This window comes from Salvelinus fontinalis, chromosome 18, assembly GCF_029448725.1.
Source record: "Salvelinus fontinalis isolate EN_2023a chromosome 18, ASM2944872v1, whole genome shotgun sequence".
In the NCBI taxonomy this organism is placed as follows: Eukaryota; Metazoa; Chordata; class Actinopteri; order Salmoniformes; family Salmonidae; genus Salvelinus; species Salvelinus fontinalis.
In genome coordinates, this window is record NC_074682.1 from 59,921,089 (window position 1) to 59,982,325 (window position 61,237).

Here is a 61,237-nt window from a genome sequence, read left to right on the forward strand (position 1 = left end):
AAAATTCTCAAATTTGGACTCATCCGACCAAAGGACATATTTCCACCGGTCTAATGTCCATTGCTCGTGTTTCTTGGCCCAAGCAAGGCAAGTCTCTTCTTATCGGTGTCCTTTAGTAGTGGTTTCTTTGAATCAATTCGACCACAAAGGCCTGATTCACACAGTCTTCTCTGAACAGTTGATGTTGAGATGTGTCTGTTACTTGAACTCTGTGATTAATTTATTTGGGCTGCAATCTGAGATGTAGTTAACTCTAATGAACTTATCCTCTGCAGCAGAGGTAACTCTGGGTCTTCCTTTCCTGTGGCAGTCCTCATGAGAGACAGTTTCATCATAGCACTTGATGGTTTTTGTGACAGCACTTGAAGAAGGCTGAAGGCTGAGCTGTTGTTGATGAACAACATTCTTACATATGTAACAGTATAACTTTAAACCGTCCCCTCGCCCCGACACGGGCGCGAACCAGGGACCTTCTGCACACATCAACAACAGTCACCCACGAAGCGTCGTTACCCATCGCTCCACAAAAGAGCAAGGGGCAACACTACTAATAGGTTTCAGAGCAAGTGACGTAACTGATTGAAACGCTACTAGCACGTACCCGCTAACTAGCTAGCCATTTCACATCCTTTACACTCACCCCCCTTTCAACCTCCTCCTTTTCCGCAGCAACCAGCGATCCGGGTCAACAGCATCAATGTAACAGTATAACTTTAGTACGTCCCCTTGCCCCAACCTCGGGCGCGAACCAGGGACCCTCTGCACACATCAACAACTGACACCCACAAAGCGTCGTTACCCATCGCTCCACAAAAGCCGCGGCCCTTGCAGAGCAAGGGGCAACACTACTAATAGGTTTCAGAGCAAGTGACGTAACTGATTGAAACGCTACTAGCGCGTACCCGCTAACTAGCTAGCCATTTGACATCCGTTACACTCACCCCCCTTTCAACCTCCTTTTCCGCAGCAACCAGTGATCCGGGTCAACAGCATCAATGTAACAGTATTACTTTAAACCGTCCCCTCGCCCCGACCCGGGCGTGAACCAGGGACCCTCTGCACACATCAACAACTGACACCCACGAAGCGTCGTTACCCATCGCTCCACAAAAGCCGCGGCCCTTGCAGAGCAAGGGGCAACACTACTAATAGGTTTCAGAGCAAGTGACGTAACTGATTGAAACGCTACTAGCGCGTACCCGCTAACTAGCTAGCCATTTCACATCCGTTACACATAGTTATTCCTCTTATCCAGGTGGTGTAGGGCAGTGTAATGGAGATTGCTTCATTCGTGGATCTGTTGGGGCGGTATGCAAATGTAGTGGGTCTAGGATGTCGGGTAAAGTGGCTTCCAAAGCACTTCAGGATGACAGTGTAATCAGATGAAAAGAATTGAGCTCGTTCAATCTCATCCAAACCCTGGCCTTCCTAAAGCTGTTGCTTGAAACCTGAAACAAACCCCCAAAACTTTTCCTCAAAGCTTTTCCCCCAACCCTTGAGTCAATATCACTAAGCTTTTCTCACCCCATGTCAAGGCCTAGCCCCAAAACAACTATAGCTCCACCCCATATCAAGGCCCAGCCCCAAAAACAGCTGTAGCTCCACCCCATATCAAGGCCCAGCCCCCCAAACAGTTGTAGCTCCACCCCATGTCAAGGCCCATCCCCAAAACAACTAAGTCCAATGTGATTGGTCCATGAATTTCATGTCAGCATGAGAAAAGAGTTTTATTTTGTGCTTTACGTGAACAAGCAAAAACATTGAGTTTGACAATGCATTAACATGTACAAGGATAACAAAAGTGTCACAAATATTATTATTTTTTTGTCTCTAAGTGTAACTTAATGACATGGCATCAGCTAAAACAAAACAAAGCAAACTTGAAACAATGCAGGCATTGGCTGTTGTGTCTCATTGCATCGATACTCTATCGTCATGCATCGATACTAACAGGTTATATCACATATAACAGGGTATAGCAGCACTTGAAGAAAAAGTACTAAGTTAATAATAATAATATTACAAAAACGTACGTCATTGTAGCTCCATTGTTTTAAATAACATTTATTTGATCGTAAAACACAATGACAAATGTTTTCTTCAATATGTTCCTAATGTACAAGGTGTAATATGTTGTCTGTGGTTAATAATAAGACCGTGTACCAACCTTCAACAAGACAAATCAAACTAACAACAACAACTAGTAGTTTGAGTTTGCGTCTTCCTTTACTTCCTGTGTTTTCAGGCGGGAACAGTCTCAGACACTTCCAACCACAGTCCTTCAGCTGACTCAGAGGTAACACAAACTCAAATTAAGTATAAAATCATGTTTTGGCAAAATCATGTAAGTAAGTTAGTAACACATTGGCAATTAAACAAAGAATATAACATTTTAAATTAAGGTCCTTATAAATCACTAAATAAATGCAATGTCACAATATTGTATCCCAGTATTTTACACAGTCTTCCTTCGCCTTATAATCAAATTCAAGCATGAAACAGCAGCCAGCTGGTTGATGGGCTCATTCCCTGAGGACTAGATTAGAAAAATATTACAAGATAATTTACAGATTATTAGATTTTTTACAGATAAACGCTCACTGTAGGCTGGTTTCCTGGACACAGATTAAACCTAAAACCTAGTACCTTACTGAAACCCTGACTGAAACCTGAAACCTAGTCCCTGACTGAAACCCTGACTGAAACCTAGTCCCTCCTGACTGAAACCCTGACTGAAACCTGCTCCCTGACTGAAACCTAGTCCCTGACTGAAACCCTGACTGAAACCTAGTCCCTCCTGACTGAAACCCTGACTGAAACCTAGTCCCTGACTGAAACCTAGTACCTCCTGACTGAAACATGCTCCCTGACTGAAACCTAGTCCCTGACTGAAACCTAGTCCCTGACTGAAACCTAGTACCTCCTGACTGAAACCCTGACTGAAACCTAGTACCTCCTGACTGAAACCCTGACTGAAACCTAGTCCCTGACTGAAACCCTGACTGAAACCCTGACTGAAACCTAGTACCTGACTGAAACCCTGACTGAAACCTAGTCCCTCCTGACTGAAACCCAGACTGAAACCTAGTCCCTGACTGAAACCTAGTCCCTGACTGAAACCTAGTCCCTGACTGAAACCTAGTCCCTGACTGAAACCTAGTACCTCCTGACTGAAACCCTGACTGAAACTTAGTCCCCGACTGAAACCTGCTCCCTGACTGAAACCTAGTACCTCCTGACTGAAACCCTGACTGAAACCTAGTCCCCGACTGAAACCTAGTCCCCGACTGAAACCTAGTCCCTGACTGAAACCTAGTCCCTGACTGAAACCTAGTCCCTGACTGAAACCCTGACAAACCCTGACTGAAACCTAGTCCCTGACTGAAACCTGCTCCCTGACTGAAACCTAGTCCCTGACTGAAACCTAGTCCCTGACTGAAACCCTGACTGAAACCTAGTCCCTGACTGAAACCCTGACAAACCCTGACTGAAACCTAGTCCCTGACTGAAACCTGCTCCCTGACTGAAACATAGTCCCTGACTGAAACCCTGGCTGAAACCTAGTACCTCCTGACTGAAACCCTGACTGAAACCTAGTCCCTGACTGAAACCTAGTCCCTGACTGAAACCCCCTGACTGAAACCTGAAACCCTGACTGAAACCTGAAACCCTGACTGAAACCTGAAACCCCCTGACTGAAACCTAGTACCTGACTGAAACCTGAAACCCTGACTGAGACCCTGACTGAAACCTGAAACCCTGACTGAAACCTGAAACCCCCTGACTGGAACCTGAAACCCTGACTGAAACCTGAAACCCCCTGACTGAAACCTAGTCCCTGACTGAAACCTGAAACCCCGACTGAAACCTAGTCCCTGACTGAAACCTGAAACCCTGACTGAAATCTTGTCCAGAATGAAACCTGAACCCTAGTCCCTGACTGAAACCTCGTCCCTGACTGAAACACATGTTCAATGGAGATCAAACCCCCATTGAAAGTGCTTCTTTGTCTAGGACTAGGTTTAACCTTGTCCGGGAAACGGGCACTATAAAAGTCTGAGCTCCAGGTAGTCAGTCTCAGGAGAGTTTCTTGGTGTTGTTAGAGCCAGAGCCAGTGTTGTGTTGGTTATTGATAAAGTCCATGATGAGCTGAGCTGTCTTGCGAGGTCGCTCCATCACCACAGAGTGACCACAGTTGTCCAGCAGGTCCACCTGACAGCCAGAGACGGCTTCCTTCAGCATAGATGATCCAGACACATCCACCACCTGATAGAGGAAGAGAGGAGAGGAGGGAGGGAGTACAATTAAGAGGAACACTCTTGGACCCTTTTCTATCTAGAACCTAAACGGGTTCTTTGGCTGTCCCTATAGGAGAACACTTTGAAGAACCCTTTTTGGTTCCAGGTAGAACCTTTTTGTGTTCCATGTAGAACTTTAAAGGTAGCCTAGTGGTTAGAGCGTTGGGCCAGTAACCAGCAGGTAGCCTAGTGGTTAGAGCGTTGGGCCAGTAACCAGCAGGTAGCCTAGTGGTTAGAGCATTGGGCCAGTAACCAGCAGGTAGCCTAGTGGTTAGAGCGTTGGGCCAGTAACCAGCAGGTAGCCTAGTGGTTAGAGCGTTGGGCCAGTAACCAGCAGGTAGCCTAGTGGTTAGAGCGCTGGGCCAGTAACCAGCAGGTAGCCTAGTGGTTAGAGCGTTGGGCCAGTAACCAGCAGGTAGCCTAGTGGTTAGAGCGTTGGGCCAGTAACCAGCAGGTAGCCTAGTGGTTAGAGCGTTGGGCCAGTAACCAGCAGGTAGCCTAGTGGTTAGAGCGTTGGGCCAGTAACCAGCAGGTAGCCTAGTGGTTAGAGCGTTGGGCCAGTAACCAGCAGGTAGCCTAGTGGTTAGAGCGTTGGGCCAGTAACCAGCAGGTAGCCTAGTGGTTAGAGCGTTGGGCCAGTAACCGAAAAGTTCCTGGATCGAATCCCCGAGCTGACAAGGTAAAAATCTGTCGTTCTGCCCCTGAACAAGGCAGTTAACCCACTGTTCCCCGGTAGGCCATCATTGAAAATAAGAATTTGTTCTTAACTGGCTTGTCTTGTTAAATAAAGGTTAGATATATATTTTTTTAAAGGCTTCTACTTGGAACCAAAAATGGTTCTCCTATGGGGACAGCCAAATAACCCCTTTTCTATTCTGTTTTATTATTTTAATCATTACAATTATAAAGACAAACAGAAAATAACCTAAAATAGTCACATTATATACAAAACAAAATCACTTTTTTCTAAGAGTGTACAAGAGTTTATCAGTAGTGTACAAGAGTTTACAAGTAGTGTACAAGAGTTTACAAGTAGTGTACAAGAGTTTACAAGTAGTGTACAAGAGTTTACAAGTAGTGTACAAGAGTTTACAAGTAGTGTACAAGAGTTTACAAGAGTTTACAAGAGTGTACAAGTAGTGTACAAGTAGTGTACAAGAGTTTACAAGTAGTGTACAAGAGTTTACAAGTAGTGTACAAGTAGTGTACAAGAGTTTACAAGTAGTGTACAAGAGTTTACAAGTAGTGTACAAGAGTTTACAAGAGTTTACAAGTAGTGTACAAGTAGTGTACAAGAGTTTACAAGTAGTGTACAAGAGTTTACAAGTAGTGTATGCACATCCAGTTACTTGCAACTTGCATTACTTGTAATAAAAGAAAGGTACACTGTTGATTGCGTCCACATTGTGCAATGTTACGACCCAACGGTCTTGGAATGCTTACCTGGTCATGCTTCCCCCAGATGACCTGTGTTGGGACTGAGATCAGATGCATGTTCTCATGTAAAGAGTGTCTGGACTTCTCTCCTACGATCTCCATGAACACTGGGGAAAGATAGGAGAATACCTATTCACTGAGGAAAGATAGAAGAATACCTATTCACTGAGGAAAGATAGGAGAATACCTATTCACTGAGGAAAGATAGGAGAATACCTATTCACTGAGGAAAGATAGGAGAAAACCTATTCACTGAGGAAAGATAGGAGAAAACCTATTCACTGAGGAAAGATAGAAGAATACCTATTCACTGAGGAAAGATAGAAGAATACCTATTCACTGAGGAAAGATAGAATAATACCTATTCACTGAGGAAAGATAGAATAATACCTATTCACTGAGGAAAGATAGAAGAGTACCTATTCACTGAGGAAAGATAGAAGAGTACCTATTCACTGAGGAAAGATAGAAGAATACCTATTCACTGAGGAAAGATAGGAGAATACCTATTCACTGAGGAAAGATAGAATACCTATTCACTGAGGAAAGATAGAATACCTATTCACTTACACATACATATACAATATGCACCACAAAACATTCCACCAGGTGTGATTGACAAGTCTGACAGGATCATTAAATTATTCAATGAATGTTTTTGAAGCAGACATTCAAACCAAGTCCCTCACACTCTCTATAGAAGTCGTTGTTGGGAACTCGAACATCCACCAATCCCTGAAGAATCTGTCAAAAGAAGAATACCGGTTACTGGAAGAAACCAAGCAGTAGATTGTCGTTCCAAAAAAATGCCAACAAGTTGAAGAGAAGATTTTGACTAGTTCTAGTAGTAGTCGTCCGGATTTGTTGTTGTTGTTGTTATTGACTAAATCCTGAAGATGTTGACCAGCCGCCAACAACAACAAAACTAAGACCTGGATTCAATCCGATCAGCAGTAGATCCGCGTGATAGCGCGAATGACATTAAAAGGTTATTTTCGATTGAGCCTGAACGTATGCACCGTTTACCATGAATGTGGTCATTTCGCGAACACGGAAAACAATGCTTTGAAAAGGTCCAATTGCCCGACAAAGTGCGATCAGATTGAATCACGGCCTAAGTAATCCAGACTGAACTGTATCCATGACTACCTGTTGAGGGATCTTGAAGCGTACGAAAGAGCAGAGTTTGAGCATATCCTCCATCTCCTCTGGGGTAGAGGGGATCAGAGGAATGCCCTGGGGATCCAGGCTACCACTCAGTTCCTGGTCCTTCTCCAGTTCCCTCAGACGCTCCACAAACGGACTCTCGTTAGGAAGACCTGAAAAAAGACCACAAATAGAAGATCTAAACTGAACAAAAATATAAACGCAACATCAAATCAGATTGTATTTGTCTCATGAGCCGAATACAACAGGTGTAATAGACCTTACAGTGAAATGCTTACTTACAGGCCCTTAACCAACAATGCAGTATTAGGAAAAATAAGTGTTAAAGAATTTACTAAAATAAACTGAAGTAAAAAAAAAGATATATATAGAAAATAGAAAAATAACAAATAATTAAAGAGCAGCAGTAAAATAACAATAGCGAGGATATATTCAGGGGGTACCGGTACAGAGTCAATGTGTAGGAGCACCGGTTAGTTGAGGTAATTGAGGTAATATGTACATAAAGGTAGAGGTAAAGTGACTATGCATGGCTAACAAACAGCGAGTGGCAGCATAGAAGGGGACCGCAATGCAAATAGTCTGGGTAGCCATTTGATTAGCTGTTCAGGAGTCTTATGGCTTGGGGGTAGAAGCTGTTAAGAAGCCTTTTGGACCTAGACTTGGCGCTCCGGTACCGCTTGCCGTGCGGTAGCAGAGAGAACTGTCTATGACTGGGGTGGCTGGAGTCTTAGCAATTTTTAGGGCCTTCCTCTTACACCGTCTGGTATAGAGGTCCTGGATGGCAGGAAGCTTGGCCCCAGTGATGTACTGGGCCATTCGCACTACCCTCTGTAGTGACATGCGGTCGGAGGCCGAGCAGTTGCCGTACCAGGCGGTGATGCAACCAGTCAGGATGCTCTCTGTTGCAGCTGTAGAACCTTTTGAAGGATCTGAGGACCCATGCCAAATCTTTTCAGTCTCCTGAGGAGGAATAGGCTTTGTCGTGAACCTCTTCACGACCGTCTTGGTGTGTTTGGACCATTCTAGTTTGTTGGTGATGTGGAAACCAAGGAACTTGAAGCTCTCAACCTGCTCCACTGCAGCCCTGTTGATGAGAATTGGGGCGTGCTCGGTCCTCCTTTTCCTGAAGTCCACAATCATCTCCTTTGTCTTGATCACGTTGAGGGAGAGGTTGTTGTCCTGGTACCACACCCTCACCACCTGGGGGCAGCCCATCAGGAAGTCCAGGATCCAGTTTTACATTTACATTTAAGTCATTTAGCAGACGCTCTTATCCAGAGCGACTTACAAATTGGTGCATTCACCTTAGAGGGAGGTGTTTAGACCCAGGATCCTTAGCTTAGAGATGAGCTTTGAGGGCACTATGTTAGGGGGAGGGATGAGCTCTACAGCAGAGTACAAAAGCCGAAGAACATGCTCACATCCAGGTACTTATCACAGATGCTGGAGTTATAGACAAAACTCATGGAAAACAGAAAGGAAGAAGCCGCACACTGCTGCTCATGCTCCCAGGTGATATTTAATAACGTTTCTACCCGTTAGGTCTTTATCAGGCATCCATATCCCAGGTGATATTTATTAACGTTTCTACCCGTTAGGTCTTTATCAGGCATCCATATCCCAGGTGATATTTGTTAACGTTTCTACCCGTTAGGTCTTTATCAGGCATCCATTTCCCAGGTGGGGGGTGGAAGGTCCTATATAGAGGGGCAGTACTCAGTGACATCACTTCCTGAAACGGGTAGGTACATTTAAAAAAAATGTCTAACATAGTTTCACAATATTAACATTCAATGTACGAAAATATATGATCATACACAGGGAATGTGATCAATATTTACTCTACTCTGAGTCTCACAACTCAATCGCTGGTTTTCTGCCCCTCCCAAAAGATAGAATTTGTAGATAATTGTCCCTCTTTCTGGGACTCACCCACAAACAGGACCAAGCCTGGCGTGTTGAGGAGTGACAGACTCCATCCTAGCTGTAGGGGTGCTCTCATCTTATCTACCAACATAGACAGGGCTCTAACTCCCCTAGCTCCACAATGAGAGAGGGTGCAGGCCAGGCAGCAGGCTGTTAGCCAGCCTGCCAGATTAGTGGAGTCTGCCACTAGCACAGTCAGTGTAGTCAGCTCAGCTATCCCCATTGAGACCGTGTCTGTGCCTCGACCTAGGTTGGGCAAAACTAAACATGGCGGTGTTCGCTTTAACAATCTCACTGGAATAAAGACCTCCTCCATTCCTGTCATTATTGAAAGAGATCGTGATACCTCACATCTCAAAATAGGGCTACTTAATGTTAGATCCCTCACTTCCAAGGCAGTTATAGTCAATGAACTAATCACTGATCATAATCTTGATGTGATTGGCCTGACAAACATGGCTTAAGCCTGATGAATTTACTGTGTTAAATGAGGCCTCGCCTCCTGGTTACACTAGTGACCATATCCCCTGTGCATCCCGCAAAGGAGGATGTGTTGCTAACATTTACGATAGCAAATTTTAATTTACCCGTTTTGGTCTTTTGTGCTTCTAGTCATGAGATCTATGCAGCCTACTCAATCACTTTTAATAGCTACTGTTTACAGGCCTCCTGAAGTTGGTCTTTTCTAGGCCGTATACAGCGTTCCTCACTCAGTTCCTCTCGGGACTTGTAGTCATGGCAGATACTATTCTAATTTTTGGTGACTTTAATATTCACATGGAAAAGTCCACAGACCCACTCCAAAAGGCTTTCGGCCCCATCATAAACTGAGTGGGTTTTGTCCAACATGTCTCCGGACGTACTCACTGCCACAGTCATATTCTGGACTTAGTTTTGTCCCGTGGAATAAATATTGTGGATCTTAATGTTTTTCCCTTATAATCCTGGACTATCGGACCACCATTTTATTACGTTGGCAACAAATAATCTGCTCAGACCCCAACCAAGGATCATCAAAAGTTGTGCTATAAATTCTCAGACAACCCAAAGATTCCTAGATGCCCTTCCAGACTCCCTCCACCTACCTAATGACGTCAGAGTACAACAATCGGTTAACCATCTAACTGAGGAACTCAATTTAACCTTGCGTAATACCCTAGATGCAGTCGCACCCCTAAAAAACAAAAAACATTTGTCATAATAAACTAGCTCCCTGGTTTACAGAAAATACCCGAGCTCTGAAGCAAGCTTCCAGAAAATTGCAACGGAAATGGCGCCACACCAAACTGGAAGTCTTCCGACTAGCTTGGAAAGACAGTACCGTACAACATCGAAGAGCCCTCACTACTGCTCGATCATCCGATTTTTCCAACTTAATTGAGGAGAATAAGAACAACCCAAAATGTATTTTTGATACTGTTGCAAAGCTAACTAAAAAGCAGCATTCCCCAAGAGAGGATGGCTTTCACTTCAGCAGTGATAAATTCATGAACTTCTTCGACGAAAAGATCATGATCATTAGAAACCAAATTACAGACTCCTCTTTAAATCTGCGTATTTCTCCAAAACTCAGTTGTCTGTACAGAACTTCCATGACCTCGGATCAATGGAGACACTCAAGTTTTTTACTCCTGTTTCTCTTCACCCATTCATGGAAATATTCATGGCCTCTAAACCTTCAAGCTGCATACTGGACCCTATTCCAACTAAACTACTGAAAGAGCTGCTTCCTGTGCTTGGCCCTCCTATGATAAACATTATAAACGTCTCTCTATCCTCCGGATGTGTACCAAACTCACTAAAAGTGGCAGTAATAAAGCCTCTATTGAAAAAGCCAAACCATGACCCAGAAAATATTAAAAAATATATTTTAAAAATCGGCCTATATCGAATCTTCCATTCCTCTCAAAATGTTTTGAAAAAGCTGTTGCGCAGCAACTCACTGCCTTTCTGAAGACAAACAATGTATACGAAATGCTTCAGTCTGGTTTTAGACCCCATCATAGCACTGAGACTGCACTTGTGAAGGTGGTAAATGACCTTTTAACGGCGTCAGACCGAGACTCTGCATCTGTCCTCGTGCTCCTAGACCTTAGTGCTGCTTTTCACACCATCGATCACTACATTCTTTTGGAGAGATCGGAAATACAAATTGGTTTACATGGACAAGTTCTGGCCTGGTTTAGATCTTATCTGTCAGAAAGATATCCTTTTGTCTCTGTGGATGGATTATCCTCTGACAAATCAATTGTACGTTTCGGTGTTCCTCAAGGTTCCGTTTTAGGACCACTATTGTTTTCACTATATATTTTACCTCTTGGTGATGTCATTCAGTAACATAATGTTAACTTTCACTGCTATGCGGATGACACACTGCTGTATATTTCAATTAAACATGGTCAAGCCCAAAAATTGCCCTCCCTGAAAGCCTGTGTTTCAGACATAATGAAGTGGATGGCGGCAAATACTTTTACTTTTAAACTCAGACAAAACAGAGATGCTTGTTCTTAGTCCCAAGAAACAAAGAGATCTTCTGTTGGATCTGACAATTAATCTTGATGGTTGTGCAATCGTCTCAAATAAAACTGTGAAGGACCTCGGCGTTACTCTGGACCCTGATCTCTCTTTTGACGAACATATCAAGACCACTAAGTAACATTGCAAAAATCTGAAACTTTCTGTCCAAAAATGATGCAGAAAAATGTATCCATGCTTTTGTCACTTCTAGGTTAGACTACTGCAATGCTCTACTTTCCGACTACCCGGATAAAGCACTAAATAAACTTCAGTTAGTGCTAAACACGGCTGCTAGAATCTTAACTAGAACCCAAAATGTTGATCATATTACTCCAGTGTTAGCCTCCCTACACTGGCTTCCTGTTAAGGCAAAGGCTGATTTCAAGGTTTTACTGCTAACCTACAAAGCATTACATGGGCTTGCTCCTACCTATCTCTCCGATTTGGTCCTGTCGTACATACCTACACGTACGCTATGGTCACAAGACGCAGGACTCCTTACAGTCCCTAGAATTTCTAAGCAAACAGCTGGATGCAGGGCTTTCTCCTATAGAGCTCCATTTTTATGGAATGGTCTGCCTATCAATGTGAGAGAAGGCAGACTTTATTGAAGACTCATCTGTTCAGTAGGTTCTATAATTGAGTGTAGTCTGGCCCAGGAGTGTGAAGGTGAACGGAAAGGCTCTGGAGCAACGAACCGCCCTTGCTGTTTCTCTGACCCTATTAGAGGGGCTGAGTCACTGGCTTACTGGTGCTCTTCCATGCCATCCCTAGGAGGGGTGCGTCACTTGAGTGAGTTGAGTCACTGATGTGATCTTCCTGTCCAGGATGGCGCCCCCCTTGGGTTTGTGCCGTGGGGGAGATCTTCATGTGCTATACTCAGCCTTGCAAACCCACAGTTTCATCCGCTGTCCAGGTGGCTGGTCTCAGACAATCCAGCAGGTGAAAAAGGCGGATGTGGAGGTCCTGGGTTGGTGTGGTTACACGTGGTCTGCGGTTGTGAAGCCAGTTAGACGCTCTGCCAAATTCTCTAAAACGAAGTTGGAGGTGGCTTATGGTAGAGAAATTAGAAATTAGAAAATTAACATTATCTGGCAACAGCTCTGGTGGACATCTCTGCAGTCAGCATGCCAATTGCATGCTCCCTCAAAATTTGAGACATCTGTGGCATTGTGTTGTGTGACAAAACAGCACATTTACAGTGGCCTTTTATTGTCCCCAACACAAGGTGCATCTATGTAATGATCATGCTGTTTAATCAGCTTCTTGATATGCCACACCTGTCAGGTAAATGCTCACTAACAGGAATGAAAACACATTTGTTCACAACATTTGAGAGAAATCCTATTTTTGTGCGTATGGAACATTTCTGTGATCTTTTATTTTCAGCTCATGAAACATGTTGCGTTTATATTTTTTTATTCAGTGTAAATAAACATCTAAGAAAATGATCCCGAAGGCCTATTGGCATAAGTTCTATAATTCATATTTGGTGCAAGAATTATAACATTACGAATATTTCAACCAGCCCCACAAACCCACCCTTGTTGGAAAGACTTAACACAATTAATCATAGAATAGGATATACATATATATTTTTTAAAACGTGTTGTTATATGATTGCCAACTCGGCACTTGGTGTCACCTTGCGAGAAAGTATGTCACTATGTACATTTTATGCAGCAACAGCCATTTTGAAAAGTTACTTTTGAACGTAGACATTTGTACCTGCCGGACAGATGAGGGTGACACTGCAAAGATCGTTGGGGTAACGGGCAGCGTATACTCCGGCAACGTTTCCTCCCATGGATGTGCCCACTAGGTGGAAGGGCCTCTTGGTCAGACGGACACTCTCCACGAACTGGACAGACACATGTTGTAATCCAGCATAAAAACATAACAATAGCAGTTCACAGTAGTTATCCAGCCGCTAATGAAGAAATCATTGTTTAAATACAACAGTCAGTATCTGAGAGCTCTATGCCATTTCCTTATATACAGTATATATATATTTGGGGTGACAGGGTAGCCTTAGTGGTTAGAGCGTTGGACTAGTAACCGAAAGGTTGCAAGATCGAATCCCCGAGTTGACAAGGTAAAAATCTGTCGTTCTGCCCCTGAACACGGCAGTTAAACCCACTGTTCCTAGGCCGTCATTGAAAATAAGATTTTGTTCTTAACTGACTTGCCAAGTTAAATAAAGGTAAAATAAAAAATAGAAAATATATACACACAGTATAAGATAACATGATCCCCTTTTCCCCAATTTTTTTATTTATTTTTAAAAAATCTTTATTTATCAGTATATTTGAATTCAACCATATGATTTATTTTTTTCCGGGGGATAATATTGAAAATGTAACCAAGCTTTTATAGATTTTTTGTCTATTAAGAAATAATGCAAAAACGAAGTAAAGTGACAAGACTTTATTTGTATAAATGTAAATATTTAGTTAAATAAAAGTGTGTTGGTCTTTTCTAAGATTTTACATGAGATCCAACTCATATTTACATATAGTTTGAATCCATGAGGCTTTCAGCGATCGATTCAAAGCTTCAATGCTCTTTATGTTCAGCCCTCCATTGTCATGCGTATTACAGATGAATTTCCATTTGACCTTTTCTGGTAAACTGAAAGATCTAAAGATGAAAAGCTTCAAACTGCAGAAATGGGGATGGAAGTGACAAGAAGAGACAGACGAACTGTGAGACAATGAAAGAGACAATGAACGTGTTAATCAACATCACTAACAAAGACAAAGCTTTATCTTTCACTGCAATAGTATTTTGTCAATTTTAGTTAGTTTTAACAAAAAATTCTCCATTCTTTCTGGAATGTACAGTGCATTCGTAAAGTATTTAGACCCCTTGACTTTTTCCACATTTTGTTACGTTACAGCCTGCATTCTAAAATTTATTAAATCATTTCCCCCCCTCATCAATCTACATAAAATACCTCACAATGAAAAAGCAAAAACAGGTTTTTAGAAATTCTTGCAAATGTATAAAATAAATTTAAAAAAGGAAATATCACATTTACATTCAGACCCTTTACTCAGTACTTTGTTGAAGCACCTTTGGCAGCGATTTCAGCCTTGAATCTTCTTGGATATGACGCTACAAGCTTGGCACACCTGTATTTGGGGAGTTTCTCCCATTCTTTTCTGCAGATCCTCTCAAGCTCTGTCAGGTTGGATGGGGAGCATCGCTGCACAGCTATTATCAGGTCTCTCCAGAGATGTTAGATTGGGTTCAAGTCCGGGCCCTGGATGGGCCACTCAAGGACATTCAGAGACTTGTCGCGAAGCCACTCCTGCGTTCTCTTGGCTGTGTGGTTAGGGTCGTTGTCCTGTTGGAAGGTGAACCTTCGCCCTAGTCTAAGGTCCTAAGCGCTCTGGAGCAGGTTTTCATCAAGGATCTCTCCGGACTTTGCTCCATTCATCTTTCCTCGATTCTGACTAGCTTCCCAGTCCCTGCCGCTGAATAACATCCCCACAGCATGATGCTACCACCACCATGCTTCACCTTAGGGATGGTGCCAGATTTCCTCCAGACGTGATGAATGGAATAGAGGCCAGAGAGTTCAATCTTGGCTTCATCAGACCAGAGAATCTTGTTTCTCATGGTCTGAGTCCTTTGGCAAACTCCAAGGGGGCTGTCATGTGACTTTTACTGAGGAGTGGCTTCCGTCTGGCCACTCTACCATAAATGCCTGATTGGTGGAGTGCTGCAGAGATGGTTTGGTACCCTTCCCCAGATCTGACCTCATGGCTTGGTATTTGCTCTGACATGCACTGTCAACTGTGGGACCTTATAAAGACAAATGTGTGCCTTGCCAAATCATGTCCAATCAATTGAATTTACCACAGGTGGACTCCAATCAAGTTGTAGAAACATCTCAAGGACGATCAATGGAAACAGGATGCACCTGAGCTCAATTTCAAGTCTCCTAGCAAAAGGGTCTGAATACTTATGTAAATAAGTTTTTTTTTAAAAGACCTGTTTTCACTTTGTCATTATGTGTTATTGTGTGTATATTGATGTGGGAAAAATATAATTGAATAAATAGAATAAGTGTGTAATGTAACAAAATGTGGGAAAGTTAAGGGGTCTGAATACTTTCCGAATGCACTGTAGATGCCAATCATGTCCACTGGGCCATTGCTCCACTTAATTGGTACTCAACAGGGCAAAAGATAGTTGGACTTTCTTAGGGAACCCACTCTCAAAATGGGGCATTTCTCATCATTTTCGCCAGGCATAAATGGGACCCATGTTGTCCAAAAAGTTATACTTTTGATTTATCTGTCAATACATTTCCCCCCCCCAAGAGTCTTCATGATCATCCAGGTGCTTTTTGGCAAACTTGAGTCAACCTTTTGGACGAGATGGGTCTCATTATGTCTGGTGAAAACCAAACACTGCATTCCACAGTAAGAACCTCATACCAACGCTCAAGCATGGATGTGGTAGAGTGATGGTTTGGGAATGCTCTGCTGCCTCAGGGCCTGGACGACTTGTCTTAATAGAAGGAACCATGAATTCTGCTGTGTATCAGAGAATTCTACAGGACAATGTCAGACCATCCGTCTGTAAGCTGAATCGCAGCTGGGTCATGCAGCGAGACAACGATCCAAAACACATAATCAAGTCTACATGAAAATGGTTAAAAAAAAATCAAGTTTTAGACCTAATCCTAGGCCTAGTCAAAGTCCAGACCTAATCCAATTTGAGATGTTGTGGCAGGGCCTGAACCGAGCAGTTCATGCTTGAAAACCCACAAATGGCCCCGTTTCTGCATGGAAGAGTGGGCCAAAATTCCTCCACAGCGATGTGAGAGACTGATCATCAACTACAGGAAGTGTTTGGTTGGAGTCATTGCAGCTAAAGGTGGCACAACCAGTTAGTGAGTATAAGGGGGGCAATTACTTTTTCACACTTGGGAATTGGTGCTTTTATATCTTCGTTAAATGAAGTAAAACAAATTTTTTGTTATTTGTAAACTCAGGTTTCCTTTATCTAATATTAGGTTTTGGTTGAAGATCTGATTGGCCAAAAAAATGGCGCCGAAGACCATGCCTGACGTTTTACATTATTTTACCAATTGTGCTGTTTTTTTTGCGTTTTGTGTAACTTATTTTTTTACTTATTGTGTACATAATGTTGCTGCTACCGTCTCTTATGACAGAAAAAAAAACTTCTGGACATCAAAAAAGCAATTACTCAACACGGACTGGAAGAAAATGTTTCCTTTAACGAGTCCAACGAGAAGGATATCCTACTTTCACTGGAACGGGCCCAGATCCACGCCTTCTGCGTGAAGAAAAGACGCCGGAAAAGGGGACGCAGATCGGGGATTCTTCTGAGAAGCCGGAGGCGAGCGAGTAAACTCCCAATGCCTTCCACTCTCCTTGCTAACGTGCAATTCGTTAGAAAATACAATTGATGACCTATTAAGAGTATCCTAAAATCTGTAACATCTTATGTTTCACCGAGACGTGGTTGAACGAAGAAACGGACAATATAGAGCTGGAGGGATTTTCAATGTACCGGCAGAACAGAGACACTACCTCTGGTAAGACGAGGGGTGGGCGTGTGTGTCTTTTTGTCAATAACAGCTGGTGCGGGATGTCTAATATTAAAGAAGTCTCGAGGTATTGCTCGCCTGAGGTAGAGTACCTTATTATAAGCTGTCGACCACACCATCTGCCAAGAGAGTTCTCATCTGTATTATTCGTAGCTGTCTATTTACCACCACAAAGCGAATCTGGCACTAAGACCGCTCTCAACCAACTCTATAAGGCCATAAGCAAAGAAGAAAATGCTCACCCAGAAGCGGCGCTCCTAGTGGCCGGGGACTTTAATGCAGGCAAACTTAAATCAGTTTTACCAAATTTTTACCAGCATGTCACATGTGCTTTACTCCACGAACAGAGATGCATACAAAGCTCTCCCCGCCCTCCTTACAAGCAAAAACTAAGGCAGGAAGTACCAGTGACTCGCTCAATACGGAAGTGGTCAGATGCTACACTACAGGACTGTTTTGCAGACTGGAATATGTTCCGGGATTCATCCAATTGCATTGAGGAATACACCACCTCAGTCATCGGCTTCATCAACAATTGCATCGATGATGTCGTCCCCATAGTGACTGTACGTTCATATCCCAACCAGAAATCATGGATTACAGGCAACATCCGCATCGAGCTAAAGGCTAGAGCCGCCGCTTTCAGGGAGTGGGAGACTAATCCGGACACTTATAAGAAATCCCGCTATGCCCTCAGATGAACCATCAAACAAGCAAAGCATCAATATAGGATTAAGATTGAATCCTACTACACCGGCTCTGATGCTCGTCGGATGTGGCAGGGCTTTAAAACTATTATGGACTACAAAGGGAAACCCAGACGCAAGCTGCCCAGTGACGTGAGCCTACCAGACGAGCTAAATACCTTTTAGGCTCGCTTTGAGGCACTGAAGCATGCACAAGAGCACAAGCTGTTCTGGATGACTGTGTGATAGCGCTCTTTGGTAGCCGATGTGAACAAAACCTTTAACCTTTACTGCTCCAGCGTTCCGCCAGCGGAACTCCTCCCACATTCCACTGAAAAGGCAGAGCGCGAAATTCAAAATATATTTTTTAGAAATATTTAACTTTCACACATTAACAAGTCCAATACAGCAAATGAAAGGTACACATCTTGTGAATCCAGCCAACATGTCCGATTTTTAAAATGTTTTACAGCGAAAACAGCACGTATATTTATGTTAGCTCACCACCAAATACAAAAAAGGACAGACATTTTTCACAGCACAGGTAGCATGCACAAAGCCAACCTAACTAACCAAGAACCAACCAAACTAACCAACAAACAACTTCATCAGATGACAGTCTTATAACATGTTACACAATAAATCTATGTTTTGTTCGAAAAATGTGCATATTTGAGGTATAAATCAGTTTTACATTGCAGCTACCATCACAGCTACCGTCAAAAATAGCACCGAAGCAGCCAGAGTAATTATAGAGACCAACGTGGAATACCTAAATACTCATCATAAAACATTTCTGAAAAATGCATCGTGTACAGCAAATGAAAGACAAGCATCTTGTGAATCCAGCCAATATTTCAGATTTTTTAAGTGTTTTACAGCGAAAACACAATATAGCATTATATTAGCTTACTACAATAGACTACCACACTACCGCATTCATTCATCAAGGCACGTTAGCGATAGCAATAGGCACGTTAGCGTTAGCGAATAAACCAGCAAAATATATTAATTTTCACTAACCTTCATAAACCTTCCTCAGATGACAGTCCTATAACATCAGGTTATACATACACTTATGTTTTGTTCGAAAATGTGCATATTTAGAGCTGAAATCAGTGGTTATCCATTATGCTAACGTAGCTTATTTTTCCCAGAATGTGCGGATATTTCTATTAGACTCTCACCTATTCTGACCAAATAGCTATTCATAAACATTACAAAAAAATACATGTTGTATAGGAAATGATAGATACACTAGTTCTTAATGCAATCGCAGTGTTAGAATTCTAAAAATATCTTCATTACGACATAAGGCTTATGTTATAGCGAGAGAGTGGCCAAAACCTGGGCGCAAAACTACTAGTACACAGTTTGACAGATATATGAAATAGCATCACAAAATGGGTCCTACTTTTGGTGATCTTCCATCAGAATGTTGGACAAGGGGTCCTTTGTCCAGAACAGTCGTTGTTTGGATTTAGAACATCGTTTTTCCCTCTTGAATTAGCAAGCACACTGGCCAAGTGGCGCGAAGCTCTCCATTCTGAACAAAGGGCACACAACGCAACACGCCTAACGTCCCGAATAAATTTCAAAAATCTAATAAAACTATATTGAAAAAACATACTTTACGATGATATTGTCACATGTATCAAATAAAATCAAAGCCGGAGATAGTAGTCGCCTATAACGACAGCTTTTCAAAAGGCAATCCCACTGTCCTCCTCGCGCCTTCCTGAAAACATGAAATCGGTGACACGTCATTCCAAGAGGACGTATTCCATCTCAGACCAAGATAAACACCTCATTTCTTCTCTAACTGCATCTTGACATCCAGGGGAAGGTGTATGACGTGCATGTATACTAATAGGTATCATGCCCATTTATAGGCAGGACTTAGAAGAGAGCCTCGATTTCAGACTTTCCACTTCCTGGTCAGGAAGTTTGTGCCAAAGGAGTTCTGTTTCACTCACAGATATAATTCAAACGGTTTTAGAAACTAGAGAGTGTTTTCTATCCAATAGTAATAATAATATGCATATTGTAAGAGCAAGAATTGAGTACGAGACCGTTTAAATTGGGCACGTTTTTCCCCCAAAGTGACAACAGCGCCCTCTGTCCTCATCTTAAACAGGTCAACATTCACAAAGCCGCTGGGCCAGACAGATTACCAGGACGTGTACTCAAAGCATGCGCGGACCAACTGTCAAGTGTCTTCACTGACATTTTCAACCTCTCCCTGACCGAGTCTGTAATACCCACATGTTTTAAGCAGACCACCATAGTCCCCTGTGCCCAAGGAAGCGAAGGTAACCTGCCTAAATGATTACCGCCCCGTAGCACTCAAGTCGGTAGCCATGGTTCTTTGAAAGGCTGGTCATGGCTCACATCAACAGCATCATCCCGGACACCCTAGACCCACTCCAATTCGCATACCGGCCCAACAGATCAACAGATGACAATTTCAATCACACTCCACACTGCCCTTTCTCACCTGGACAAAAGGAACACCTATGTGAGAATGCTGTTCATCGATTACAGCTCAGTGTTCAACACCATAGTGCCCATGAAGCTCATCACTAAGCTAAGGACTCTGGGACTAAGCACCTCCCTCTGCAACTGGATCCTGGACTTCCTGACGGGCTGCCCCCAGGTGGTAAGGGTAGGCAACAACACATCTGCCACGCTGATCCTTAACACAGGGTCCTCTCAGGGGTGTGTACTTAGTCCCCTCCTGTATTCTGGGCCCCCAGATCCTCAAAAGGTTCTACAGCTGCACCATCGACAGCACCCTGACCGGTTGCATCACCGCCTGGTATGGCACCTGCTCGGCATCTGACCGTAAGGCGCTACAGAGGGTACCCGCAAAACACCAGTCTCAACGTCAATAGTGAAGAGGCGACTCCGGGATGCTGATCTTCTAGGCAGAGTTCCTCTGCCCTGTGTCTGTGTTCTTTTGCCCATCTTAATCTTTTATTTATATTGGCCAGTCTGAGATATGGCTTTTTCTTTGCAACTCTGCCTAGAAAGCCAGCATCCCGGAGTCGCCTCTTCACTGTTGACGTTGAGACTGGTGTTTTGCGGGTACTATTTAAGGAAGCTGCCAGTTGAGGACTTGTGAGGCGTCTGTTTCTCAAACTAGACACTCTAATGTACTTGTCCTCTTGCTCAGTTGTGCATTGGGGCCTCCCACTCCTCTTTCTATTCTGGTTAGAACCAGTTTGCCCTGTTCTGTGAAGGGAGTAGTACACAGCGTTGTACGAAATCTTCAGTTTCTTGGCAATTTCTCACATTTCTCAGAACAAGAATATACGGGCGAGTTTCAGAAGAAAGGTCTTTGTTCTGGCCATTTCGAGTCTGTAATCAAACCCACAAATACTGATGATCCAGATACTCATTTAGTCTAAAGGCCAGTTTTATTGCTTCTTTAAATCAGGACAACAGTTTTCAGCTGTGCTAACATAATGGCAAAAGGGTTTTCGAATGATCAATTAGCCTTTTAAAATGATAAACTTGGATTAGCTAACACAACGTGCCATTGGAACACAGGTTGCTGATAATGGGCCTCCTGTATGCCAATGTAGATATTCAATTTTTATTTTATTTTATCTGCCGTTTCCAGTACCAATAGTCATTTACAACATTAACAATGTCTACACTGTATTTCTGATCAATTTGATGTTATTTTAATGGCCAATTTTTTTTTGCTTTTCTTTCAAAAACAAGGACATTTCTAAGTGACCCCAAGCTTTTGAACGGTCGTGTATGTGGTTGTCTCACCTAGCTATCTGTCACGTTCTGACCTTAGTTCCTTTGTTATGTCTTTATTTTAGTTTGGTCAGGGCGTGAGTTGGGGTGGGCATTCTATGTAGTTTTTCTATGTTTTGTTCTGTTGTTAGATTTCTATGTGTTGGGCCTAGTATGGTTCTCAATCAGAGGCAGGTGTCAGTCGTTGTCTCTGATTGGGAGCCATATTCAGGTAGCCTGTTTTTCATTGTGTGTTGTGGGTGATTGAAGATTAATGTTTTTATTTTATTTTTTAATTTAACCAGGTAGGCTAGTTGAGAACAAGTTCTAATTTACAACTGCGACCTGGCCAAGATAAAGCAAAGCAGTGCGACACAAATAACAACACAGAGTTACACATGGAATAAACAAGCGTACAGTCAATAACACAATAGAGAAAAAGAACGTCTATTTACAGTGTGTGCAAATGGCGTGAGGAGGTAAGGCAATAAATAGGCCATACGAGCAGAGTAATTACAATTTAGCAAATTAACACTGGAGTGATTGATGTGCAGATGATGATGTGCAAGTAGAAATACTGGTGTGCAAAAGAGCAGAAAAGTCAATGAAAACAATATGGGGATGAGGTAGGTAGATTGGATGGGCTATTCACAGATGGACTGTGTACAGCTGCAGAGATCGGTAAGCTGCTCAGATAGCTTTTGTTTAAAGTTAGTGAGGGAGATATGAGTCTCCAGCTTCAGGGATTTTTGCAGTTCGTTCCAGTCATTGGCAGCAGAGAACTGGAAGGAAAGGCGGCCAAAGTAGGTGTTGGCTTTGGGGGTGACCAGTGAGATATACCTGCTGGAGCGCGTGATATGGGTAGGTGTTGTTATCGTGACCAGTGAGCTGAGATAAGGCGGAGCTTTACCTAGCATAGACTTATAGATGACCTTGAGCCAGTGGGTAATATGTAGCGAGGGCCAGCCAACGAGAGCGTACAGGTCGCAGTGGTGGGTAGTATATGGGGCTTTGGTGACAAAACGGATGGCACTGTGATAGACTGCATCCAGTTTGCTGAGTAGAGTGTTGGAGGCTATTTTGTAAATGACATCGCTGAAGTCGAGGATTGGTAGGATAGTCAGTTTTACGAGGGTATGTTTGGCGGCGTTAGTGAAGGAGGCTTTGTTGCGAAATAGGAAGACGATTCTAGATTTAATTTTGGATTGGAGATGTTTAATATGAGTCTGGACTGAGAGTTTACAGTCTAACCAGACACCTAGGTATTTATAGTTGTCCACATATTCTAAGTCGGAACCGTCCAGAGTAGTGATGCTGGACGGGTGGGCAGGTGCGGGCAGCGATCGGTTGAAGAGCATGCATTTAGTTTTACTAGCGTTTAAGAGCAGTTGGAGGCCATGGAAGGAGAGTTGTATGGCATTGAAGCTCGTCTGGAGGTTTGTTAACACAGTGTCCAAAGAAGGGCCAGAAGTATACAGAATGGTGTCGTCTGCGTAGAGGTAGATCAGAGAATCACCAGCAGCAAGAGCGACATCATTGATGTATACAGAGAAGAGAGTCGCCCCGAGAATTGAACCCTGTGGCACCCCCATAGAGACTGCCAGAGGTCCGGACAACAGGCCCTCCGATTTGACACACTGAACTCTGTCTGAGAAGTACTTGGTGAACCAGGCGAGGCAGTCATTTGAGAAATCAAGGCTGTTGAGTCTGCCGATAAGAATACGGTTATTGACAGAGTCGAAAGCCTTGGCCAGGTCGTACCTTAGCCTTGGCCCGGTACTTACTATGATTGAGATATGTGGTTGTCTCACCTAGCTAAAGAGTTTCTGCTAAATTACTAAACTGTAAATGTAAAATGTGATCTTGTTACAGTAACAGTATACAGTGTTTACAGTGGTGAAACGTGACGGAGAGCTTACAGAAGGAAAATTAATGTAATCAATCAATCAATCAATCAATCAATCAATCAGTACCTGTCGTATCCTCTTGACCTGTCCCTCTATGGAATAGTCTCTGGCATCGGTGCGGCTGGTGCCCTCGTGTCCGGGCATGTCAACGCACAGCAGGTGCTGGTGCTTGGGCAGGAACTACAGGTAAAGACATTACAGCACAGTTAACACCCCAACCACACTGTCTATCTACTACAGATAGACTCCATACAGCACAGTTAACACCCCAACCACACTGTCTATCTACTACAGATAGACTCCATACAGCACAGTTAACACCCCAACCACACTGTCTATCTACTATGATGTGGTCTGATGTACTATGGTACTGTTTACTATGGTACTGTATGGTCTGATGTACTATGATACTGTATGGTCTGATGTACTATGGTACTGTTACCTATGGTACTGTATGGTACTGTTTACTATGGTACTGTATGGTCTGATGTACTATGGTACTGTATGGTCTGATGTACTATGTTACTGTATGGTCTGATGTACTATGGTACTGTTTACTATGGTACTGTATGGTCTGATGTACTATGGTACTGTTTACTATGGTACTGTGTGGTCTGATGTACTATGGTACTGTGTGGTCTGATGTACTATGGTACTGTGTACTATGGTACTGTATGGTCTGATGTACTATGGTACTGTGTACTATGGTACTGTATGGTCTGATGTACTATGGTACTGTTTACTATGTTACTGTATGGTCTGATTTACTATGGTACTGTTTACTATGGTACTGTATGGTCTGATGTACTATGATACTGTATGGTCTGATGTACTATGGTACTGTTTACTATGTTACTGTATGGTCTGATGTACTATGGTACTGTTTACTATGGTACTGTATGGTCTGATGTACTATGATACTGTATGGTCTGATGTACTATGGTACTGTTTACTATGGTACTGTATGGTCTGATTTACTATGGTACTGTATGGTCTGATGTACTATGGTACTGTTTACTATGGTACTGTATGGTCTGATGTACTATGGTACTGTTTACTATGATACTGTATGGTCTGATGTACTATGGTACTGTTTACTATGTTACTGTATGGTCTGATGTACTATGTTACTGTATGGTCTGATGTACTATGGTACTGTGTACTATGTTACTGTATGGTCTGATGTACTATGGTACTGTATGGTCTGATGTACTATGATCACTGTATGGTCTGATGTACTATGGTACTGTGTACTATGGTACTGTATGGTCTGATGTACTATGGTACTGTGTACTATGGTACTGTATGGTCTGATGTACTATGGTACTGTTTACTATGTTACTGTATGGTCTGATTTACTATGGTACTGTTTACTATGGTACTGTATGGTCTGATGTACTATGATACTGTATGGTCTGATGTACTATGGTACTGTTTACTATGTTACTGTATGGTCTGATGTACTATGGTACTGTTTACTATGGTACTGTATGGTCTGATGTACTATGATACTGTATGGTCTGATGTACTATGGTACTGTTTACTATGGTACTGTATGGTCTGATTTACTATGGTACTGTATGGTCTGATGTACTATGGTACTGTTTACTATGGTACTGTATGGTCTGATGTACTATGGTACTGTTTACTATGATACTGTATGGTCTGATGTACTATGGTACTGTTTACTATGTTACTGTATGGTCTGATGTACTATGTTACTGTATGGTCTGATGTACTATGGTACTGTGTACTATGTTACTGTATGGTCTGATGTACTATGGTACTGTATGGTCTGATGTACTATGATCACTGTATGGTCTGATGTACTATGGTACTGTATGGTCTGATTTCAGGTAGACATTATATGTGATATTTAGCAGACACTCAAAGCGACTTAAAGTGAGTGTATTTTTAGTAAATGTGATTCCTGCAAAATGTTTGTATGGCTGTCCTATGGCTGCCCTATGGCTGCCCTATGGCTGTCCATACTGTACCTTAGCCACAGGCAGCCACATGTCCTTGTTAGCAGAAAAGCCGTGGAGCATGAGAATAGAGGGGCGGCCTGGACCAGGCTTCCCTCTGTAGGAGTAACAGAACCGGTAGCCTCTGTTCTCAGAGTAGACAACCTGCAGGCCCAGCCGCCGACGCCAGTACCTGAGACGGGGCCGGGGGGAGACAGTCATGGGTCAGTTATACTAGTTAGGAGAAAGATAGAACATAGAGTCAGTTAATGACAAATAGAACGACAGTAACAGTAAAAACAAATAGAACGACAGTAACAGTAAAAGCAAATAGATCGACAGTAACAGTAAAAACAAATAGAACGACAGTAACAGTAAAAACAAATAGAACGACAGTAACAGTAAAAACAAATAGATCGACAGTAACAGTAAAAGCAAATAGATCGACAGTAACAGTAAAAGCAAATAGATCGACAGTAACAGTAAAAACAAATAGAACGACAGTAACAGTAAAAACAAATAGAACGACAGTAACAGTGTAACCTACCAGGACAGATTTCAGCAGTTGACAAAGAAGAAAGAATGGCTGCTTTCTGTCTGTTGTCCAACAAAAGACATTCTCTATATTGAAAGACTTGGCTGCGCCAGCTAAACTTGACTGATCTGAAGAAATTGCTACAAGTGTTAAGAGATTTTTTTTATAGGCAGAGAGATGTACGTTTTTGTAACCGTAAGCAGCTTGTTGGTGAAATGGTTTATGAGTACATTGCTGCCAATGGAAGAACAGCAAGGGGCGTGAGGAAAGCGACCGCTACGCAACGATGGCGAGGAGAGAGACTCCAGCTCAACGGAGTGTTACCGAAGCAATGGGAGAGTATATTCGCGGCGGGAAGAAGAAGAAGGGCTCTGCTGATAAGCATGAGTCAGCAGGTCAGTGAGAGGTCTACGCCCCAGACATCACACTCAAAGAGTGGACAAGAAGTGATTTTGATTGACAAAGGAGAAGAAGAGTGCCTAGGAGCTGTGTCTTGGCTGTGGACAGCAGCAGAGGACAAAACTGAATTAGGGCCTCTTCAATGTGAAAGCAGACTGAGTATGTGAAACCCTTGTGTAATGGTCCAGGGTAATGGAGTGAAACCAGCATGTAATGGTCCAGGGTAATGGCGTGAAACCATCATGGAACGATCCAGGGGAATGGCGTGAAACCATCATGGAACGGTCCAGGGTAATGGAGTGAAACCATCATGTAACGGTGCAGGGTAATGGAGTGAAACCATCATGGAACGGTCCAGGGTAATGGCGTGAAACCATCATGTAACGGTCCAGGGTAATGGAGTGAAACCATCGCGTAATGGTCCAGGGTAATGGAGTGAAACCGTCATGTAACGGTCCAGGGTAATGGAGTGAAACCATCGCGTAATGGTCCAGGGTAATGGAGTGAAACCGTCATGTAACGGTCCAGGGTAATGGAGTGAAACCGTCATGTAACGTCCAGGGTAATGGAGTGAAACCATCACGTAATGGTCCAGGGTAATGGAGTAAAACCATCATGTAACGGTCCAGGGTAATGGAGTGAAACCAGCACGTAATGGTCCAGGGTAATGGAGTAAAACCATCATGTAATGGTCCAGGGTAATGGAGTGAAACCATAAGATTAAATCTGATCATATGTGATCTACTCAAAGCTACTCTGACTTTGAAAGGCTTTGCAGATTAAACATTGGCAATAGATAGTCCCCAGCCCCCACCCCCCCAAACCCTGCTACTTCTTTCTTTCTCTCTCTCCTTACAGAGGAGGACACCACAGAAAGACAGTTGAGTTTGACCGCTGCCCACTAAGCTACTGCAATATGAAAATAGCTCTGGTGACTCTGCTTCCCCCGGGATAGACTGACTTAAGGAAAATGTGTGTGTGTGTGTGTGTGTGCGTGTGTGTGTGTGTGTGTGTGTGTGTATGTGTGTGTGTGCGTGGTTTATGTGTGAACAATGTTCATCTAAGATCGTACTATTGACCTTGGATGAGTGATTCAACACAACACTCCCAGCCAGAGCCAAGTCCCCAAAGCAGCCTTAGTGACAGGATCATGACAGACAGGACAGCTAGTGAGGCCTCTCTGTTCTATCTAGTCAGTCCACAGGTCAGGTTGCAGAAGGTGAACAGATGCCCTAACTTAATTTGACCCATTTTTACAAAACAGGAAAATAATCCTGCAGCAATAGGAAATGTGAATTATAATGAATGGACATTTTTGTAGGAGTTGATACATTTTTCGTGAGGTCAAATCAAGTCAGAAATGTATAAGTGGAAATGACAAACTTTATGATTATTATTTTTTATTTAACCTTTATTTAACTAGGCATGTCAGTTAAGAACAAATTCTTATTTACGGCCTACCGAGGAATAGTGGGTTAACTGCCTTGTTCAGGGGCAGAACGACAGATCGGGGATTCGATCCAGCAACCTTTCGGTTACTGGCCCAAAGCACTATTTCCTGCCACCTTTTAAAACCTCGAACACAGTACAATCTTGCAGTTCTACAGCAACAGGGAGGATCGAATTAAGATACGGCATCTGTACTCCTTTGAATTGCCTTCAGATAATAGTATGTTGCTCCATGCTCTGGGTGGCCTTTACTCCACTAGATTAGAAATAAGGCAAAGGTCGAGTATTGCCAAGGGTAGAAATAGGAAACAAATCACGATGGGAACTCCTCAATGTAAAAATCCCCAAATTCGATGTAACCAACACATAAAATTCCACCCATGTCAAAATGACTTCACTTTGAAGAAATCTGCCCCCCCCCCCCCGTCCCAATTCCACCCCTGGGTACAGAACTATAACAACAACTAAAAATAGGAGGAATAGACAACGGCCGTTGTGTACAGAATCAGAATGTTAGGGATGGATCTAAATTTACATCATGGGTAGTTGGGAAAAAATGGGGAGAGTCATACAGTTTTTCAATTTCAGTTAAGGGGACGGTTTAGTATTTCGTTAATCTAGTCCAAAGGGGAGGGTTATGTCATTTGTAATTGATGAAATGTAAATATTTCTCAGTGTTTTAGATTTTTTTATTTTATCTTTAACTTTGGTAGGCTACTAATGGTAGGTAGGCTAGGTAACGGTTTGGTAGGCTACTAATGGTAGGTAGGCTAGGTAACGGTTTGGTAGGCTACTAATGGTAGGTAGGCTAGGTAATGGTTTGGTAGGCTACTAATGACCATGAGCAGCATCAGAGCTTGGAGAAGCCTAATTACCGTGACTAAATGTGGAATTTGACTACCTTCATGACTAGTGACTGCCGATGTGGCGGCTGCCCTAGGCTGCATTACACACCGTAATGGACATTCCAACCCTGAGCCCCGGCCTGCTCTGCTCTTGTTAATCAAAAACGGTGTTGTGTGCTGTCTAACTAACCAATGGCTGTGCTGTGTAGGCCTACAGTGGCGGTTCAGGAGGAGAGTCAAATGCTTCTTCGTTATTTTAATTTTATTAGGCCTCCTCTATAAAATGCACTCTAGCTCATATGTTCTGTTCAGTTTGAGCAGAAGAGCACGAAGGTGAGAAGGACGACAACTTTGATAGCTTGCTACTACTATCATAGAATATTATTCAAAACAATATGGATCTTGCCCGTGATGTATTTATCAGAGTTATTGACCTCACAATAAGCCAGATTCTACTAACGTACACTGTGATGCTGAAACTTGAAGCAGCAGTCATGGGCACAATCAATCAGAAATGGACAGCTCATGGTGCTGAAAGACACATTCCAGTAGGCATAACCGATTTCAACGTCTTCATTTTAATTACTAACAACAAGATGGCTTTGTGTTGGAGCCTTTTTTCTTCCTATTTAAGAAATAAGAGCTAGGCCTGTTAGACAGACGAAATTAGGCTACAGGCTAGAGGCTGCCATATCAATAGATTTTATAGGTCAATTCCTCCACCCACCATGCACTCTTTAAATAGCCTACCTCCGTGTCAGGGAAGGGCTGTTAAGTTAAAACCAGGACTTGAATGGAGTGGGTATGACAGGGTGTTCCATAGGCCTTCCTTTAGTAAAGACAGGCCTACCACTCGTTAGCTTAAGATTTAGAAGGAAATAAAACTGATTATATAAAGTGATCTATAACAACGGTTTGGGTCCGTCATGGTCTGGGACGGTGTGTCACAGCATCATCGGACTGAGCTTGTTGTCATTGCAGGCAATCTCAACACTGTGCGTGACAGGGAAGACGTCCTCCTCCCTCATGTGGTACCCTTCCTGCAGGCTCATCCTGACATGACCCTCCAGCATGACAATGCCACCAGCCATACTGCTCGTTCTGTGCGTGATTTCCTGCAAGACAGGAATGTCAGTGTTCTGCCATGGCCAGCGAAGAGCCCGGATCTCAATCCCATTGAGCACGTCTGGGACCTGTTGGATCGGAGGGTGAGGGCTAAGGCCATTCCCACCAGAAATGTCCGGGACCGGCCTCCCGGGTGGCGCAGTGGTCTAGGGTACTGCATCGCAGTGCTAACTGCGCTACCAGAGTCTCTGGGTTCGCCCCCAGGCTCTGTCGCAGCCGGCCGCGACCGGGAGGTCCGTGGGGCGACGCACAATCGGGCTAGCGTCGTCCGGGTTAGGGAGGGTTTGGCCGGTAGGGATTTCCTTGTCTCATCGCGCTCCAGCGACTCCTGTGGCGGGCTGGGCGCAGTGCGCGCTAACCAAGGGGGCCAGGTGCACGGTGTTTCCTCCGACACATTGGTGCGGCTGGCTTCCGGGTTGGAGGCGCGCTGTGTTAAAGAAGCAGTGCGGCTTGGTTGGGTTGTGCCTCGGAGGACGCATGGCTTTCGACCTTCGTCTCTCCCGAGCCCGTACGGGAGTTGTAGCGATGAGACAAGATAGTAATTACTAGCGATTGGATACCACGAAAATTGGGGAGAAAAGGGGATAACATTTTTAAAAAAGAAGAAAAAAAAGAAAGAAATGTCCGGGACCTTGCAGGTGCCTTGGTGGAAGAGTGGGGCAACATCTCACAGCAAGAACTGGCAAATCTGGTGCAGTCCATGAGGAGGAGATGCACTGCAGTAATTAATGCAGCTGGTGGCCACACCAGATACTGACTGTTACTTTTGATTTTGACCCCCCCCCTCCCCCTTTGTTCAGGCACACATTATTCCATTTCTGCAAGTCACATGTCTGTGGAACTTGTTCAGTTTATGTCTCAGTTGTTGAATCTTGTTATGTTCATACAAATATTTACACATGTTAAGTTTCCTGAAAATAAACGCAGTTGACAGAGAGGACGCTTCTTTTTTTTTGTTGCATGCAATGCTTTTACAATAAATGATATATCTTTCCACCCCTACTCTTGTCCACGGTGGTCTGTAAACCCACAACCTTCTGGCCCGCAGTCCTGTGCGCTATCAAAATTCCTGCGTTGCCATGTAACGCTGACAGGACAAAGAACAGTTTCTAAAATGGCATATCTCTGCTATCCCCTTTATGTTATATTTTGGATATAGGGGTCACTTGTTTATTTATTTTTCCCCGAGGGTTTAGGTAATATATATTTTTGCAAAAAGGGCCGGCCAACCATTTTCACTTCCTTAGTGCAGTTCTTATATTTTGGGTATAGGGGTCACTTGTTTATTTATTTTTTTCAGAGGGTTTAGGTAATATATATTTTTGCTAAAGGGCCGGCCAACCATTTTCACTTCCTTAGTGCAGTTCTTACCAGTTATAGACATGGATGATAGCAGCAGGCCACATGTAGAATGAGGCAAAGAAGGCCAGGATAGGGATGACTAGAGTTCCTCCCGCCAGGACAAACATGTTCACCACGTCTACATCCATAGCGCTGTAGTTACCTGTAACAACACAGTCATTAACACCTGTAACATGAGTCTGTTAAACATATTAACACCTGTAACATGAGTCTGTTAAACATATTAACACCTGTAACATGAGTCTGTTAAACATATTAACACCTGTAACATGAGTCTGTTAAACATATTAACACCTGTAACATGAGTCTGTTAAACATATTAACACCTGTAACATGAGTCTGTTAAACATATTAACACCTGTAACATGAGCCTGTTAAACATATTAACACCTGTAACATGAGTCTGTTAAACATATTAACACCTGTAACATGAGTCTGTTAAACATATTAACGCACAAGTCATCCATTCTTGTGTATAAATCAGAATCCTTAGCTAGTCATTGTTGTTAAATCTGGTTGTTTTAGTCAGTCTACTTGGCTGAAGCCATATGGTGTTTTAGTCAGTCTACTTGGCTGAGGCCATATGGTTGTTTTAGTCAGTCTACTTTGCTGAGGCCATATGGTTGTTTTAGTCAGTCTACTTGGCTGAGGCCATATGGTTGTTTAAGTCTGTCTACTTGGCTGAAGCCATATGGTTGTTTTAGTCAGTCTACTTGGCTGAGGTCATATGGTTGTTTTAGTCAGTCTACTTGGCTGAAGCCATATGGTTGTTTTAGTCAGTCTACTTGGCTGAGGTCATATGGTTGTTTTAGTCAGTCTACTTGGCTGAGGCCATATGGTTGTTTTAGTCAGTCTACTTGGCTGAAGCCATATGGTTGTTTTAGTCAGTCTACTTGGCTGAGGCCATTTGGCGTTTCAGTCAGTCTACTTGGCTGAGGCCATATGGTTGTTTTAGTCAGTCTACTTGGCTGAGGCCATATGGTTGTTTTAGTCAGTCTACTTGGCTGAGGCCATATGGTTGTTTTAGTCAGTCTACTTGGCTGAAGCCATATGGTTGTTTTAGTCAGTCTACTTGGCTGAAGCCATATGGTTGTTTTAGTCAGTCTACTTGGCTGAAGCCATATGGTTGTTTTAGTCAGTCTACTTGGCTGAAGCCATATGGTTGTTTTAGTCAGTCTACTTGGCTGAAGCCATATGGTTGTTTTAGTCAGTCTACTTGGCTGAGGTCATATGGTTGTTTTAGTCAGTCTACTTGGCTGAGGTCATATGGTTGTTTTAGTCAGTCTACTTGGCTGAAGCCATATGGTTGTTTTAGTCAGTCTACTTGGCTGAAGCCATATGGTTGTTTTAGTCAGTCTACTTGGCTGAAGCCATATGGTTGTTTTAGTCAGTCTACTTGGCTGAAGCCATATGGTTGTTTTAGTCAGTCTACTTGGCTGAAGCCATATGGTTGTTTTAGTCAGTCTACTTGGCTGAGGCCATATGGTTGTTTTAGTCAGTCTACTTGGCTGAGGCCATATGGTTGTTTTAGTCAGTCTACTTGGCTGAAGCCATATGGTTGTTTTAGTCAGTCTACTTGGCTGAAGCCATATGGTTGTTTTAGTCAGTCTACTTGGCTGAAGCCATTTGGTTGTTTTAGTAAGTCTACTTGGCTGAAGCCATATGGTTGTTTTAGTCAGTCTACTTGGCTGAAGCCATATGGTTGTTTTAGTCAGTCTACTTGGCTGAGGTCATATGGTTGTTTTAGTCAGTCTACTTGGCTGAGGTCATATGGTTGTTTTAGTCAGTCTACTTGGCTGAGGTCATTATGGTTGTTTTAGTCAGTCTACTTGGCTGAGGCCATATGGTTGTTTTAGTCAGTCTACTTGGCTGAGGTCATATGGTTGGTTTAGTCAGTCTACTTGGCTGAGGTCATATGGTTGTTTTAGTCAGTCTACTTGGCTGAGGCCATATGGTTGTTTTAGTCAGTCTACTTGGCTGAAGCCATATGGTTGTTTTAGTCAGTCTACTTGGCTGAGGCCATATGGCGTTTTAGTCAGTCTACTTGGCTGAAGCCATATGGTTGTTTTAGTCAGTCTACTTGGCTGAGGCCATATGGTTGTTTTAGTCAGTCTACTTGGCTGAAGCCATATGGTTGTTTTAGTCAGTCTACTTGGCTGAAGCCATATGGTTGTTTTAGTCATACTTGGCTGAAGCCATATGGTTGTTTTAGTCAGTCTACTTGGCTGAGGCCATATTGTTGTTTTAGTCAGTCTACTTGGCTGAAGCCATATGGTTGTTTTAGTCAGTCTACTTGGCTGAGGCCATCTGGTTGTTTTATTCAGACTACTTGGCTGAAGCCATATGGTTGTTTTATTCAGACTACTTGGCTGAAGCCATATGGTTGTTTTAGTCACCTACTTGGCTGAAGACATATGGTTGTTTTAGTCAGTCTACTTGGCTGAAGCCATATGGTTGTTTTAGTCAGTCTACTTTGCTGAAGCCATATGGTTGTTTTAGTCAGTCTACTTGGCTGAGACCATATGGTTGTTTTAGTTAGTCTACTTGGCTGAAGCCATATGGTTGTTTTAGTAAGTCTACTTGGCTGAGACCATATGGTTGTTTTAGTCAGTCTATTTGGCTGAGACCATATGGTTGTTTTAGTCAGTCTACTTGGCTGAGACCATATGGTTGTTTAAGTCTGTCTACTTGGCTGAAGCCATATGGTTGTTTTAGTCAGCCTACTTGGCTGAAGCCATATGGTTGTTTTAGTCAGCCTACTTGGCTGACGCCATATGGTTGTTTTAGTCAGTCTACTTGGCTGAGGCCATATGGTTGTTTTAGTCAGTCTACTTGGCTGAGGCCATATGGTTGTTTTAGCCAGTCTACTTGGCTAAAGCCATATGGTTGTTTTAGTCAGTCTACTTGGCTGAAGCCATATGGTTGTTTTAGTCAGTCTACTTGGCTGAAGCCATATGGTTGTTTTAGTCAGTCTACTTGGCTGAAGCCATATGGTTGTTTTAGTCAGGCTACTTGGCTGAAGCCATATGGTTGTTTTAGTCAGTCTACTTGGCTGAAGCCATATGGTTGTTTTAGTCAGTCTACTTGGCTGAAGCCATTTGGTTGTTTTAGTAAGTCTACTTGGCTGAAGCCATATGGTTGTTTTAGTCAGTCTACTTGGCTGAAGCCATATGGTTGTTTTAGTCAGTCTACTTGGCTGAGGTCATATGGTTGTTTTAGTCAGTCTACTTGGCTGAGGTCATATGGTTGTTTTAGTCAGTCTACTTGGCTGAGGTCATTATGGTTGTTTTAGTCAGTCTACTTGGCTGAGGCCATATGGTTGTTTTAGTCAGTCTACTTGGCTGAGGTCATATGGTTGGTTTAGTCAGTCTACTTGGCTGAGGTCATATGGTTGTTTTAGTCAGTCTACTTGGCTGAGGCCATATGGTTGTTTTAGTCAGTCTACTTGGCTGAAGCCATATGGTTGTTTTAGTCAGTCTACTTGGCTGAGGCCATATGGCGTTTTAGTCAGTCTACTTGGCTGAAGCCATATGGTTGTTTTAGTCAGTCTACTTGGCTGAGGCCATATGGTTGTTTTAGTCAGTCTACTTGGCTGAAGCCATATGGTTGTTTTAGTCAGTCTACTTGGCTGAAGCCATATGGTTGTTTTAGTCATACTTGGCTGAAGCCATATGGTTGTTTTAGTCAGTCTACTTGGCTGAGGCCATATTGTTGTTTTAGTCAGTCTACTTGGCTGAAGCCATATGGTTGTTTTAGTCAGTCTACTTGGCTGAGGCCATCTGGTTGTTTTATTCAGACTACTTGGCTGAAGCCATATGGTTGTTTTATTCAGACTACTTGGCTGAAGCCATATGGTTGTTTTAGTCACCTACTTGGCTGAAGACATATGGTTGTTTTAGTCAGTCTACTTGGCTGAAGCCATATGGTTGTTTTAGTCAGTCTACTTTGCTGAAGCCATATGGTTGTTTTAGTCAGTCTACTTGGCTGAGACCATATGGTTGTTTTAGTTAGTCTACTTGGCTGAAGCCATATGGTTGTTTTAGTCAGTCTACTTGGCTGAGACCATATGGTTGTTTTAGTCAGTCTATTTGGCTGAGACCATATGGTTGTTTTAGTCAGTCTACTTGGCTGAGACCATATGGTTGTTTAAGTCTGTCTACTTGGCTGAAGCCATATGGTTGTTTTAGTCAGCCTACTTGGCTGAAGCCATATGGTTGTTTTAGTCAGCCTACTTGGCTGACGCCATATGGTTGTTTTAGTCAGTCTACTTGGCTGAGGCCATATGGTTGTTTTAGTCAGTCTACTTGGCTGAGGCCATATGGTTGTTTTAGCCAGTCTACTTGGCTAAAGCCATATGGTTGTTTTAGTCAGTCTACTTGGCTGAAGCCATATGGTTGTTTTAGTCAGTCTACTTGGCTGAAGCCATATGGTTGTTTTAGTCAGTCTACTTGGCTGAAGCCATATGGTTGTTTTAGTCAGGCTACTTGGCTGAAGCCATATGGTTGTTTTAGTCAGTCTACTTGGCTGAAGCCATATGGTTGTTTTAGTCAGTCTACTTGGCTGAAGCCATATGGTTGTTTTAGTCAGTCTACTTGGCTGAAGCCATATGGTTGTTTTAGTCAGTCTACTTGGCTGAAGCCATATGGTTGTTTTAGTCAGTCTACTTGGCTGAAGCCATATGGTTGTTTTAGTCAGCCTACTTGGCTGAAGCCATATGGTTGTTTTGGTCAGTCTACTTGGCTGAGGCCATATGGTTGTTTTAGTCAGTCTACTTGGCTGAGGCCATATGGTTGTTTTAGTCAGTCTACTTGGCTGAAGCCATATGGTTGTTTTAGTCAGACTACTTGGCTGAAGCCATATGGTTGTTTTAGTCAGTCTACTTGGCTGAGGCCATATGGTTGTTTTAGTCAGTCTACTTGGCTGAAGCCATATGGTTGTTTTAGTCAGTCTACTTGGCTGAGGCCATATGGTTGTTTTAGTCAGTCTACTTGGCTGAAGCCATATGGTTGTTTTAGTCAGTCTACTTGGCTGAGGCCATATGGTTGTTTTAGTCAGTCTACTTGGCTGAGGCCATATGGTTGTTTTAGTCAGTCTACTTGGCTGAAGCCATATGGTTGTTTTAGTCAGCCTACTTGGCTGAGGCCATATGGTTGTTATGGTTGTTTTAGTCAGCCTACTTGGCTGAGGCCATATGGTTGTTTTAGTCAGTCTACTTGGCTGAGGCCATATGGTTGTTTTAGTCAGCCTACTTGGCTGAGGCCATATGGTTGTTTTAGTCAGTCTACTTGGCTGAAGCCATATGGTTGTTTTAGTCAGGCTACTTGGCTGAGGCCATATGGTTGTTTTAGTCAGTCTACTTGGCTGAGGCCATATGGTTGTTTTAGTCAGTCTACTTGGCTGAAGCCATATGGTTGTTTTAGTCAGTCTACTTGGCTGAGACCATATGGTTGTTTTAGTCAGTCTACTTGGCTGAGACCATATGGTTGTTTTAGTCAGTCTACTTGGCTGAGGCCATATGGTTGTTTAGGTCAGTCTACTTGGCTGAGGCCATATGGTTGTTTTAGTCAGTCTACTTGGCTGAGGCCATATGGTTGTTTTAGTCAGTCTACTTGGCTGAGGCCATATGGTTGTTTTAGTCAGTCTACTTGGCTGAGGCCATATGGTTGTTTTAGTCAGTCTACTTGGCTGAAGCCATATGGTTGTTTTAGTCAGTCTACTTGGCTGAAGCCATATGGTTGTTTTAGTCAGTCTACTTGGCTGAAGCCATATGGTTGTTTTAGTCAGTCTACTTGGCTGAAGCCATATGGTTGTTTTAGTCAGTCTACTTGGCTGAGGCCATATGGTTGTTTTAGTCAGTCTACTTGGCTGAGGCCATATGGTTGTTTTAGCCAGTCTACTTGGCTAAAGCCATATGGTTGTTTTAGTCAGTCTACTTGGTTGAAGCCATATGGTTGTTTTAGTCAGTCTACTTGGCTGAAGCCATATGGTTGTTTTAGTCAGTCTACTTGTTATTATTATTTATTCAGGCCCAGGCATTTTTACTGAGCGACTAATCACTAGAAAATACAATGACAAAATGCAGATTATTTTGATTGTACAGATGTGGCATAAATGTCAGGAGAGAAGTTTTGCTCCTCTCTAAAGCGAACCAATATATAGGTCAAGTGATTTACCCGACCTTCATCTAAATGTGTCTGGAGTAAATGCAGGCAGTAGTAGCCAGCCAAGCATTAGGCTATTTATTAACATTACGACGTGCTCTGAGATGCACTCTGAATGATAGAGGAGTGTTGTTAGTGAAGGAACACAAGCCACATCATAAAGCACATCCTTCCTAACTTCCTACCGGCCTTAGAAGCCCTTAGAAACATCTGTTCCAAAGCCCCCAATGTGCCTCTGTTCGTTCCTGTCTTCAACTGTGTGTGTGATACCCCTAAACCTGGATTCTTGCTCCATCTCCTGATTCGCATTCTGACCGATGCACCATGGTGGCAGTAACAGTCCTGGGACCTAGTTTACAGTCCATGGTGGCAGCAACAGTCCTGGGACCTAGTTTACAGTCCATGGTGGCAGCAACAGTCCTGGGACCTAGTTTACAGTCCATGGTGGCAGCAACAGTCCTGGGACCTAGTTTACAGTCCATGGTGGCAGCAACAGTCCTGGCACCTAGTTTACAGTCCATGGTGGCAGCAACAGTCCTGGCACCTAGTTTACAGTCCATGGTGGCAGCAACAGTCCTGGCACCTAGTTTACAGTCCATGGTGGCAGCAACAGTCCTGGCACCTAGTTTACAGTCCATGGTGGCAGCAACAGTCCTGGCACCTAGTTTACAGTCCATGGTGGCAGCAACAGTCCTGGCACCTAGTTTACAGTCCATGGTGGCAGCAACAGTCCTGGGACCTAGTTTACAGTCCATGGTGGCAGCAACAGTCCTGGGACCTAGTTTACAGTCCATGGTGGCAGCAACAGTCCTGAACCTAGTTTACAGTCCATGGTGGCAGCAACAATCCTGAACCTAGCTTACAGCCCATGGTGGCAACAACAGTCCTGAACCTAGCTTACAATCCATGGTGGCAGCAACAGTCCTGAACGTAGTTTAGAGTCCATGGTGGCAGCAACAGTCCTGAACCTAGCTTACAGTCCGTGGTGGCAGCAACAGTCCTGAACCTAGCTTACAGTCCATGGTGGCAGCAACAGTCCTGAACCTAAATTACAGTCCACCCTAGTCATTTTCCACACACACACACAATTGTAAACACACTGGTGCTGTAGCGGTGGGTCTTCAGGTGAACTGAGATAATTAGCACAGAGATCCCACAGCAGCACACAGTGCAGTAGTGCATCTCATACAGGACTCCCAAATGGCACCCTATTCCTAAAAGTAGTGCACTATGTAAGGGAATAGGGTGCCATTTGAGTTTAGTTATGTAAAAAGGGTCAGCTCTGAGCAGACCACTAAGAGCTAAATGACATCAATTGGAAACTGCAGTCATTCACCATTGAGAAACTGTGCAGTGTATTCATCCAATCCCCTAGGGGTGTCGACTGTCTATTGTTCTGTAGAGAAACTGTCGACTCATGTTTCAGGACACACTATGAAATTATTACGTACGCACAGACTCACAATTTCCCAATAAAAACTATTGAAACAAAATAATTATGTTACTTCCTGTTTTGTTTTTTTTACACATCAGACACACGCATATAACAATCAGATCAGGTGCCGGAAAATAGCCAATAGCCAGAAAAACACACCGCGATCGTCATTATAGATCTCACTAATATCCTCACTAATATGGTTATCAGTACGCTAATCGGCCATCTTTAAAATGTGAATAGGCTTGTCTTTCCTGGCCGGACATAGAATCTGGCTACACAGTAGCAAATACATGCAATTAATGGCTACAATCAGTTCTGTTACCGTACTGTAGGCTAGACTTCGGTTGTTACAATGAAACACTCCTCTCGCTCTCTCCCTCTCTTCTCTTCCTGCCGCCGAACCTGCTCAATCAAAGTCTTTCTATGAAAATACCCGAGTAATCTTCACCGAAAGCCTTACATTTCTATCAGCTGACTCTTCACCTAGAGATGTCATGAAGCAATGTTCACTGAGATATGTAACAACGTTTCATCCATCTTAAAGGGAAAGACGATACAAGGGGGGAAAAAATACATAAAATGACTGCCGACAACAAGTCAAGGAAAACGAAGCGCGACCAATTTATTTGTTGTTGATAGCTCGACTAATAGAGAGGGAGACAGATCCACTTTTATGTCAGTGTTTGACCGAAGAGGGTCGTCAGAAACGCGAGAGAACAGCCAAAGCCAGTGACACTAATGCACTGTCTCAAACACAGATACAATTTAAGTACGGGGGAAGTGTATTTGTGAATGTTTATTTAAATTATGTCGTATACCAGACACCTACTTATATTTTATTATTCATGTTCAAGTGATAATTGATGTCTTTCCTACCATTTAAATCCAAACAATGTATTTCATTGTGTGTTGATGCATTTACAGTTGAAGTCGGAAGTTTACATACACTTAGGTCGGAGTCAGCAAAACTCATTTTTCAACCTCTTCACAAATTTCTTGTTAACAAACTATAGTTTTGGCAAGTCGGTTAGGACATCTACTTTGTGCATGACACAAGTAATGTTTCCAACAATTGCTTACAGACAGATTATTTCACTTATAATTCACTATATCACAATTCCAGTGGGTCAGAAGTTTACATACACTAAGTTGACTGTGCCTTTAAACAGCTCGGAAAATTCCCAAAAATTATGTCATGGCTTTAGAAGCTTCTGATAGGCTAATTGACATCATTTGAGTCAATTGGAGGTGTACCTGTGGATGTATTTCAAGGCCTACCTTCAAACTAAATGCCTCTTTGCTTGACATCATGGGAAAATCAAAATAAATCACCAGATACCGTCACATCAACACTGGGCTAAACTGTTCATGCCAGATACCGTCACATCAACACTGTGCTAAACTGTTCATGCCAGATACCATCACATCAACACTGTGCTAAACTGGGCCTCCCGGGTGGCGCAGTGGTCTAGGGCACTGCATCGCAGTGCTAACTGCGCCACCAGAGTCTCTGGGTTCGCGCCCAGGCTCTGTCGCAGCCGGCCGCGACCGGGAGGTCCGTGGGGCGACGCACAATTGGCATAGCGTCGTCCGGGGTAGGGAGGGTTTGGCCGGTAGGGATATCCTTGTCTCATCGCGCTCCAGCGACTCCTGTGGCGGGCCGGGTGCAGTGCGCGCCAACCAAGGGGGGCCAGGTACACGGTGTTTCCTCCGACACATTGGTGCGGCTGGCTTCCGGGTTGGAGGCGCTGTGTTAAGAAGCAGTGCGGCTAGGTTGGGTTGTGCTTCGGAGGACGCATGGCTTTCGACCTTCGTCTCTCCCGTGCCCGTACGGGAGTTGTAGCGATGAGACAAGGTAGTAATTACTAGCGATTGGATACCACGAAAATTGGGGAGAAAATGGGATCAAATTAAAAATAAATAAATAAATAAAAAATAAAAACACTGTGCTGAACTGTTCATGCCAGATACCATCACGTCAACACTGTGCTAAACTGTTCATGCCAGATACCACCACATCAACACTGTTCATGCCAGATACCGTCACATCAACACTGTGCTAAACTGTTCATGCCAGATACCATCACATCAACACTGTTCATGCCCAGATACCATCACATCAACACTGGGCTAAACTGTTCATGCCAGATACCATCACATCAACACTGTGCTCAACTGTTCATGCCAGATACCATCACGTCAACACTGTGCTAAACTGTTCATGCCAGATACCATCACATCAACACTGTTCATGCCAGATACCATCACATCAACACTGGGCTAAACTGTTCATGCCAGATACCATCACATCAACACTGTTCATGCCAGATACCATCACATCAACACTGGGCTAAACTGTTCATGCCAGATACCATCACATCAACACTGTTCATGCCAGATACCATCACATCAACACTGGGCTAAACTGTTCATGCCAGATACCATCACATCAACACTGTTCATGCCAGATACCATCACGTCAACACTGGGCTAAACTGTTCATGCCAGATACCATCACATCAACACTGTGCTAAACTGTTCATGCCAGATACCATCACGTCAACACTGGGCTAAACTGTTCATGCCAGATACCATCACATCAACACTGTGCTAAACTGTTCATGCCAGATACCATCACGTCAACACTGGGCTAAACTGTTCATGCCAGATACCACCACATCAACACTGTGCTCAACTGTTCATGCCAGAAAAATAATCGAGTCATTCTATTTATACACCAGATACTTACAAATGGTTGGTTACACAAATAGCATGAGGGAAGACTTGTGTGAAATGGGGCTTTGTTCACAAATCAATACTGTCAAGACAATCAATACTGTCAATACTGTCAAGACAATCAATAATGTCAATACAATCAATACTGTCAATACTGTCAATACAATCAATACAGTCAATACTGTCAATACTGTTACTACATTCAATACAATCAATAATGTCAATACAATCAATAGTGTCAATACAATCAATACTGGCAATACAATCAATACTGTCAATACTGTCAATACAATCAATAATGTCAATACTGTCAATGCAATCAATACTGTCAATACTGATACTACAATCAATACTGTCAATACAATCAATACTGTCAATAATGTCAATACAATCAATAATGTCAATACAATCAATACTGTCAATACTGTCAATACTGTTACTACAATAAATACTGTCAATACTGATACTACAATCAATACTGTCAATAATGTCAATACTGCCAATACTGTCAATACAATCAATAATGTCAATACTGTCAATACAATCAATAATGTCAATACTGCCAATACTGTCAATACAATCAATACTGTCAATAATGTCAATACAATCAATACTGTCAATACAATCAATACTGTCAGTACTGTTACTACAATCAATACTGTCAGTACTGTTACTACAATCAATACTGTCAATACTGATACTACAATCAATACTGTGAATACAATCAATACTGTCAATACTGCCAATACTGTCAATACAATCAATAATGTCAATACTGTCAATACTGTCAATACAATCAATAATGTCAATACTGTCAATACTGTTACTACAATCAATACTGTCAATACTGTCAATACATTCAATACAATCAATCCTGCCAATAAAATCAATACTGTCAATAAAATCAATACTGTCAATACTGTCAATACAATCAATACTGTCAATACTGTCAATACAATCAATACTGTCAATACAATCACTACTATCAATACAATTAATACTGTCAATACAATCAATACTGTCAATACTGTCAATACAATCAATACAGTCAATACTGTCAATACTCTCAACACAATCCCAGAAGAAAAGTGCTCAAACTAGCCCACGTTAGCTGATGTATCTTAATAAGAAACAAGGTTCATGAAATCAATAATTTGCTATAACAGATGACATTTATATTCTGACCATGTAGCAATACATGGTTATAACATTTACAGAAAAGACAGACATGCTAATGGTGGAGGTGTTGCTGTTTATATTCAGAACCACATTCCTGTAAAGCTTAGAGAGGATCTCATGTTAAATAGTGTTGAAGTAATATGGCTACAGGTTCATCTGCCTCATCTAAAGCCCATTCTGGTGGGAAGCTGCTATAGACCACCAAGTGCTAACAGGTTCATCTGCCTCACCTCAAGCCCATTCTGGTGGGAAGCTCCTATAGACCACCAAGTGCTAACAGTCAGTATCTGGATAACATGTGTAAAATGCTTGATAATATATGTGATATCAACAGAGAGGTATATTTTCTGGTTGATTTAAATATTGAATGGCTTTCATCAAACTGCCCACTCAACAAAAAGCTTCAAACTGTAACCAATCACTGCAACCTGATTCAGATTATCAGTCAACAAACAACACAGGAATGAAATCACCAACATGTATAGATCACATCTTTACTAATGCTGCAGAAATGTGCTTAAAAGCAGTATCCAAATCCATCGGATGTGGTGATCACAATATAGTAGCCATATCTAAGAAAACCAAAGTTCCAAAGGCTGGGCCTAATATAGTATATAAGAGGTCATACAATAAGTTATGTAGTAATTCTCATGTTGATAATGTAAATAATATTTGTTGTTCTGTGGTGTGTAATGAGGAGCAAACAGACGCAGCACTTGACACATTAATGAAATAGTTTATTCCAGTTACTAATAAGCATGCACTGATTAAGGAAATGACAAAAACTGTTAAATCCCAATGGACTGATGAGGAATTGAAACATCGTGTGGTTGAGAGGGATGAGGCAAAAGGAATGGCAAATAAGTCTGGCAACCCAACCGATTGGAAAACGTACTGCAACTTGAGAAATCATGTGAATAAACTAAATAAAAAAGAAGAAACTACACTATGAAACAAAGATAAATGACATAAAGAATGATAGTAAAAATCTTTGGAGCATGTTAAAATACATTTTGGGAAAAAAGGCAAACTCAGCTCCATCATTCGTTGAATCAGATGACTCATTCATCACAAACCCCCCTGATATTGCCAACTACTTTAATGATTTTTTTATTGGCAAGATTAACAAATTTAGGCATGACATGACCGCAATAAATGCTGACACTACACATCCAAGTATATCTGACCAAATTATGAAAGACAAGAATTGTAATTTTGAATTCCGTAAAGTGAGTGTGGAAGAGGTGAAAAAATTATTGTTGTCTATCAACAATGACAAACCACCGGGGTCTGACAACTTGGATGGAAAATTACTGAGGATTATAGTGGGCAATATTGCCTCTCCTATTTGCCATATCTTCAATTTCATCCTACTAGAAAGTGTGCTCCCCCTCAGGCCTGGAGGGAAGCAAAAGTCATTCCTCTACCTAAGAATAGTAAAGCCCCCTTTACTGGCTCAAATAGCCAACCAATCAGCCTGTTACCAACACAAAGTAAACTTTTGGAAAAAATTGCGCTGCTCTACCTTCTTAACAACACTATCAACAAAGCAGGTCCTAACACTATCAACAAGGCAGGTCCTACAGGCCCTAGTTTCTACCTTCTTAACAACACTATCAACAAGGCAGGTCCTACAGGCCCTAGTTTCTACCTTCTTAACAACACTATCAACAAGGCAGGTCCTACAGGCCCTAGTTTCTACCTTCTTAACAACACTATCAACAAGGCAGGTCCTACAGGCCCTAGTTTCTACCTTCTTAACAACACTATCAACAAGGCAGGTCCTACAGGCCCTAGTTTCTACCTTCTTAACAACACTATCAACAAGGCAGGTCCTACAGGCCCTAGTTTCTACCTTCTTAACAACACTATCAACAAGGCAGGTCCTACAGGCCCTAGTTTCTACCTTCTTAACAACACTATCAACAAGGCAGGTCCTACAGGCCCTAGTTTCTACCTTCTTAACAACACTATCAACAAGGCAGGTCCTACAGGCCCTAGTTTCTACCTTCTTAACAACACTATCAACAAGGCAGGTCCTACAGGCCCTAGTTTCTACCTTCTTAACAACACTATCAACAAGGCAGGTCCGACAGGCCCTAGTTTCTACCTTCTTAACAACACTATCAACAAGGCAGGTCCTACAGGCCCTAGTTTCTACCTTCTTAACAACACTATCAACAAGGCAGGTCCTACAGGCCCTAGTTTCTACCTTCTTAACAACACTATCAACAAGGCAGGTCCTACAGGCCCTAGTTTCTACCTTCTTAACAACACTATCAACAAGGCAGGTCCTACAGGCCCTAGTTTCTACCTTCTTAACAACACTATCAACAAGGCAGGTCCTACAGGCCCTAGTTTCTACCTTCTTAACAACACTATCAACAAGGCAGGTCCTACAGGCCCTAGTTTCTACCTTCTTAACAACACTATCAACAAGGCAGGTCCTACAGGCCCTAGTTTCTACCTTCTTAACAACACTATCAACAAGGCAGGTCCTACAGGCCCTAGTTTCTACCTTCTTAACAACACTATCAACAAGGCAGGTCCTACAGGCCCTAGTTTCTGCCTTCTTAACAACACTATCAACAAGGCAGGTCCTACAGGCCCTAGTTTCTACCTTCTTAACAGCACTATCAACAAAGCAGGTCCTACAGGCCCTAGTTTCTACCTTCTTAACAACACTATCAACAAGGCAGGTCCTACAGGCCCTAGTTTCTACCTTCTTAACAGCACTATCAACAAAGCAGGTCCTACAGGCCCTAGTTTCTACCTTCTTAACAACACTATCAACAAGGCAGGTCCTACAGGCCCTAGTTTCTACCTTCTAAACAGCACTATCAACAAGGCAGGTCCTACAGGCCCTAGTTTCTACCTTCTTAACAACACTATCAACAAGGCAGGTCCTACAGGCCCTAGTTTCTACCTTCTTAACAACACTATCAACAAGGCAGGTCCTACAGGCCCTAGTTTTTACCTTCTTAACAACAATATCAACAAGGCAGGTCCTACAGGCCCTAGTTTCTACCTTCTTAACAACACTATCAACAAGGCAGGTCCTGCAGGCCCTAGTTTCTACCTTCTTAACAACACTATCAACAAGGCAGGTCCTACAGGCCCTAGCTTCTACCTTCTTAACAGCACTATCAACAAGGCAGGTCCTACAGACCCTAGTTTCTACCTTCTTAACAACACTATCAACAAGGCAGGTCCTACAGGCCCTAGTTTCTACCTTCTTAACAACACTATCAACAAGGCAGGCCCTACAGGCCCTAGTTTCTACCTTCTTAACAACACTATCAACAAGGCAGGTCCTACAGGCCCTAGTTTCTACCTTCTTAACAACACTATCAACAAGGCAGGTCCTACAGGCCCTAGTTTCTACCTTCTTAACAACACCATCAACAAGGCAGGTCCTACAGGCCCTAGTTTCTACCTTCTTAACAACACTATCAACAAGGCAGGTCCTACAGGCCCTAGTTTCTACCTCCTTAACAACACTATCAACAAGGCAGGTCCTACAGGCCCTAGTTTCTACCTTCTTAACAGCATTATCAACAAGGCAGGTCCTAGTTTCTACCTTCTTAACAGCACTATCAACAAGGCAGGTCCTACAGGCCCTAGTTTCTACCTTCTTATCAGCACTATCAACAAGGCAGGTCCTACAGGCCCTAGTTTCTACCTTCTTAACAACACTATCAACAAGGCAGGTCCTACAGACCCTAGTTTCTACCTTCTTAACAACACTATCAACAAGGCAGGTCCTACAGACCCTAGTTTCTACCTTCGTAACAACACTATCAACAAGGCAGGTCCTACAGGCCCTAGTTTCTACCTTCTTAACAACACTATCAACAAGGCAGGTCCTACAGGCCCTAGTTTCTACCTTCTTAACAACACTATCAACAAGGCAGGTCCTACAGGCCCTAGTTTCTACCTTCTTAACAGCCCTATCAACAAGGCAGGTCCTACAGGCCCTAGTTTCACAATTCTTAACAGCACTATCAACAAGGCAGGTCCTGCAGGCCCTAGTTTTTACCTTCTTAACAACACTATCAACAAGGCAGGTCCTACAGGCCCTAGTTTCTACCTTCTTAACAGCACTATCAACAAGGCAGGTCCTGCAGGCCCTAGTTTCTACCTTCTTAACAGCACTATCAACAAGGCAGGTCCTACAGGCCCTAGTTTCTACCTTCTTAACAGCACTATTAACAAGGCAGGTCCTGCAGGCCCTAGTTTCTACCTTCTTAACAACACTATCAACAAGGCAGGTCCTACAGGCCCTAGTTTCTACCTTCTTAACAGCACTATCAACAAGGCAGGTCCTACAGGCCCTAGTTTCTACCTTCTTAACAACACTATCAACAAGGCAGGTCCTACAGACCCTAGTTTCTACCTTCTTAACAACACTATCAACAAGGCAGGTCCTACAGGCCCTAGTTTCTACCTTCTTAACAGCACTATCAACAAGGCAGGTCCTACAGACCGTAGTTTCTACCTTCTTAACAACACTATCAACAAGGCAGGTCCTACAGGCCCTAGTTTCTACCTTCTTAACAGCACTATCAACAAGGCAGGCCCTACAGGCCCTAGTTTCTACCTTCTTAACAACACTATCAACAAGGCAGGCCCTACAGGCCCTAGTTTCTACCTTCTTAACACTATCAACAAGGCAGGTCCTACAGGCCCTAGTTTCTACCTTCTTAACAACACTATCAACAAGGCAGGTCCTACAGGCCCTAGTTTCTACCTTCTTAACAACACTATCAACAAGGCAGGTCCTACAGGCCCTAGTTTCTACCTTCTTAACAACACTATCAACAAGGCAGGCCCTACAGGCCCTAGTTTCTACCTTCTTAACAGCACTATCAACAAGGCAGGCCCTACAGGCCCTAGTTTCTACCTTCTTAACAACACTATCAACAAGGCAGGTCCTACAGGCCCTAGTTTCTACCTTCTTAACAACACTATCAACAAGGCAGGCCCTACAGGCCCTAGTTTCTACCTTCTTAACAACACTATCAACAAGGCAGGTCCTACAGGCCCTAGTTTCTACCTTCTTAACAGCACTGTCAACAAGGCAGGTCCTACAGGCCCTAGTTTCTACCTTCTTAACAACACTATCAACAAGGCAGGTCCTACAGGCCCTAGTTTCTACCTTCTTAACAACACTATCAACAAGGCAGGTCCTACAGGCCCTAGTTTCTACCTTCTTAACAACACTATCAACAAGGCAGGTCCTACAGGCCCTAGTTTCTACCTTCTTAACAACACTATCAACAAGGCAGGTCCTACAGGCCCTAGTTTCTACCTTCTTAACAACACTATAAACAAGGCAGGTCCTACAGGCCCTAGTTTCTACCTTCTTAACAGCCCTATCAACAAGGCAGGTCCTACAGGCCCTAGTTTCTACCTTCTTAACAACACTATCAACAAGGCAGGTCCTACAGGCCCTAGTTTCTACCTTCTTAACAACACTATCAACAAGGCAGGTCCTACAGGCCCTAGTTTCTACCTTCTTAACAACACTATCAACAAGGCAGGTCCTACAGGCCCTAGTTTCTACCTTCTTAACAACACTATAAACAAGGCAGGTCCTACAGGCCCTAGTTTCTACCTTCTTAACAGCCCTATCAACAAGGCAGGTCCTACAGGCCCTAGTTTCTACCTTCTTAACAACACTATCAACAAGGCAGGTCCTACAGGCCCTAGTTTCTACCTTCTTAACAGCACTATCAACAAGGCAGGTCCTGCAGGCCCTAGTTTCTACCTTCTTAACAACACTATCAACAAGGCAGGTCCTGCAGGCCCTAGTTTCTACCTTCTTAACAACACTATCAACAAGGCAGGTCCTGCAGGCCCTAGTTTCTACCTTCTTAACAGCACTATCAACAGGGCAGGTCCTGCAGGCCCTAGTTTCTACCTTCTTAACAACATTGTCCACAAGGCAGGTCCTACAGACCCTAGTTTCTACCTTCTTAACAACACTATCAACAAGGCAGGTCCTACAGGCCCTAGTTTCTACCTTCTTAACAACACTATCAACAAGGCAGGTCCTACAGGCCCTAGTTTCTACCTTCTTAACAACACTATAAACAAGGCAGGTCCTACAGGCCCTAGTTTCTACCTTCTTAACAACACTATAAACAAGGCAGGTCCTACAGGCCCTAGTTTCTACCTTCTTAACAGCCCTATCAACAAGGCAGGTCCTACAGGCCCTAGTTTCTACCTTCTTAACAACACTATCAACAAGGCAGGTCCTACAGGCCCTAGTTTCTACCTTCTTAACAGCACTATCAACAAGGCAGGTCCTGCAGGCCCTAGTTTCTACCTTCTTAACAACACTATCAACAAGGCAGGTCCTGCAGGCCCTAGTTTCTACCTTCTTAACAACACTATCAACAAGGCAGGTCCTGCAGGCCCTAGTTTCTACCTTCTTAACAGCACTATCAACAGGGCAGGTCCTGCAGGCCCTAGTTTCTACCTTCTTAACAACATTGTCCACAAGGCAGGTCCTACAGACCCTAGTTTCTACCTTCTTAACAACACTATCAACAAGGCAGGTCCTACAGGCCCTAGTTTCTACCTTCTTAACAACACTATCAACAAGGCAGGTCCTACAGGCCCTAGTTTCTACCTTCTTAACAACACTATAAACAAGGCAGGTCCTACAGGCCCTAGTTTCTACCTTCTTAACAGCCCTATCAACAAGGCAGGTCCTACAGGCCCTAGTTTCTACCTTCTTAACAACACTATCAACAAGGCAGGTCCTACAGGCCCTAGTTTCTACCTTCTTAACAACACTATCAACAAGGCAGGTCCTACAGGCCCTAGTTTCTACCTTCTTAACAACACTATCAACAAGGCAGGTCCTACAGGCCCTAGTTTCTACCTTCTTAACAGCCCTATCAACAAGGCAGGTCCTACAGGCCCTAGTTTCTACCTTCTTAACAACACTATCAACAAGGCAGGTCCTACAGGCCCTAGTTTCTACCTTCTTAACAGCACTATCAACAAGGCAGGTCCTGCAGGCCCTAGTTTCTACCTTCTTAACAACACTATCAACAAGGCAGGTCCTGCAGGCCCTAGTTTCTACCTTCTTAACAACACTATCAACAAGGCAGGTCCTGCAGGCCCTAGTTTCTACCTTCTTAACAGCACTATCAACAGGGCAGGTCCTGCAGGCCCTAGTTTCTACCTTCTTAACAACATTGTCCACAAGGCAGGTCCTACAGACCCTAGTTTCTACCTTCTTAACAACACTATCAACAAGGCAGGTCCTACAGGCCCTAGTTTCTACCTTCTTAACAACACTATCAACAAGGCAGGTCCTACAGGCCCTAGTTTCTACCTTCTTAACAGCACTATCAACAAGGCAGGTCCTACAGACCCTAGTTTCTACCTTCTTAACAACACTATCAACAAGGCAGGTCCTACAGGCCCTAGTCTCTACCTTCTTAACAGCACTATCAACAAGGCAGGTCCTACAGGCCCTAGTTTCTACCTTCTTAACAACACTATCAACAAGGCAGGTCCTACAGGCCCTAGTTTCTACCTTCTTAACAGCACTATCAACAAGGCAGGTCCTACAGACCCTAGTTTCTACCTTCTTAACAACACTATCAACAAGGCAGGTCCTACAGGCCCTAGTTTCTACCTTCTTAACAGCACTATCAACAAGGCAGGTCCTACAGGCCCTAGTTTCTACCTTCTTAACAGCATTATCAACAAGGCAGGTCCTGCAGGCCCTAGTTTTATCTCACCTGGACTACTGTTCAGTCGTGTGGTCAGGTGCCACAAAGAAAGACTTTGAAAATTACAATTGTCTCAGAACAGGGCAGCAAGGCTGGCCCTTGGATGTACAAAGACAGCTAACATGAATAATATGCATGTCAATCTGTCCTGGCTCAAAGTGGAGGAGAGATTGACTTCATCACTACTTATATTCATGAGAGGTATTGACATGTTGAATGCACCGAGCAGTCTGTTTGGACTACTGGCACACAGCTCGGACACCCATGCATACCCCACAAGACATGCCACCAGAGGTCTCTTCACAATCCCCAAGTCCAGAGCCATGACTACATGGAACTCTATTCCACATCAAGTAACTGACACAACCAGTAATGGAGATCCACAATAAACCCCAGGAAGAGTAGCTGCTGCCTTGGAAGGAACTAATGGGGATCCATAATGAACCCCAGGAAGAGTAGCTGCTGCCTTGGCAGTAACTAATGGGGATCCATAATAAACCCCAGGAAGAGTAGCTGCTGCCTTGGCAGGAACTAATGGGGATCCATAATAAACCCCAGGAAGAGTAGCTGCTGCCTTGGCAGGAACTAATGGGGATCCATAATAAACCCCAGGAAGAGTAGCTGCTGCCTTGGCAGGAACTAATGAGGATCCATAATCCATACAATCTCAATTCAAAAAGCAACACCACACGACATAACGCCTTGCCTGTATTTGAGCTAGATAGCTTCCTGCCTCTATGCTGATAGACCTCTCACCACATCCTAGAGAGAGAGAGAAACAGTGAAACAGTGAAACACAGAGAGAGAGAGAGAGAGAGAGAGAGAGAGAGAGAGAGAGAGAGAGAGAGAGAGAGAGAGAGAGAGAGAGAGAGAGAGAGAGAGAGAGAGAGAGAGAGAGAGAGAGAGAGAGAGGGAGAGACTCTAGCCAATGTTACAGAAAATATGTGTGATGTCTTTTTTTTAATCATACATCTAAAAGGAAGTGTTGAGTTTCAGATAGCTTAAACACACACACAGCAGCTGCTGCTACTACTACTCCTGGCTCTCTGTACCCTCAGCCAGTCTGTTGTTGACCTCTCAGTGAGCATGTCGGGTGGTGTTAGTGTTTGGAGGGTAGTGAGCTGGATGGTGCTGGGCATGGTTCTGGGGCTCAGTGGTCGGGGCTCAGCCCTGAAGATCTGCACCTTTAACATCCAGTCCTTTGGAGAGAAGAAAATAGAGAAGCAAGAGGTGGTTGATGTCATATTGGCTGTAAGTAGTCTACATTTATTTAGTTTAAACCAAAATTACGTGCTAAATAGCACCCTAATACCCATGGGCCCTGGTCAAAAGTAGTGCACTATGTAGGAAATAGGGGGCTCCCAGTTGGGACAAAGCCTAAGAAAGTTGTCAGAAGCAGTGAGTATTGAAGTACGATGATTTGAGCTTCATTGCTCTGTAAATAATATCAAGCCGCTCTACTTACATTTCATCATAGTATAGGTATAACTTGGTTAGTGCAGCACACAGTCCTTCTGTCAAGGTCCTTCGTGAAACAGACAACAGATCAGTTAGTAACATTTAAGAGAAGGGGGGGGGGGGGGGACACAACTATTCCATTGAGGACTTAAACGTTTAGAGGAGACCCAAAGCCTGCTACAAGGGGATTAATTTAACATTACAGACGTTCTCCAATAGACCTATTACCGATGACTGTCTCCATGTTGTTCAGGACACTACATGTGCTCATTTTACTGATGTCTTTATACATCCATGTAACACTTCATGTATGTACAGTTGAAGTCGGAAGTTTACATACACCTTAGCCAAATAAATTTCAACTCAGTTTTTCACAATTCCCGACATTTAATCCTAGTAAAAAATCCCCTGTCTTAGATAAGTTAGGATCACCACTTTATTGTAAGAATGTGAAATGTCAGAATAAGTGTAGAGAGAATGATTTATTTCAGCTTTTATTTCATTCGTTACATTTCCAGTGGGTCAGAAGTTTACATACACTCAATTAGTATTTGGTAGCATTGCCTTTAAATTGTTTAACTTGGGTCAAATGTTTCGGGTAGCCTTCCACAAGCTTCCCACAATAAGTTGGGTGAATTGTGACCCATTCCTCCTGACAGAGCTGTTGTAACTGAGTCAGGTTTGTAAGCCTCCTTGCTCACACCCGCTTTTTCAGTTCTGCCCACACATTTTCTAGAGGATTGAGGTCAGGGCTTTGTGATGGCCACTCCAATACCTTGACTTTGTTGTCCTTAAGCCATTTTGCCACAACTTTGGAAGTATGCTTGGGGTCATTGTCCATTTGGAAGACCCATTTGCGACCAAGCTTTAACTTCCTGACTGATGTCTTGAGATGTTGCTTCATTATATCCACATAATTTTCCTTTCTCATGAAGTCATCTATTTTGTGAAGTGCACCACAACATGATGCTGCCACCCCTGTGCTTCACGGTTGGGATGGTTTTCTTCAGCTTGCAAGCCTCCCCTTTTTCCTCCAAACATAACGATGGTCATTATGTCCAAACAGTTCTATTTTTGTTTCATCAGACCAGAATACATTTCTCCAAAAAGTACGATCTTTATCACCATGTGCAGTTGCAAACCGTAGTCTGGATTTTTTAATGGCGATTTTGGAGCAGTGGCTTCTTCCTTGCTTAGCGGCCTTTCAGGTTATGTCGATATAGAACTCATTTTACTCGTCTCTTCTGACCCACTGGAATTGTGATACAGTGAATTATAAGTGAAATAATCTGTCTGTAAACAATTGTTGGAAAAATGACTTGTGTCATGCACAAAGTAGATGTCCTTAACCGACTTGCCAAAACTATAGTGTGTTTAACAAGAAATATGTGGAGTGGTTGAAAAACGAGTTTTAATGACTCCATCCTAAGTGTATTTAAACTTCCGACTTCAACTGTATGTAGATGTTGAATCCTTTATAATTTATGTAGAAACTAGATGTGGTTGTTGCATTTACAGTCTGCCGTTACGGTCTCTTTTGTGGTGTTCCTGCTAACAGTGAGTTTCGCAGTCGGTTCTGCAAACAGTGGTTGACATTTTGAACCTTAGACTCTGTACCGTACATGTTAACTAGTTAGACTAGTTAACCGCAGTGTGTCACATTCATTACCTCACCACTATGACTTTAGCGTAATAAACCTATACAGGACCCCTCGGAAACGAGATGGTGCATGTAAAGGGCATCAAACCTGTCATTACAGTTTACATTAATAGATAATGCTGTGCATATACTGCGTGGGTAATGCTGTGCGTGTAATGCATAGATAATGATGTCAGTGTATTGTATAGATAACGCTGTCTGTGCAATGTATAGATAATGCTGTCCGTGTAATGTATAGATAATGCAGCGTATGTAATGTATAGATAATGCTGTCCGTGCAATGTATAGATAATGATGTGTGTGTAATGTATAGATAATGTTGTGTGTGTAATGTATAGATGACGCTGTCTGTGTAATGTATAGATAATGCTGTGCATGTAATGTATAGATTATGTTGTCCGTGTAATGTATAGATAATGCTGTCCGTGTAATGTATATATAACGCTGTCTGTGTAATATATAGATAATGCCGTATATGTAATGTATAGATAATGCTGTCCATGTAATGTATAGATAATGCTGTACGTGCAATGTATAGATAATGCAGTGTATGTAACGTATAGATAATGTGGGCCATGTAATATATAGATAACGCTGTCCGTGTAATGTATAGATAATGCAGTGTATGTAACGTATAGATAATGTGGGCCATGTAATATATAGATAATGCTGGTCATGTAGTGTATAGATAATGCGGTCCATGTACTGTATATATATTGCTGTCCATGTAATGTATAGATAATGATGTGCATGTACTGTATAGATAATGCTGTCCGTGTACTGTATGGATAATGATGTGCATGTACTGTATAGATAATGCTGTCCATGTAATGTATAGATAATGATGTGCATGTACTGTATAGATAATGCTGTCCGTGTACTGTATGGATAATGATGTGCATGTACTGTATAGATAATGCTGTCCGTGTACTGTATGGATAATGCCGTGCATGTAATGTATGGACATCAGTAACACTCAGGATATGTATTTGATTATTTTATAGTTCCAGTTACTGGTGTGTTTTGTTGACAAAAGCAAAAGACCCCTGAACTGTAGTGTGTAGAAATGCATTCCATGGAAAGCAGAGGTGAGGAAGGTGATTGTACAGATGTTACAACATCCTTCAGAATATGGAAGTAAAGAAGGTGTCCCGACCTCAACGGGACAACCTATTGGTGCAATAAACAAACAAAAGACACCTGAACTGGGTATAAATGTGTTCCATAGAAAGCAGAAGTAAGCAGGGGGATCTGGTGTGACAACATTCTTTAGAAAACAGAACAGAGACTGAGTGAGGTCAGGTTAGCGTGAGAATTGGATCTGTGACAATAACTATATTATATAACTCATGAAGTACACTCTGTGGTGGACGTTCTCCTCTATGGGAAATTAAACTTCCTGTATATTAAAAGTACACTACTGTTCAAAAGTTTGGGGTCACTTCGAAATGTCCTTGTTTTTGAAAGAAAAGCCATTTTTTTGTCCATTTAAAATAACATCAAATTGATCAGAAATACAGTGTAGACATTGTTAATGTTGTAAATGACTATTGTAGCTGGATACGGATGATTTGCTATTGAATATCTACATAGGCGTACAGAGGCCCATTATCAGCAGCCATCACTCCTGTGTTCCAATGGCACGCTGTGTTAGCTAATCCACGTTTAATTTCCCATAGAGGAGAACATCCACCACATAGTGAAACCCTGGACATCTGGAGGAAGTACATGATGTTCAGTTGAGGTTTCTCATTCACATGTACCAGCATCTCTATCCAGTGTACTAAAAGCTGTCTCTATATTGCAGCTGATCGCTCGCTGTGACATCATGCTGGTGATGGAGATCAAAGATCTCAGTGGGAAGGCTTTCCCTCAGCTCATGACCAAACTCAACAGGTAAGGATGACCTGGGCCTGAAAGACACAGTTAAAATAACAATGGCTGGTGTGATGGCCAAGACCTGAAAGACATACTCCCCTGTTACAATAACACTTGTGTGTACTAGTCTGGGTATTGTAAAAAAGTGTTGGGGAAGCTACTCTGAAAATGTAGTTTACCAAACTACCAATTACAGTGCATTCGGAATGTATTCAGACCCCTTGACTTTTTCTACATTTTGTCACGTTACAGCCTTATTATAAAATGGATTAAATTGTTTTTCTTCCTCATCAATCTACATAAAATACCCCATAATGACAAAACAAAAAACAGGTTTTTAGACATATCATATTTACATAAATATTCAGACCCTTTAATCAGTACTTTGTTGAAGCACCTTTGGCATTGATTACAGCCTCAAGTCTTCTTGGGTATGACGCTACAAGTTTAGCACACCTGTATCTGGGAAGTTTCTCCCATTTTTCTCTGCACTCCTGCGTTGTCTTGGCTGTGTGCTTAGGGTCGTTGTCCTGCTAGAAGATTTACCTTCGCCCCCAGTCTGAGGTCCTGAGCAGATCTCTCTGTACTTTGCTTCGTTCATCTTTCCCTTGATCCTGACTAGTCTCCCAGTCCCTGCCGCTGAAAAACATCCCCACAGCATGATGCTGCCACCACCATGCTTCACCGTAGGGACATGACATGACACTTGGCATTCAGGCCAAAGAATTCAATCTTGGTTTCACCAGACCAGAGAATCTGGTTTCTTATGGTCTGAGAGTCCTTTAGGTGCCTTTTGGCAAACTCCAAGCAGTCTGTCATGTGCCTTTTACTGAGGACTGGCTTCCGTCTGGACACTCTACCATAAAGGCCTGATTGGTGGAGTGCTGCAGAGATGGTTGTCCTTCTGGAAGGTTCTCCCATCTCCACAGAGGAACTCTGGAGCTCTGTCAGAGTGACCATCGGGTTCTTGGTCACCTCCCTGACCAAGGCCCTTCTTCCCCGATTGCTCAGTTTGGCCGGGGCGGCCAGCTCTAGGAAGAATCTTGGTGGTTTCTAAAAACCTGTTTTCGCTTTGCCATTACAAGGTATTGTGTGTAGCTTGATGAGAGAAAAAAAATCATATTTAATCCAGTTTAGAATAAGGTTGTAACGTAACAAAAATGTGGAAAATATCAAGAAGTCTGAATAGTTTCTGAATACACTGTACTTAACACTGGAATACTTTAAGATACCCTTAAGAAAAATATAGTTTGCTTTAACTGAAGTTACTTTGAAAAAGTAGTTCATTACATCCAAACTACTTTGTGAAAAAATTATCATGTCTAAATCTAAAGTGGCATAGACGACAAACAAACAAGAACAGATCACTTTGGAATCAGATGTGATCACTCTGGATTCAGATGTTAACAGAATGTGTAAATTAGCCTATTAAACACAAAAAAAAAGTGTTTCAAGTGAGAAGAAGACAGGTCTGATGCTGAAAAAGAAAGGACGTTTTTTTACATACTTCACTCATATTTTATATTATTTTGGCCCCCCCCAAAAAGTTGTGTGTAGTTAGCTACGGCATTACAGGTCAAAAAGGTAATTAACTAGTGAAAACACGACCTGGATTTACACACAGTTCAACTACCACCAAGCTACTGCAGAATATAGTTAAATTTCTAGTTGAATTACATTTAGTTCACTACTCCCCAACACTGTCAATAAAGTACATTAAGTTGTTCATCCATTCATTCATTTGTTTGATGGTTCATTCATTGGTTCATTCATGTATTAATTCATCTATTTACCCATCCATCCAACCATCCCCCCTGCTCCCTCTGTCCTCTGCAGTGACTACAGCTCCAGGAAGAATGAGTATAACTATGTGATCAGTGACAGACTGGGACGTAAGTCTTACAAGGAGCAGTATGCCTTTATCTACAGGTAAGACTTACAGGGAGTAGTACCCTTTATCTAAAAGTAAGACTTACAGGGAGTAGTACCCTTTATCTACAGGTAAGACTTACAGGGATTAGTACCCTTTATCTACAGGCAAGTCTTACAGGGAGTAGTACCCTTTATTTACAGGCAAGTCTTACAGGGAGTAGTACCCTTTATCTACAGGTAAGACTTACAGGGATTAGTACCCTTTATCTACAGGCAAGTCTTACAGGGAGTAGTACCCTTTATCTACAGGCAAGTCTTACAGGGAGTAGTACCCTTTATCTACAGGCAGGTCTTACAGGGAGTAGTACCCTTTATCTACAGGCAAGTCTTACAGGGAGCAGTACCCTTTATCTACAGGCAAGTCTTACAGGGAGCAGTACCCTTTATCTACAGGCAAGTCTTACAGGGAGTAGTACCCTTTATCTACAGGCACGTCTTACAGGGAGTAGTACCCTTTATCTACAGACAAGTCTTACAATTTTGCCTGTGCTTACAGTTGTATTATGTACATTTTTATCCTAAAAAAAACTTTAGTCCTTGCCAATGACAAGCATACTGATAACATGATGCAGCATCACCATGCTTGAAAATATGAAGAGTGGTATATTATGATGTATTGTGTTGTATTTGCCCCAAACATAACGCTTTGTATTCAGGACAAAACGTTAATTTCTTTGCCACATTTTTTGCAGTATTACTTTAGTGCCTTGTTGCAAACAGGATGCATGTTTTGGAATATTTTTATTCTGTACCGGCTTCCTCCTTTTCATTCTGTAATTTAGGTTAGTATTGTGGAGTAACTACAATGTTGTTGATCCATCCTCAGTTTTCTCCTATCACAGCCATTAAACTCTGTAACTGTTTTAAAGTCACCATTGGCCTCATGGTGAAATCCCTGAGCAGTTTCCTTCTTCTCTGACTGGGTGTATTGATACACCATCCAACGCCTAATTAATAACTTCACCATGCTCAAAGGGATATTCAGTTTCTCCCTTTATTGATCAGTCTACCAATAGACTGCATCAAAAAAGGCATTGAAAAAGATTTTTAAAAAGAGGCATTGAAAAAGCTGCCTGGGCTTTGTGTTTGAAATTCACTACTCGATTGAGAGACCTTACAGATAATTCTATGTGTTGGGGTACAGAGATGAGGTAGTCATTCAAAAATCATGTTAACCACTATTATTGAACACAAAATGAGTCCATGCAACTTATTATGCTATTTTTTAAGCACATTTTTACTTCTGAATTTATTGAGGTTTGTCATGACAAAGGGGTTTAATACTTATTGACTCAAGACATTTCAGTTTTTAATTTTGTATTAATTTCTAAAAAAAAATCTACAAACAACATTCATTCCACTTTGACATGATGGGCTATTGTGTGTAGATCAGTGACACAAAATCTAAATGTCATCCATTTTAAATACAGTCTGTAACAACAAAATCTGGGAAAATTAAAGGGGTGTGAATACTTTGATAAAGTACTTTGATAAAGTTTAAGAATATGACGTTATGATAGCCTGAATGTGAAAATCGGTTTGGTGTCTCTAGCTTGAACGGTTCAAGAGTTACTGGTGGTGAGTTATTTTATAGAAATGTATGCACATTTATATAAGTATAGTTGATAAAAGATTTTAAGATGTTGAAGTTAGGATAGCCTGAACATGTGAAAGTCGGTTTGATGTCTCTAGCTTGAACGGTTCAAGAGTTACTATTGGCAAGTGATTTTATGCTAATTAATGTAAATGTAGATAGTTATAGTTGATCAAATAATTTAGGATAGCCTGCATGTTTTAAAGTTATTGTAGTTTAATTGGCCAAGATGCATGTCCATTTTGAATAGCTACCTCTGTATTCCTATGGTTCTCATTCAAACCCATGTAAATTTATGCAAATGCGAGCAATCTAATTTGGGTCAGTTTGAACATCTCAACATTGTTTTGGAGTTCATAGCTAAAATGGTGGAAGAGGAGCTACTGTAGGCACAGATAGAACAATGAGACAGATATTTCACTGGATGTATAAATGTGAAGCATCCGGATGGCGTTTCCACTCACTACCAAATATGGTAGTGAGAGGAAACCAACTGGCGGGCAGTGGAACAAGATGGATTTTGGCCGACATTCTGCACATTTTCTCATTAATTAAACATTTGATCACAATACAGTTTTCTGTTTGCAAAACTAGAATCTGTTGTGGACTAAGTTTTTTGTAGACTTTTACCCTTTACAAAAGTTGTTAAAAATCACACTGTTTAAAAGGAGCGCAAAGGCGAATTGAGTTATTGCACACGCGCACTTCACAGAGTAGGCGTTCCCTAACGGAAATATGCAGATATGTACTACAACGTGCCAATAGGATATCGCTAGCCAGTGCTTGGCTCTGCCCCCTCTTTGCTTGATCTACTCATTTGTTCACATTGGAAACTTTAAGCTGTGGTCTATCTTGGTTTAGTTGTAAAAATATTTGCTGTAAGTCTAGAATAATTTTATTGTATTACCATTCAAGTCTATGGGTCTTTTTTTGCTATTGAAATGCATGGAGAGCTCATTTAAATGTAGCTGTCGTTCCAAAAGTATTAATGCTAACCATTGGAGCGGCAGGTAGCCTAGCGCGTTGGGCTAGAAACCGAAAGGTTGCTGGATCGAATCCCCGCGCTGACAAGGTAAAAATATGTAGTTCTACCCCTGAACAAGGCAGTTAACCCACTGTTCCCCGGTAGGCCGTCATTGTAAATAAAAATGTGTTCTTAACTAGTTAAATAACTAATTTTAAAAACAGTATGACCAAATGTTGCTATGGTGACCAGGGAATAATCACCAACAAAATCACGTGACTCGTGTAGGTAGTGGAAATGATTATGATTTCAATATTTGGTCAATCTAATTTAAAACTTTAGTTACAAAAATGGAAATGTCCTGAAGAAAATGTGATGTTGTTGCTCCTCTAAGTGTTTTTCATGGTCATTAAAGAAGTGGAGGTGATAAGGTTTTCATAGTTATACTGACGTATTTTGGGTTGGTTTGTAGGTGTGGAGTTATTATTGTGGATTATATTGGGCGAGTTGTAATGGTAGTGGTAGTTGTGGTGACTGTGGCATTAGTAGTAGTAGTTGTAGTAGTAGTAGTTACTGCAGTAGCAGTAGTATGAGTAGTTAACTTCAATAAATGCTAGAATTTACCACAGTTGACTCAGTCTGTACGCCCTGGACTAGCAATGCCCTGGACCAGAGCTAGCGCGGACCCTGGACTAGAGCTAGTTAGTGTAGACCAGACCTAGCTAGCTACTATCTATGTCCTGGACACGAGCTAGTTTGTGCAGACGAGAGCTAGACCACAGCTAGTGTGGACCAGAGTTAGACTAGAGCTAATGCGGACCAGAGCTAGCTAACTGTAACAGTATAACTTTACGGCGTCCCCTCGCCCCGACACGGGCGCGAACCAGGGACCCTCTGCACACATCAACAAAAGTCACCCACGAAGCGTCGTTACCCATCGCTCCACAAAAGCCGCGGCCGTGGCCTTTGCAGAGCAAGGGGCAACACTACTTAATTCTCAGAGCAAGTGACGTAACTGATTGAAATGCTACTAGCGCGTACCCGCTAACTAGCTAGCCATTTCACATCCGTTACATAACTACTATCTACGCCCTGTACAAAAGCTAGTTAGTGCAGACGTTAGCTAGACCAGAGCTAGCTGGCTACTAGCTACACTCTGGACCGGAGCTGGCCCAGAGCTAGTTAGTGCAGACCAGAACTAGACCACAACTAGTGCGGACCAGAGTTGGACCAGAGCTAGTGTGGATCAGAACTAGCTAGCTACTATACGCCCTGGACAAGAGTTAGTTAGTGCAGACCAGAGCTAGATCATTGCTATAGGGTCTCATACCCAACTCTGTTGCTCGGCAACATTGGCTCAAAACATTGCCAGTGTATCATCAGCTATAAGCAACTCAACACGTTACATGTATCAACTACCACTATTACCACTACAAGTCTCCCATTGTAATATCAGTTCCTGCTCTATGATATGGACACTTTGTCAAAATCTTAAGGATTTAGCTTTCTTTTAGACCTGTTATAAA

General features: G+C 42.6%; 2 protein-coding genes across 13 annotated transcripts in view; one reads left to right on the top strand and one right to left on the bottom strand.

Moving 5' to 3' along the window:
• Positions 1 to 1,701: 1,701 nt before the first annotated feature.
• abhd6a (abhydrolase domain containing 6, acylglycerol lipase a) lies at positions 1,702 to 39,134 on the bottom strand. 12 transcript variants are annotated; one of them, XR_008753487.1, is made up of 11 exons: positions 38,884 to 39,133; positions 30,967 to 31,099; positions 25,276 to 25,435; positions 23,345 to 23,458; positions 13,077 to 13,209; positions 6,885 to 7,054; positions 6,425 to 6,479; positions 5,742 to 5,842; positions 2,980 to 4,266; positions 2,878 to 2,913; positions 1,702 to 2,838 (listed from the first exon to the last, which is right to left on the bottom strand). XR_008753487.1 is itself a non-coding variant. In XM_055869961.1 (9 exons), the coding sequence occupies exons 2-9, from the start codon at positions 31,083 to 31,085 to the stop codon at positions 4,078 to 4,080; spliced, it is 1,041 nt and encodes a 346-aa protein (XP_055725936.1). In that variant the 5' UTR covers positions 31,086 to 31,099; positions 39,017 to 39,134; the 3' UTR covers positions 1,702 to 4,077. The 12 variants fall into 12 exon arrangements, 3 of the variants coding, with proteins under 3 accessions (XP_055725936.1, XP_055725934.1, XP_055725933.1); XR_008753485.1 differs by having other exon boundaries at positions 1,702 to 3,258; positions 3,561 to 4,266; XR_008753484.1 differs by having other exon boundaries at positions 1,702 to 3,294; positions 3,561 to 4,266.
• Positions 39,135 to 51,183: 12,049 nt separating this feature from the next.
• Positions 51,184 to 61,237, top strand: part of LOC129815823 (deoxyribonuclease gamma-like) — a 17,674-nt gene continuing 7,620 nt past the window's right edge. Inside the window, exons 1-3 of the mRNA XM_055869962.1 lie at positions 51,184 to 51,476; positions 55,151 to 55,239; positions 57,058 to 57,150. Of these exons, the coding sequence (XP_055725937.1) occupies positions 51,312 to 51,476; positions 55,151 to 55,239; positions 57,058 to 57,150 (347 nt within the window). The 5' untranslated portion in view covers positions 51,184 to 51,311. The remainder of the gene's footprint in view (positions 51,477 to 55,150; positions 55,240 to 57,057; positions 57,151 to 61,237) is intronic.

Bases quoted from the DNA above. Each gene is read 5' to 3' on its own strand.
- abhd6a (XM_055869961.1), bottom strand. From the start codon at position 31,085: ATGGATGTAGACGTGGTGAACATGTTTGTCCTGGCGGGAGGAACTCTA. The intron at 25,436-30,966 runs GTAAGAACTGCA...GCCCCGTCTCAG, and splicing joins ATCATCCATGTCTATAACTG to GTACTGGCGTCGGCGGCTGG. The intron at 4,267-5,741 runs GTAAGCATTCCA...TTCCTCTATCAG, and splicing joins TCTGGGGGAAGCATGACCAG to GTGGTGGATGTGTCTGGATC.